The sequence below is a fragment of the Vombatus ursinus genome, unplaced genomic scaffold (assembly GCF_900497805.2).
Source record: "Vombatus ursinus unplaced genomic scaffold, bare-nosed wombat genome assembly UNPS02005286.1, whole genome shotgun sequence".
NCBI lineage: Eukaryota > Metazoa > Chordata > Mammalia > Diprotodontia > Vombatidae > Vombatus > Vombatus ursinus.
The window spans coordinates 11,701,865-11,773,953 of NW_020945064.1; the positions used below are offsets into that span (position 1 = coordinate 11,701,865).

The 72,089-nt window shown below is 40.8% G+C and overlaps 2 protein-coding genes across 3 annotated transcripts; one reads left to right on the plus strand and one right to left on the minus strand.

The window, feature by feature from the left end:
- Nucleotides 1-22,749: 22,749 nt before the first annotated feature.
- On the minus strand, nucleotides 22,750-31,024 carry LOC114030853. 2 transcript variants are annotated; one of them, XM_027845759.1, is made up of 5 exons: nucleotides 30,941-31,024; nucleotides 29,196-29,269; nucleotides 26,450-26,614; nucleotides 24,212-24,343; nucleotides 22,750-23,018 (listed from the first exon to the last, which is right to left on the minus strand). In XM_027845759.1, the coding sequence occupies exons 2-5, from the start codon at nucleotides 29,266-29,268 to the stop codon at nucleotides 22,882-22,884; spliced, it is 507 nt and encodes a 168-aa protein (XP_027701560.1). In that variant the 5' UTR covers nucleotide 29,269; nucleotides 30,941-31,024; the 3' UTR covers nucleotides 22,750-22,881. The 2 variants fall into 2 exon arrangements, with proteins under 2 accessions (XP_027701560.1, XP_027701555.1); XM_027845754.1 differs by having other exon boundaries at nucleotides 26,450-26,617.
- A 420-nt stretch (nucleotides 31,025-31,444) lies between these two features.
- Nucleotides 31,445-50,514, plus strand: EMC8 (ER membrane protein complex subunit 8). Its single transcript, XM_027845844.1, has 5 exons — nucleotides 31,445-31,690; nucleotides 42,149-42,225; nucleotides 44,459-44,528; nucleotides 45,212-45,306; nucleotides 46,475-50,514. The coding sequence occupies exons 1-5, from the start codon at nucleotides 31,460-31,462 to the stop codon at nucleotides 46,632-46,634; spliced, it is 633 nt and encodes a 210-aa protein (XP_027701645.1). The 5' UTR covers nucleotides 31,445-31,459; the 3' UTR covers nucleotides 46,635-50,514.
- The last annotated feature ends 21,575 nt before the right edge of the window (nucleotides 50,515-72,089 follow it).

Below are 72,089 nucleotides of genomic sequence, written 5' to 3' on the forward strand. Positions count from 1 at the left end.
AAGCACTTAGAAGTGTCTGGCACACAATAGGTGCTATATAAATGCTTGTTTCCTTCCTTTGTGAAATGAGCAAAGGAAGAAATAGACAAGCAAAAAACAAAAAGTTATGTATAGGTCAAGTTTTTGTACATTGAAACCGATTTTAAAAGGAATTTTAGGAATGGCCAAAAAGGGAATTTGTTTTGTTTATCTATGCATATTTGTTACATTTTTTTCTTTTGGGGGGGTGATAGGGCAGGAGGCAGAGAAAATCAGTACTTGCAAAAAATAAATAAATAAATAAATAAATAAATTAAATTTTTATTTTAAAAAAGGAGTGTGAAAAAAGTTTTTTTTTGTAAAGGGCGCCAGGCAGCATGCTCTAATGAAAAGAAGAGTTAACAAGATTCAAAGAGACTGGGGTTTTAGTCCTAGCTCTGCCTATAGTTTGTTGTTTGACCTTGGGAAAGTCACTTATCCTCTCTGAGCCTCAGTTTCCTCATCTGTACAATGGAGGAGTTGGGCTAGATGACTCCCAGAGTCTTTCTAATGATCTATAGATTTCTAGGGTTTTAAATATTTTAAATCGCCTCCATTTCCAAGTACATCTCCCCCCATGCTCTACCCAGTAAGCCTTCCCTTTTGATAGAGTAAAAAAGAAAGAAAAAAAAAGCAGCTCAACAAAACTAACCGACAATGAGCTAAGTCTGACAGTATATTCAGTATTCTATACCCATTGTCCCCCACCTTGGAGGAAGAGGAAGAGGAAGATGGGAAGAAGCAGAAGAAGCAGAATAAAGAGCAAAATAAGAAGGAGGAGGAAAAGAAGAAGAAAAATGACAATAGCAACAATGATGACATTTTCTCAACCCTTCTCTGTGCCGATCTTTGTCATTATAATTACACAGCATTCAATTTCATTTTTTGTTCTTTCCATTTCCACTGTCACAGTCAATGTGAATACTGCTTTCTTAGTTCTGTTTACTTAACTCCATCCGTTCATGTAAGTCCTCCTGTGCTTCTCTGAATTCTTGCTACAGACACAGCTTAAGAAGTAATACGAGGTAATGGAAAGAACATTACGGAATATTAATCAGGGGACCTGAGCCAGTCCTGCTTGGAGACCTCTAAATTGTATGACCTCAGGCAGATCATTTTATCTCTCTGGGTTCAGATTCACCTATAAAATGAAGGAAATACATTTTCACTATCTACTCCAGACTTATTTTGAGGAAACAATGTTATAAACAGAGGTAAAGGTGTGCCAGAGTAACTGCCTTGAAAGAACCAATTATTATATTTTCTGTTGACACATTTACATCTCAAAAATTGGCAACAAGTACAAATCAGGACTTGGTTTATTGTTTTATTGATTCTCTAGACTTATGAAAGTGCTAATAATGCAGATTAAAAATACAAGTTTGCGTACATATATTCTCCCACCCAAAGACTGTGCCTGGTTGTTAAAAATTTACTAGCATACCCTTGTATTGTTCTATAAACATTGCTTGAGCTTAGTGGGAATTCAGTAGAAAATTCAAGGAATAAAGTCATCACCAGACTGGAGGCCTGGTGATGATGATGATGATGAAAATAATAACAACAATAATAACTGACATAACCCTTTAAGTTTGCGAAGTGCATTGCATCCAATGTTAGGTATTATTGAAGCTAGTTTTCTACATATCAAATTAACTTCAAGTGCAGCCCACCTCATAAGAAGTAGCACATATAAAGAATTCAGAGAAAAATGGGAAGATTTGTATGAAATGATGCAAAATGAAGAAAGCAGAACCAAAAAACCAATATACGCAGTGAGTACGATATAAACTTAACATTGTGAGACAATAGACCTAGCCAATTATGACAGTCCCATTTGAAATTAAAGAAAAGACAGGGAACAGAAGATCCAGAAGCAATGTGCTGAAAAGAGATACTGACATCTCATCTTTAGGGCTCTAGATCAGTAATAGGAATCGTCTCCCCCTGAAACAAGACTCCAGACCAAAGGAGGGAGGTGGCGGGGAGGTGGGCGGCAGTTTTGGCAAACTTCCTAGAATGGAGCAGGTGTCTGGGGCCAAGGAGGTAGAGACCATCCCCCCTCACCTTCTGAATAAGACTCCAAGGTGGAAGAAAGAGCTTGTCAGCGTAAGGGCTTAATAATAACAAGAAAATAAATGAGAAAATGCCCCTAGTCTATTCATTAGAATAACAGAATCATAGTATCAAAGTTAAAAGGCAACTCAGAAGGTATCTAATCTAAGCCACCTAAATGGCACATAGTAGGCACTTAATTAATACTTGGGCAGCTACGTAGTGCTGTGGATAGAGCATCAGTCTTGGAATCAGGTAAACTCATCTTCCTGAGTTCAAATCCAGCTTTGCACACTTACTAGCTGTGTGACTTTGGGTAAGTCACTTAGTTTGCCTCAGTTTCTTCATATATAAAAGGAGCTGGAGAAGGAAATGGCAAACCACTCCAGTATCTCTGCCAAGAAAACCCTAAAATGGGATTACGAAGAGTCAGACATGACTGAAACAACTGAACAACAATAAATACTGACTTGACCAATGAGAAGACATGGATAGATTGCTAACTGCACTAGTTGAATTAAGTACCCAGTTACAAGATCATGAATCCTTTGAAGTATCCAACTGCTTGCTCACATACATGCAGCATGTTTTATCAACTAGACTATAAGATCCTGAAGAGCAGAGGCCATACATAATCATATCTCCTCAGCTCGGCACATAGTGGTTGATGAAGAAGTATTTGTTGACTAAACATTAGAACCACAGAGGCTGCGTGACTACCCTCTCATGTCCTGGAGAACATGGAAAGTTTAGATACTGAGAGGACTGAAACACCCTGGCTTACTGGAAAGAGCTCGGTGTGGGGGAGATACTGATGGTCTCAGTTTTCTTTCTCCTGAGTAGCCTTGGTCTGGAAAAGCAGTAAAGGGACCAGTGCCCAAAATTAAGCACTTTCTCCTGAAAGGCAGGGATCTGGTGCCTTTCTTCATACATGGATGGAAGCCTAATTTGCTGCTTTTCCAGAATTCAGTTATCTTGTTCTAAGTTCCAGAGCTGTCTGAATAATAATAGCTAGCATTTATAAAGTACTTTACAAACATTATCTCACTTAATACTCACAACAGCCCTGGGAGGTAGGTATTATTATCATCCTCCTCATTTTACACATGAGTAAACTGAGGCACAAAGAGGCTAAGTTATTTATCTGAGCTCAGTTTCTCACAACTAATAACGGTTTGGATGGATTTAAATGCAGATCTTCCTAACTCCAGGTCCATTGCTCTATCAACTGTGATTCCTTGCTGTCTGAGTAAGAAGGGAAAGATCAGGCAAAGAATGATTCCCCAAAGAGACTTTATCTTCTCCTACCTCCCTGGTGTTGGCTTGGGAGGGTTGGTGGGGGAAAGCACCACGGCCTCATGGTAAGAGCGTGGAGCAGCTTGGTGGCTAGTTAGAGTGCTAGGCCTGGAGCCAGGATGATTCATCTTCCCGAGTTCAAATATGACCTCAGATACTAGCTGTGTGACCCTGGGCAAGTCACTTCACCCTGTTTTCCTCAGTTTCCTCATCTGTCAAATGAGCTGGAGAAGGAAATGGCAAACCACTCCAGTATTTTTGCCAAGAAAATCCCAAGTGGGGTCATGAAGAGTCAAAAACAACTGGAAAAAAATGACTGAAAAAGAGCACTAAGTATAAAGTCAGGAGACCTGGGTTCAAGTCCCTACTCTGCCACTAATTCTATGATCTTAGGGGAGGTATTTCCCCTCTTAGCCAGTTTTAACTTCTCTGTGCCTCAGTTTCCTCTTCTATAAAATAGAGTCAATAATACCTTCAGTACTTCCCTTATAACAATTTACAAGAGTTACTGGGAGGGGCAGCTAGGTGGCGCAGTGGATAGAGCACCGGCCCCGAAGTCAGGAGGACCTGAGTTCAAATATGGCCTCAGACACACAATACTTACTAGCTGTGTGACCCTGGACAAGTCACTTAACCCCATTGCCTAACCAAAAAGCAAAAACAAAACAAATCAAAAGAGTTACTGGGAGAACTAAATAAATTAATGCATGCACTTTGTAATCTTAAAAGAGCTGCATTTCAGCTACTATCATCACCCCTTATATTTGTGTACAACTTTCACTTTCCAGTTTACTAACCATTTCCTCTTATCTCATTTAATCTGGACAATGAGGCTATGAGAGAGGCAGGGCAACGGTCATGATCCTATCATTGCAGTTTACAGATGAGACACTTACCCAAGGTCATCCAGGCAGTGAAAGGTTCTTTTTGAGAAATTGTGATAAATAATGCATGAAGTCCCTCCCAGTTCTGACTCAGCTCCTGTCCAGGCTTCCTTCACATTTAAGCTAAAATTCCTCCTTCTACAGGAAGCTTCTCCCAATTCTCCTTCACCCTAGTGCTGATTACCTCCAATTTATCTAATTGATATCTTGTTTGCACATTATTGTTTACATATTGTCTCCCCATTAGCCTGAAATTCCTGGAGACCCAAGACTGGCTTGAGCCTTTCTTTGTATCTTCAGTGCTTTGCATAGTAGGTCATCAATAAATGTTTGTTGGCTGCCTGGCTTCAGTCTTCGAATGTATCTGAAAACAATTTATAAATAATTAGGTGATCATTTCTATTATTATTCCAAGGGAACATAGTGTAACAGCAATTCACAACAATGGTCCAAGGAGTTTGCACAAAAAACTCTTTGACAAAGCCTTAAGCGGTAAGTAATTTTAAAGAATAGCATGAATTTTCTGAATGATGAAATCCCTCTGAAGTGAGTTCACATTTGCAGAGGGGATAAAGCTTTATCTCCCTTAGAGCTTATGCATGACCTTGCTCTGGAGACATTCTGAAAAGGAGAAGAAAGGGAATGGAGCTGGTTCTGCCTTTACTGATCTACTTCTTCTTCAATATCTTAGATGAAGGTGATGACAGAGTCCCTTGCTAAGACTTCTCTACCTTGGGGCAGCTAGGTGGTGCAGTGGATAGAGCACCGGCCCTGAAGTCAGGAGGACCTGAGTTCAAATCCGGCCTCAGACCAAACACCTGACACGTACTAGCTGTGTGACCTTGAGCAAGTCGCTTAACCCCAACTGCCTCACTAAAAAAAAAAAAAAAAAAAAAAAAAATTTCTCTACCTGGAGTTTCTGATGAGGATACTCCTAAGACATCTGAACATGGCCTGAGGCTTTGCTGCCATCTAGTGGCCTGATGAAATATGACATGCCAGCTCTTTGCAATTCAAGCCTGTGACCTATTTTCTCCGGCTCGCCTTTCACTAGGCAAAGGTGCTGATCGAATGTTAGCCAGCTCCTTGGGTTCATGCTGAATATTATCCAATTGTTGAATATGAACTACAAAAAAAAAGAAAAGAAAAGAAAATCCTCTCTCCTTCAGGTACAAAACCTTTAAATTAAGTCATACAACTCAGTTCTAGCCCTAATTCTAGTCCATTCCCTTCACCGGTCCTTGGTTTCTTCTCCTATAAACTGATGCAGTTGAACTAGATGATCTCTAAACCCCCTTCCATGGGACAGCGAGGGGGCTCAGTGGATAGAGGACTGTGCCAAAAGTTAGGAAGACCTGAGTTCAAATCTGGCCTCAGACACTTGCTAGTTGTATGACCAATGCGAAAATCACTTAACCCCAATTGCCAAAAAGAAAAAAGATCAGTTTCAGCCTTAAGAAATTAGCAATTTGGGGGCAGCCAGAGCACTGGAGCACCTGAGTTCAAATCTGACCTCAGACACATAACACTTACTAGCTGTGTGACCCTAGGCAAGTCACTTAACCCCATTGCCTAGCCAAAAAATAAAATAAAATTTTTTTTAAAAAGTAATTACCGATTTGGGGGAGTAGGAGGAAGGGAAGGTGAAGAAGAGAGGCAGGGGAAAGAGCTTTCCTGGCTGATAGCTCAGAGGGTAATCCTGAAGTCTTCTTAGAGTCTCAACGCTTCTGACTCTGATGCTTTATCCACTACAACAAGCTGCCTCTAGAAGGTTTTAAATATGAATCACCTACAATTTTTGAAAATTCACTAAACTGTGGATACCCTTTCATGGAAGGTCATGGAAGGAAAAAGAGCATTTAATAAGCATCCACTAGGTGCCAGACATTGTGCTAAATGCATTACAAATATTATCTCCTTTGATCCTCACAAAAACCCTGGGAGATAGATGTTATTATTATCCCTATTTTACAGATGAGGAAACTGAGGCAAACAGAGGTTAAGTGACTTGCCCAGAATTACAGAGCTGGTAAATGAGGTCAAATTGGAGATCAGGTCTTCCTGAATCCAGTCCCAGCACTCTGACCACTGCCCCCACATAGCTACCATAAATGTGGGGTGCACAGATCCCATGAGACAAAGCAATCCCTATCCAGGACCATAGGTAGAGAGCTGGATGGAATCTTTGTCAACTAAGATGCTGTGTGTGAAAGCATTGCAGATAATCTAGTTCTGAGTGCCCTCTAGTGGCATTCAAAATGAGTGCTGTAAAACTTGAGGATTATCCTCAATCTGCTAGGAAGGCTCTTTCTTCTGCCTCTTCTCTCCTCCCCACTTGCTAATTTCTCAAGTCTGAAACTGTAATCTTAAAGATTGGAATTGTTGCACTTGAAAATAAAAATGCAATAAGAAGGAAATCTAGAAAAGTGTATTTGATTCCCCCAGTCTTTGTCATGTCAGTACATAGAATGTTAAATCAGAAAAGAACTTTATTTTCCTTATCTATATAGTAAGATTCCTCCCATTCTCTCTGTGGAGTATGTCCAAATGCTATCCTGGTTCCCAGCAACCACATACAAGCTTGAAGGCCCTACTGTAGGTTGTGATAATGGGAAATCCCCTGATTGGCTGCTGATCTGAAACTCAATGGATACACAAAATGAATGACCTGTCTGCCCTTCCACTTCTGTCTTCTTTTCTATCTTCTAAGCATAAGGACTATTCTGACCTGCATTCAAAGAGTCTGGTAGGGTAAAGCAGAGAACTTTATCTTCTCCCTCGCTCCATGTGGCCATGAACACGTCCTGCCTAAGTAAACCTACACTCAGAATAGGGTCACCTCTATTTTCTGTTGGGATTTCCTTGAGAAGGTAACTTTGTGGGTTTGGAAAGGTCTGGAAGTCTGCAGTTGCAGCACCAGCAGCAGCATCCCCACCAGCTGGCATTAGCAGTGACATTCACCCAGGCATCATTGACTGACAGCCTGAGAAGCGTTGGAGAAGATAACCACCAAAAAAAAAGGACTGATCTGGTTTGTCTGCTTAACTGGCAGGTTTGCGCCAGTGGAGTATTCAGGGAGATTTGGAAAAGGCTTATTTGTAGCCTTGCAAACTGATTTATGCCCCAACAAAGCTTAAATATTCCCCTCCCAGCTGATTATACTAATAGTTATAAGTCGTTACTGAATTCCATTCTAATCATTCTGCTGCTATATGCTGTGATTCTTTTTATGGTTATCATTACTTTCTTTGCAGTAATAAATGACCAATTGATATTGAACCTTGAACAAATACTCTTTAATCATTCTCCCTTTGGGGAAAGTTCTAGACTTGAGCCAAAAAGTAAGCTTGTCTCCGGGATGTTTTTGGTGAGGTTTTAATGTGCCAATGAACGTGAGAAAGGGGAGCCAGAACCTGCTAATTAATGGTAGACCCTCCTAACAATGAATCTGGTCTAGGACAATATGACTGGGTCTAAAAATGGGACTAGTGAAGTACTCCTGACTCTATGGGTTCCTCTAAGCTAGAGTTAAAAAAATGAAAGAGTTAGTCTAGAGGGACTCTGAAGGCAAGAGAGGGGAAGTGATTTACCCAAGGTCATACAGGTTGCCTAGAGTCAGGACAGCTGCCCCCCTCCCTGTGTGTTGTTAGCCCTTCCTCTCCCACCAGACTCCCTAGACATTACTTTATGTTTCTTAGCATATATATTGTATTACTAACCCTAAATTTATATATTATCTCCTTTTCCCCTCCTTTCACTATCTGTCTCTCCAATATAAAATCCTTGAGATTAAGGGCTGTTTTCATTTGTGTTTTTCTGTCCCCAGGACCTAGCATAGTGCCTGGGACATAACAGATACATTATAAAATGAGATGGTTTTTTTAAAGTTTTGGACTTAGAGTCAGAAAGTCTTGGATTCAAATTCTATTTCTGACACTTATTAATTGTGTGACCCAAAGCAAGTCATTTAACTGCTCCGAGTCTTAATTTCCTCATCTGTAAAACGAAGAGACTGGAGTACATGGCCCCTAAGGTCCTTTCTACCTCTAAATCTATGATTTCCTAATTAGAATGTAATTCATCATTGTTTAGACATTTCCATTGGTCAAATGCATTCTAGGTTCATCTTGATTCTTATATTTGCAATTCAAAGTTTCTACTCAGTTGTGGTTTTTTTTAATCTAGAATGCTTAAAAGTATTCCAATTTGTTAAATATCCATTTTTCCCTCTGTAGAATTATATTCAGTTTTCTATGGGGTGTTATTCTGGTTCTGTGCCTTTATCTTTTGCCTTTTTGAATACCATAAGATTTTCTCTATATTAGTGACTTCAAGGTTTTGTTCTAACTTAAACAATATTTTTTTTTCCCCTTTGACCTAGAAGTTCTGGATTTCATCTATGACATTCCTGGAAATTTTTATTTTTTTCTTTTGATTGGTATATTCTTTCTGTTTTCACTTTGCCCTCTGGTTCTAATAGATCCAGATATTTTATTTATTATTTCTAGAAATGTGGTATCCATATTTTTGTTTGTTCATGATTTTCAGGGAGTCTTATGATTATTAAACTATCTCTCTTTTACCTGTTTTCCAAACAGTTATTTTGATGGTCAGCATCTTACATTTTCTTCTATTATTATTAAAACCATAACTAGCATTTATACTGGACTTTGAAGTTTACAAAGCACTTTATAATATTTTGATGACTATAATTTAATTTGTTTCATTTGCAATCCTGTAATATTTTATTTTACACATTTAAAAACATTATTCTGAGAAAGGGTACAGAGACTTCACCAGACTTCCAAAGAAGTCCATGACACAAAAAAGGTTAGGCACCCCTGGTCTGGATCAAAACTTTACATCATACATCACAATAAGCTCCACATAGAGATACGACCTAGATAAAAAAGGTCACATCATAAATTAGAGGACCTGGGAAGGAGGCATCTTTTGCCCATGTGGACAGGGGAAAACGTATTAACCAAACAAAGGATAGAGAGGATCACAGGACATAAAATGGACAGTGTTTATTACAGAAAGTGAAAAGAAGTGGCATAAGCAAAATTGAAAAGGAAACAGTTGGGGGGGGATCTTTGCAAGTTTCTTTGATAAAGGTTTGATATAGAACTGATATAAATAAGTAAGACCCGGGCAGCTAGGTGGCGCAGTGGATAGAGCACTGGCCCTGAAGTCAGGAGGACCTGAGTTCAAATTCGGCCTCAGACACATAATACGTACTAGCTGTGTGACCCTGCACAAGTCACTTAACCCCAATTGCCTGAAAAAAAAATAATAAGTAAGACCAAGAGTCATTCCTCAATAGATAAATGGTCAAAGGATTTGAACAGGCAGTTTTCAAAAGAAGAAAGGCAAACTGTCAACAACCATATGAAAAAATACTCCAAATCACTAATAATAAAAGAAATGTAAATTAAATATCTCTAAGGTTCCACTTCACACCCAGATTAGCAAAGATGACAAAAAGAGGAAAATTATCATTGTTGAAGGGGATATAAGAGGTCAGGTGGAGTTGTGAATTGATACAGCAATTCTGAAAGCGACTTGAAGCTATACCTATTAAGTCACCAAACAATGCACACCTTTAATCCAATCAATACTAAATCTATACCCCAATGAGATAAAAGAGTTTGGAAAAGACCTAGCTGTATAAAAATACTGACTGCATTGCCTCTCATCATAACCAAGAACCGGAAACTATAGAGGTGCCCATCAGTTGAGAAAATGGTTGAACAAACTATGGTACATAAATAACTTACACATTTTAAAGAAAAATGACTTTGAAAGATTTAAGAATGCTAATCAATGCAATGAGCTGCCATATTTCTAAAGCAGTGGTGTCAGACTCAAATAGAAATGGTGGCCACTAATCTGTACATAAGGATCCCTACAGGCTTCATATTTTCTTAGCTTTCTTACCTTTAAAATATAGTATTATCTTCTATTATATTATTATTTACTTTGTTAAATATTTCCCAATTTAAAATTTCCCAGTTTTAATATGGTTCTGCCATTTAGGGGTATTAGGGTCACATGCAGCCTACAGGCTATGTTTGACACCTCTGCTCCAGAAGAACTACGATGAAGAATGCTTATCACCTCTTGACAGAAAAGTGATGGACTATAGGTGTAAAATAAGGCATACATTTTCAGATTTAGCCAACTTATGAATTTGTGTTGCAGGTAGGTGGTATGGTAGATGGAGTGCTGTGCCTGAAATCAGGAAGACTCATCTTCCTGAGTTCAAACCTGGCGTCAGACACTTACTAGCTATTCGACCCTGGTCAAGTCACTTAACCCTGTTTGCCTCAGTTTCCTCATCTGTAAAATGAGCTGAAAAAGGAAATGGCAAACCACTCCAGTATCTTTGCCAAGAAAACCCCAAATGGGGTCACAATGGGTCCTTCGTAAAAGCTAATCTGACTGTTAAGTGATAAAGTGGAACTGGGGTGCGGGGGACCCCCTAAAATTGAGAAAGCACAATCAGTGGAGGCTTGAGTCAATGGCAGATACTACACGTCCCCTGACCCTCTTAAGGGTAGCAGAGAGCCCTGGGAAGGGTGTGAAAGGTAACACATCTGGCCTTCAGGGAGGGTGGGTGAGAAGGTAGTCCCTATATACTCAACATACAGAAGATCTGTGCATGAATTAGATGAGGTTGAAGGTTAGCAAAAGATTCCCATCCATCTTGGGAGTCAGATTGTGACATTTAAAAAGTTTGCATGACATAATTTCTGGATAATTACTCATTTTATTAATAATGGTAGCACTTAAATAAATGAGGTCAGTGGTACTCTTGAATGCCAAAGACCCTCATGGTGGGATAGGCTCCTGGCTTATATGCCCTTGAAAAAGTGGGTGGTCCAGAGAGTGGCAATCAATTCTGATTGGTTAACAATTGAGAAAATGAATATTACAATGAGAAGTGGGCACCCTCCAATGAGGGGCTGAGAGAGTGACATGTCACCCCTGGACTATCTCTACACTCAGAACCCCGCCCCCCCCAGCTTTGGGCAATCTAATCAAAGAATTTATCCCCACCAAATCTGAGTAGAAGCAATGGGCTTCCCCACCTTAGATTAAATTCCCTCTAAAATTGGGTGGGATCTGACCAAGACTGAGGAGAGTTAATTCAATCTCATTATCAGTATGACCAACATTGAGGAGACTTAATTCAATCTCATTATCAGTAATGAGACTGATTCAAGAAACTGAACTTTGAAATGAGGACTAGAGAAAAAAGGGGGAACTCTAGATATCCCTAAATCATTGCTTATTAATAATCATTTCTCTCAGATGCCTCATATCCCTATATCCCCTTTTGAGAATCTTCACATCCTTTTAAAGATATACAGGATCATAGAGCCAAAAGCAACCTGAAAGCTCACTTAGTCTAGCCCCCTCATTTTACAGATGGAGAAATAGGCCCAGTTGGGAGATTGTGATTTGCCCAAGGTCACAAGGCTGTTAAGTAGCAGGGCCAGGCTTTCAACTAAAGTCCTCTTTCTATTACACTTGCCTCATCTTAACTAAGGTCCTTCTTTGCCAAAATGAGTTTGTACTTGCATATTGACTCACCACACTAACATGTCCCAAAGAACAATGGACTTCCTTAAAAGGAATAAATTAGAACATTAGACCCTCCTTTGAGGAAAAAAGAGCCCAAAGATGGGCTTTTTACAAGGTCCCTCAAGCAGTAGGTGAAAGATCCTGGGTATGAACTGCTCAGCTCCTTACCACTATACCACCCTATCCTATGAGAATGCCTGACAGCCCATTACACCTCACTGTTCTGGCTATGGAACATCCTCTGGGAAATTCCAAGCTCACTGGAGAAACATCATCAACCCAACAGCTCAGTGGCACTACTGACATCTCTTAGGTTTCTAGCCAACTGATATAACATCTCTGAAACCAGGTTGGTTTTAGAATCATGCCACTTTATATATATGATCTTCCCCAAACAGAAACTGATTGTTTTCTAAAAAGTAAACTAAACAAATTCGAGAATGAAACCAATAACCTATCAAGGTCATACATAAATCATTGATTTGGATAGGTTATCTAGTCCAAACCTCTTATTTTATGGAGGAGAAACTGAGGCCCACAATACTAAAGTGACGTAGTCCAGGTCAGAGAAGAAAAGTTATGCAAATGTTGAGGTTTAGGGGTTTAGGGGTGCTGGAACCCCAAAATCACAACACACAGGTCCTGACCAAAAGAATTCGACCCAAGCCTTCTTTCAGTCAAAGACAAGGTTTATTAGAACATCCTCCACATTGGGCAGACTCTTAAGGAGTCTGAACATTAATAATCTATTGGCTAGATTATAAGAATCTAAGCACCTTAATGGAGACAGGATGGACCTTATAACCTTACATACAGAAAAACTGGGAGGGATCTAGGAGTGGCCAAGCAGTCTGAGGGGACTGTGAGGCAATAGACCTGGGACCTGGACCAAGAGAGGATGGAGCCTTGATAGGATTAAGGGTGGGAAGTGACCACAGGGAGGTAAGGCAGTGGAAGGCTAGGCTAGGTTAAAGGTAACCCGAGAATTGGGCACAATGAAAGGCCAGTTGATGGGATTATAGCCTCAGGGGACCGCCAGAGATTTGGCTATGTGGGAAAGTCCAGGGTTTTTCCTTTTTGGGGTCTAGATCTCATCCTCATCACAAGGACTGGAAACCTGGTAATACGGCTCTAAATCAAGCATTCTTTCCTCAGTAGCACTCTGGTGAGTTAGGAAAGGGAGGGGGAAAGCAGGGTTGTACCTGGACAAGCTCTCTCCAGAGCTCAGATCCCCTGAAAGCTGGATGAAGGGAACAAGATTCCCAGAAGACAAGCAGATGGCATAGTAGATAGAGCACTGGACTTGGAGTCAGAAATTATTGCAGACCACGGCATTCCAATACTGTCTACGGGTTTTCTTGGCAAAGATAATGGGGTGGTTTGCCATTTCCTTCTCCAGTGGATTGAGGTAAACAGAAGTGAAGCAACTTGCCCAGGGTTACATAGATAGTGAGTGTCTGAGGCCCTATTGAAACTCTGGTCTCCCTGACTCTAGGCCCAGCACTCTATCCACTGAGCCATCTAACTACCCCTGGAGTCAGAAAGACCTGAGTTCAAATCTTGCCTCAGACATTTACTAACTTGGGCAAGTCAATTAACCTCTCTCAGCTTCAGGTTCCTGAGCTACAAATGAGTGGTGGGATTCAATGGCCTTTAAGGTTCCTTTATGTAGAGATTTGGAAGTCTCCTAAGCAGCCATCTATGCCAATCCATAACTGTAAAGGCCCTGCTCCACTGTAACTTAGCTGACAAATGGGCATCTAGCCTCTACCCCACTGAGAAGGAACCCACTCCCCCCCAAAGGAAGGCCCAGTCCACTTTGGAATAGCACTCATTGTTAGGAAGTTTTTTAAGTCAAACCTAAATGTGACTTCTGCCCCCTCGACCTGATTTTACCCTCTAAAGCATTTTTTTTTAAACCCCGTAAGAAGTGGTTCCTATTTGGTGATTTATGAACCCTTTGCAAGTTTGTGACAATAATCCAAAAGATTTGCACTAAAAATTCTTCATTGGCACCTTAAGTAGTAAATAATTACTCAATGATGTTACAAACATATTTTTCCTTCCATGACCATAAGCATATGTGTATGTATTGTGGGTTGGTTTTTGCAGGGATCTGAAGCTGTCATGAACACGCACATAATGATTTTGGTGTTCTTGCCGTGATAACATCAAATTCTGCATGTAACTAAACACAACACGTTCTTGGAGTTTCTCAATCTGTCATCAAATTGTTTCCATACTCTCACAATGGGTCTACATTCAAGCACAAACCAGTTCCCAATAGATGGTCACACACACATACATAACTTCATTTGAATTCTGTTCTGTTGTTCAGTTGTTTTCAACAATGTCTCGCTCTTTGTTGGGGTTTTCTTGGCATAATTACTAGAGTGGTTTGCCATTTCCTTCTCCCGCTCATTTTACAGATAAGGAAACTGAGGCAAACAGGGTAAAGTAACTTGCCCAGGGTCACATAGCTGGTAAGTGTCTGAGGCCAAACTCAGGAAGACGCATCTTCTATTCCCCCCATCTACTATGCCACCTAGCTGCCCTATAGGAGGGAGTTAGAGAAATTATAGAAGGAATTTAGGAGAAAAGGGGAAGAGTAATAGCAATAAAAAAAAAAGCATCAATGGAACATTTTTGAAAAAATACACAGGAGAGCAGAAGGAAGTTCAGAAGGGGATCAATAGGGTAGTTAAAATCACCAATGGAATTCTGTACATAATTTTATATTTTTCTTTGTTTAAATTTCACTTCCTCCTCCTGGACACAAAGGGGGGTGAGGTCTAGAGGTCCCCAAGTTCAGCTGATACCAAGCCAGATTCCCCTTTCTCCTAGGGCCATGAGGCCCCCATACAGAGCTCAGGCTAAGTGAAACTGCCTATCCACTCCCTGCCAATGCCCCCTTCCTCTTTTCCTTTCCTTCCCCACTTTAGCTGGGAGGAACCCAGAATCCCCTCTCTATTCAGACCCTTAGACCCAATGCCACCTTCCTAATGATGCTGGACTGCTTCTGTGGGGCAGATAACCCAATATATCCTAAGAAGTCTGAGGCCTTGCCATGTGCCTTGTAGCTGCACTCTCCTATACATGTCTTTTCAAATAAGGATGTGCACTCCTTGAGAGCAGAAACTATGTTCTATTTGTATCCATACCACTTAATAAATACTTTACCATTCATTCATAAGGAAATCCTAATGCCAGTGGTTTGCTAAGTCCATAAATTGTTATTCACTGCACCCTTCCTAATGTACATACCCTCCCTCACCTTCCCCTTTTAGAAATCCTTAGTTTTCTCAAAAATTCAGCTCAAATGTAAGACCTTTCCTTAATTTCCTTAATTTCATCCAGCTACCTGCCAAAAAAAAAAATCATGTTGTATTTCTTCTGTATATGCTTATATCCATACACGTCATCTCCTAAGAGGTGCAGTGGATAAGAGGGGTAGGCCTGGAGTATAGAAGATGTGAGTCCAAATTTAGCCTGAGACACTTACTTGCTGTGTGATCCTGGGCAAGTCATTCAATCTCTGTCTGCCTCGGTTTCCTCAATTATAAAATGGAGGCAATAGCACCTACTTTTCAGGGTCATTTTGAAGCTCAAAAGAAGAGAATATGTGTAAAATGCTGAGCACATTCGTGCTCATAGTACATAGTAGGTGCTTAATAATTGCTTATTTCCTTCCCCTTCCCTTATCCCTCAATACATCTCCATAACCCTAGGAACTAGCAAAATACCTGGCACGTGGTAAAAACTTAACGCACGGCTGGATCCCACCTTTACAAAATGCATAGGTCATGCACAAGGACAGAACCTTTTCCCTTTTTGCCTCAATTATTCGGAGTCTAGTACTTGTGTCTTTCAATAATAGTTATTCAACAAATGTTGGTTTAAGTAGACCTAGAATTTGAATCCAGACCCTCCTACTCCAGATCCCCTACCCTTTCTTTAAACCAAACTGCTTCAATAATAAGATTTGGAGTCAGGAGAGCTGAGATCAAGTCAAGATAATTGACTCTACCACTTATTTTAGCCACATGACTTTGGCCAAGTCACTCTCTGTGCCTCAGTGTTTTCATGTGTAAACTTAGAGGACTGAACCAAACCATCTCTAAGGTCCCTTCTAGTGCTAAGGGTCTCTGATTCCATACCTACCACTAGACCTCTCAATTCAATCAGAAGCTTCAATTCTCTCATTAAATATGCAGATCACTGACCATACCCTCAGAGTCTTGTCATAAGGCTCAAAACAAAGTCAAGCTCTTGCCAAACTATAAAGCATCATATAAAGGTCTTCTTTTCCTCAATTTCTCTCCTGGCAGCAAATACAAATTTTCATCAGTGGACACAAGAGAACATCTCATCTTCCATACGTGGCACAGAAATTTAACGAATGTCTTTAAATGATAAATGTTCAGCACACTGTATTTTAAAGAGTAGCTACTAGAATATTAATGCCTGCCCTCTACATATCTCAGCAACCCAGCACCCTTGATTACCTGGAATGGAGCCAGGATTCAGGAAACAGAAAGAGAAGCCATCTATTCGATAGCTCAAAGTCCATGTACTTTACTTCCTCTTCACATCCTAATTTACCAAAAATTCAATCAAGGTGAGTCATCTGGTTTCTTGGGCCAACGAAAATTAGGAGTAAATCAGAATGGGCTGCTATAAGCAAGCATAATACAAATACCCTAAAAACACAGGGAATTGACGGCTGACAGTGAGGCATGTGCTATAAAAAACTATAAAAAAGGCAAGAATTAAAAAAAAAAATTGGGAGCAGCCAATGTAGGAACAAATAGCTTTACACACCTCAACAGGCCCTCGGGGCATCACTGTATTCTAATAGCACAGTCCAATAAGTTAATTTTCATAATAAGATACTACATTACCACAGCGCAATTTAGTAAGTTAATTTTCATAATAAGAACCTCAAGTCATTAGGTTAATTTAAAAGCACTAAATAGAACCTAAAGATAGGGAAGAATAGAATAGATTTTAGAAACCTTTCCATTCAAAAGGACTAAAATAAAATTAAAAGTTAGTACTCAAAAAACCATAAAGTTTAGAATTGAAAATGACTTTAAAGATGATCTAATTCAACTCCTTCTTTATACAGACAAGGAAACTGAGGTCTAGAGAAGTAACAGATACCTAGCATCACCATAAGTAGCAGAGCTGAGATTCAAAACCAGGTCTTCAAATTCCAAATCCAGGAAGTCTGGGACTCACTAATACTGTCCTAGATTCAGAAGGAAATTCAGTTATCAAGAGTTACAAAGAGATCATTTAAAAATACATCTTAAAGGGGCAGCTAGGTGACACAGTGGATAGAGCACCGGCCCTGCAGTCAGGTGGACCTGAGTTCAAATGCGGCCTCAGATCTAACACTTGACACTTACTAGCTGTGTGACCCTGGGCAAGTCACTTAACCCCATTGCCTAAACAAAAACAAAAACAAAAAATACATCTTAAAGACTAAAATTTCCATTAAGTAATCTGTAATGCAAACCAGGAAGTTTTATAACAGATCACTACATCAGCACCAGATACAGTAGTACCCTCCCCAAGCATAATGACTCAGTTTAAAAGTCAACATCAAGTCTGGTTATTGCCACAAGCAAAAATCCACAGCAATAAAGGATTTAAGAGTAACAGCCAGGGCAGTTAGGTGGTGCAGTGGATAGAGCACCAGCACCGGCCCCGACATCAGGAGGACCTGAGTTCAAATGTGGCCTCAGATCTAACACTTGACACTTACTAGCTGCGTGACCCTGGGCAAGTCACTTAACCCCAATTGCCTAAAAAAAAAAAAAAGAATAACAGTCATTTCGAGTGGACAAATGGCCCCCCAGTTACAAAGGACTGGTAACACTTGTACAGGTTTCTCTTTTGTAGCCAGGCTTTCTCCAGATACACACACACACACACAGACACACACACACACACACACACACACACACACACACACCAACAGGTATTTGTGTTAGTTAGAATATGGTAGTTTTCCCAAACAGTGGGGACCACCTGATCCCTGCTCATGCATCCAGGGAGAGCTCAATGCATCAGTCTCACTTGTTGACCATTTTCAAGCCTACCACCTGCATAAATCCAGTCACTTTTATTAGTGAAAATAAAGTTCAAAACAAAGTCAACTGAACAAGACTAATGCAGACTAAGACAGCAAAGCAGGAATGTGCAAATGAGGCCAAATGTGAGGTGAGGCAGTGGCATCTCACATTCAATCTGCCCAGGGCAATGGCAGCAAATGGCACCAATGTCAGTCACCATGGGCTCAAGACAAAAGAATTGTGTCACTGTGTTGCTTGTTGCATTTGAATATAGCATGTAAACTCAAAGTTAAACAATCTGTGTGTGGAAATTAAAAGTTACTGTTAATTAAAAGTTAGCTATTAGAATTCTGGAGGTCATTCATTTTGGTCAAGTACAATATGCTGATTTTCAAGATATTCAAAATTGAAATAAGAAGCTATCATTTGAAATTTACAACAATGTAACATAAATTTATCTTAAATTTATTGCCTAACAATAGCCTGAATGTTTAATATTACCTAGTGATAGTTATGGGGCAGTTAGGTGAAACAGCGGATAGAGTGAGGAGACTGGAGTCGGGAATAACTGAGTCCAAATCTGGACCTAAAAACTTAACTAGCTAGCTGTGTGACCCTGGGCAAATGACTTAACTGTTTGCCTCAGTTTCCTCATCTGTAAAATGACCTGGAAAAGAAAATTGTCAAACTACTCCAGTATCTTTGCCAAATGGGGTCATAAAGAGTTAGATATGTCTGAAACAATTGAACAACAACAAAGTATAGTTATAATCATTTGAAAGTTTCAACAAATGTCTCAAATATTTTATTTTCTCTACTAATTCATGAGGACTTAAGTGTTCCTTCACAATAAATATTTTATTGGTCTGAATTAAGTCTACTGCTGCAGCTAAAACTAGTATAAGCAAAGGCAATAGACAGTATAATTAGCATAAACATAAAATTTAAAAGTCCAGTCAAAAAAAATCCCCTATACTATTGGGATTCACAGGTATTGTTAATGGAGAAAGACCACCGTTCACTTTATATAAATGCTTTAGCTGCAATGCATGAAATCTGATAAACTGAAATATCTTGAAAGTCAACAAGCAAACTACATTGCCAAAAGGATTTTTCCAGAACTAGATGCTTTTAAGTAAAAATAAACTTTTTCAAAAACCCTGTGACTTCAAAAAGGATCATTTGCATCATATAAGGTTACTGACAGAATTTGCTAAGTTTGATAGAAGCTCTGGCATAACACACAGCTATTGATGACGCAAACAATGCTTGGCAAATCATGTGCAAAGTAGTGATACTGTGGGGCAGCTAGGTGGCTCAGTGCATACAGCACCGGCCCTGAAGTCAGGAGGACCCGAGTTCAAATCCGACCTCAGACCAAACACTTGACACTAGCTACGTGACCCAGGGCAAGTCACTTAACCCCAACTGACTGAAAAAAAAAAAAAAAAGTGATACTGTGGAAATGAAACCTTTGCAAATCAACCAAGAAACTGAAACCTTCCTAGTTTGCTCTGCAAATGGATGCAGAAATATAAAAGTGATCATTTGATTACAGATGCTGAAAAGTGATATTAGGGAAGATTTGTCCCTCTGCAGGCCTATTTCTAATACCACATCAAATCTTTCATGTAGGTGTTTTGTTTTAACGAAAATTCTGTAATGCGTGAGAATTCAGTCAGACTTCATACTATCCAATCCAGGTCAGGGCCTAACCAGGGTCTGAATGCTAATTTTAAAAGGTGGCCTGTTTGTCACTATTCTCACTGAGCCCAAGTTTCTACAAGAAAACATCTAAAATGGTTAAGTAGTTAAGGTAATTCAAGGGATGTCCCCCTCTTTTGGGTCTCAAATCTATGAAACCAAGGTCACATTCATATACCTCATCAGGATGCTACCTACACGTACACATTAAACATCTCACTTTCATTTGAAAGCTTGTCCATAGCTGGAATTGACTTGAGTAAATGAGCTTGCATCTGCATTCTTCACTGTTTATTTCTTAATTTCCTCCTCCCAATCCAAGCCTCTGTCTCATCCCAGGGGTAACTATTGTTTTCATGGTATTAATCACAGAAATGAAATTGGGTCAGAAGAGACCTCAGAGGTCAGAGTGCAACCCCTTCATTTTATGGATGAGAAAATGGAAGGCCAGAGAAGTGATGTGATTGACCTCAAATCCAGGGCTCTCCCTACTGCACCACACAGCCTCTTCACTACAGCATCAACTTTCTCAAAGAGTCCAGGTACACTGTAAAAGTACAGGAAGATGTTGAGGAGGAAAAAGGGGCCCTCTCTGCGGTTCTGACACATTACTTGTTCCACAATCACATCTATCAAAAAATACAAGTGGAGACAGTGTTTCAACTTGGTGCATGTCGAGCAATGCTATTATTACATCATAAAATTTAACACACATTTCTTCTTAAACAAGTGTATTACGTAACTGAAGTTCAGCTTCTTACACAATTCTTTCCATATTGAAATGTCTGTTGGTGACTGTTAAGTTCACAATAAAAAAAAACTTATTTTAAAAAGAAACAATCAACTTTATTTATCTTGAAAGTTCACTAAAAGCAAACTACTGCAAAATTGTGAGAGGTTAGAACATAGGTCTCTTTCATATCATGGCAAAATATGCTGCCTTTCTGACAGCAAAGTACTTCAAAGAATAAGCTGAAAAAAGAAATTGCCAAATTTTTTAGTAATAATAAAGATGAAAAATTCATTTTGTAACAATTTTCTACTGAAATTTGCTTCTTTAGGGGAGCTTTTTAAGAGAGCAAGCTGCTTAAATTCATACTCTTGATCCAGAAAGGTGACATTTCATAAGTTAAAGCTTTGGATGATAAATTTACACAGTAATATTTGTATGTTTCTCAATTAACTGCCCTGCAAACATCAAGTTTGGAGACTATTGCATTAAAAGGGGAGAATTGAATTAACAATTTTCTCTCCACTTCATGGTCATGATCCCACCTCAAATAGCAACAAACTAACCAAAACTCTCAAAAAACCCTTTGCCCCAATGCAACCAAGATTAGAAGGAAAGTAGAAAATTGGGAATTTTTACAACCAGTCTCTCTGATAAGGGCCTCATTTCTAAAATATAAAGAGAATTAAGTCACATTTATAATACAAGTCATTCCCCAATTGATAAATGGTCAAAAGATATGAACAAGCAGTTCTCAGATGAAATTAAAGCCATCTATAGTCATATGAAAAAATGCTCTAAATCACTATTGATTAGAGAAATGCAAATTAAAACAACTCTGAGGTACCACATCTATCAGATTGGCCAATATGACAAAACAGGAAAATGATAAATGTTGGAGATGTGGAAAAATTATAAAACTTAATAAATTGTTGGAGTCGCAAAATGATCCAACCATTTTGGAGTGCAATTTAGAACTATGCCCAAAGGGTTATAAAATGTGCATACTCTTTGACCCAGCAATAGCACTTCTAGGGCTGTGTCCCAAAGAGATCATACAAATGGGAAAAGGACCCACATGTACAAAAACATTTATAGCAGTTCTTTTCGTGGTGGCAAAGAATTGGAAATTGAGGGGATGCCCATCAACTGGGGAATGGCTGAACAAGTTGTGGTAAATGAATGTAAAGGAATACTATTGTGCTATAAGAAATGATGAACAGGCAGACTTCAGAAAAACCTGGAAAGACTTGTATGGTCTGATGCTGTGAAATGAGCAGAACCAGGAGAATGTTGTACACAGTAAAAGCCACGTTCTGCAATGACTAATACTGATAGACTTAACCCTTCTCAGCAATACAAGGATCCAAGACATCTCCAAAGGCCTCATGATGGAAAATGCTATCCACATCCAAATAAAGAACTATGGACTTTGAATGCAGACTGAAGAATACTGTTTTTTTTCTTCTACTGTTGTACTTTGTTTCCTCTTTGTGGTGGTTCCTCTATTGGTTCTAATTCTTCCTTACAACATGACTAATGTGAAAATGTTTAATAGGAATGTATATGTATAGCCTATATCAGATTGTACACCATCTTGGGGAAGGAGGTATGGAGGGAGGGGGAGAAAAATTTAAAACTCAAAAGCTTATGGAAGTGGTTGTTGATAAATCAAAATAAATTAATTTTTAAAAAACCCTTTGCCAATTATTTAAATAATAAGAACTTACTGTTGAGGTAAGATGATGAGAGTTCAATTAGGTAGGGCTGTTACCTACTATTCAATATTGACTTCCCTTATTCATTCAAGTCTTACACACAAAAGGCTGGGGAAAAGGAGAATTTGTCTTCGGTTGCCATAATCGAACTGCAAGGAGTACATTCAGAGATCCAGTGAAGTTAGCCTGATGCATCAAACTAGGCCTCAAACTAGGCCTCAAACATAATTCCAGATTTGACCCTGCCATTATGACCTAAGGCACTTAAGCCACTTGCCCTTTTTTGGGCCTTTTTCCTCATTTATTTTTGCAGTTAGACTAGATGACTTCAAAGAACCTTTCTAGCTCTGACAGTTTATGTTCTATCACTTTGAATGCATTACTTTCTGCAAAAAAAAATTAGATATCTTCTAATAAATTGGACATGCATACAAAATGAAATTATTTTTGAGGTTTTGGTTCCAGATTAAAACATTTCATTTAAAAAAAAAAAAAAACAGAAAGTCTATTGTTAAAAATACTTCAAATTAACATTTAATTATATAAACATTTACTATTTATTTAGCTTAGCAAGCTTCAAAGTTTTTGCATTTGATTTTTCTATTCACTAAAGATACATACACAGTGTTTAAATGGACAGAGTATCAGCTATTTTCAAATGATCACACCACATCTTCAAGTAAGTCAGTTGTTTATTTTCATGGTTAATGTTTCTCACAGAACGTTCCAGTAAATATGCTGAGGGTTGCACATACATGAAGGAACAATAGGCTCAAATAAACAGGAGGCATGATCCCCGATTTCTTCTATTTCTTCCACTCTTTCTTGTCATAGTCCCACTTAGCAGAGAACCCCTGGATGGGACCAACTTTCATGTCCAGCATCCTCTGGGTCTGCATGGCCACCCACTCTTCAGAAAAGGTGTGCGGGAGAGGACCATAAACTGTAAATTAAAGAGAATTTTCAACAGAAAAGACTGACTTCACTTTTCCATTCTGACAAAAGAAACATGGTTTGAGAAAGAAATCTTTTGATAATGAATTTAAATTACTATTCCCACAGGGCAATACGCAGCCAGTACTCAGAGTATCCTGTCACTTAAGTGGCATTTCACTCATCCATACTGGCTTTGCCCACTAAAGACAAGGACAGATAGGTTGGGTTTATTTTTACTTTTGATTCTCATTTCCACAAAAACTTTGCAATGAGAGAGCTGTAGAGTTGAAAAAAAAAAAATTAAAGAGCATCGATCTCTCAACAGGCTCAAAGGAGTGATACCATAATGTAGATGAAAAGTAAATCACATATAACTATTAGGAACTGTATCGGACTTGTATTAACTCAAGCCCAGCCACGAAAGAGCAAAGTTAGCACTGGCAGTAACACATACAGCCCACTCAGCATAGTCCACAGAGAAAGGAATTTGTCAGGAGGGTTCCAATATGGTCCAAAAAGAGGGTCACACTCTTTAGGGAACACAGCATTTGACTTGACAGAACACCTTTCTAGAGGACGCTGAGAATTTACACAAAGCACTGTGCAAATACTTAAAGTACTTTATAAATGTCACCTAGATTTCAGGAGGACTTATCCCATCCTGGGCAAAAGGATCATTTACAACCTCAGATTCCCTATCAACAACGTAACTTCTTCAGCAAGAAGCAGCAACAGCAGCAGCACCAGCACGGCATAATGGAAAAAACAGTCAATTTGAATTCAGGAAACCAAAATTCAAGCCCCAGCTCTGCCACTCACTATAAAGCTCAGATTCCTCCTCCGTAAGATGGATATTATGATACCTGGTCTAACTACCATGAGAGGCTGTGAAGAAAAAAGTGTGATAAAGTATATGCAAGTGCTTTATATAACTGCAAAGTGCCACGTACATGGAAGCTATTAGATTTTCCTGCAGTTAAGAATTGGTTTCCATCTCTAAGAGTATTCCAGGGCCTTGGTGTCAAACTTGAGGGAGGACCCCTCTGGCCACGTACTGACTTAGAAAACCACAAACTAACATCACCGGTGTCGTATGTCTGTTTTTTAAAACATCTCCTAATTACATTTTAGGCAGCAAATGTGACACCTCTACTCTACACCAACGATGCCCAGAACAAAGCTTCTCCTCTCCTTACTCACCATAGCGCTTCTCCCAGATGATAATTAAACCGCTAAAGCCAATGAAGAACATTGCAGCCCCAACAACAGTCTTCCATTCATTTGAGGACTGGTTCATTTTAGCAAAGGTCTCATTGAATTTGATATGATACACTAAAGAGAAAGAAAAGTATTTTTTTAAAGACTCTAGGACTCTATTAAAAAACAAATGGATTTATTTTTAAATTATAGAAGTAGGCCCAGAATCAAATAAGAGAGCAGGCTGCACTATATTTTGGCAATAGTGAACCACATCCAATGCCTCAAGCCCTGCTCTGCCACCAAAGTGCATCTTTTTAACACACCAAATTCCTCCAGGTCCTGCATGATACCTGTGCATCCTGGACACCATAGTTGATGACAAATCACAACTGCCTGTACAGCCCACGAGTCCACCCATGTTCTTTGGCCACATGTTGTTCCCAACGTGCTTACTTATTCTCAATGTCCCCCCCTGTGAACAGCAGGGCCAGAGTCAGAATACACAGTCGTGGCAGCTGAATCCCAGCTGGGGGACACAAAGCACTCTTCTAAACACATGACACACATGAAGATCTGTGTTTGAGTTCCACCTCCAATATTTATCTGTTTCATGACCCAAGGCTCAGTTTCTTCATCTGTCAAATGGCTATATTACTTATATAACTGATCTCACAAAGTTTTTGAAGCTAGCACTCTATCTACTAAAGCACTATCAAAAGGGGGCTGCTACAATCATTCTCCACCAAGTCCAACTTCAATACTGCTTTCTGGCAGAGAAGTGAATCAGGGTTTTCAAAGGTTTTGCCAACAGAGAATAAACTGTCATAGCTCATCTCAAGCTGAGGACTAGCTCAGCTTAAGACAGACATCAACAGGCTGCCTACAGAGTGAATTTTTCAGCAATAAGAACTCAAAAAGACCTTCTACATTTCTTAGAAGGGTTTTGATATGCTTTATGAAGGGTATACTCTCACCAATGAAAAAAATGGATCCTCAAAGTCTAATATTTGCAAAATTTTGCTTGTATAACGAGAATAGGTGACCAATTCTAAGTCTATAAAATTAGTAAGGGGGGGAAGAAAAAGGGGGGGTTGGAAGACAGCCCCTCCTTCTGGGAAAAAAAAATGGTAGAACACATCAAACTAGCAGCTACAGCTAAAATGATTTATACTTCCTTAAAATACTTAAACTGAAAAAGTGTGCCCTCCAGTATAGAAAAGGTGAAAGGGCAGCAAATTTCCACATTAAGAAATTATGGAGGGAGCAGTACTTAAAGCTAATCCATCCAGGCTACAAGGCTTTAAGAACTTGAAAAAGCATTAAATCATCTCAACTATTTCTCCCTCATCCCTTTATAATCAATCTTCAATTATCGATATTGAGGAGAATGGTGATATATTTTGGAGGTCTCTGAAATGCACTTCTGCATTACCACATTTCTCACACTGTGCTTATCTAAAATACAAAGAACTGATCCATACCTAGTAGGAACTAGACATTATCTAAATTCCCAGAATAGTGGGAGGAGTGGAATAAGGATAGGGATGATGAGGGATCATCAGTATCTCTTCCTAGGCATTGCACAGAGCTTCTTTCTCTATAAACCTGTCGCCTATCCTACCTTTCCTAGGGCAGATGATATGTTACTTTGGTTTATAAGGTCATTCACGAACCAGGAAGCTCCTTCTATTCTGGTGACGTGCCAGAAATGGCACTATGAAGACCACAAAGCAGTTAAGAGACAAGAGGCGTTAATGTAAAACAATAAAAGTAACAATGGCCCATATGAGTTGACCATAGAGCTCATGTTACACCCCACCCCCACCCCAGTCTTCTTATGCCCCACAGAACTCTATGATCCAAGGACACTGGCCAGCCTCCTGGCTGGTGCTCAAACAAGATGCTCCATTTCATGACTCAGAGCATTTTCTCTGGCTGTCCCCCACACCTGTTCTCTCTGCTCATCTCTACCTTCTGGCTTCCTTCAAGTCACAGCTTAAATCCCTGACTAACTTTCTACAGGAAGCTTTTCCCTATCCCTCTTAATTCTAGTGCCTTCCCTCTGCTGACTACTTCCTATTTACCATCTACACAGCTTGTTTGAACACATTTGTTTGCTCACTGTCTCCCCCATTAGATTATGAACTCCCTGAGGACAGGGACTGCATCCCCAGTGCTTACAGTGTCTGGCACAGAAAAGGGGCTTAATAAATGTTTATTGACTGATTAAATACCCACACTGGACTTTCTCTTCAGAAGACAATTTACTCCATGGCTGCTTTTCCTTCTCTTTTAAGGCCTTCTGGCTGGAAGAAAGGGTCCTGACATGAGCCACATCCGGGAGGGGGTAATCACGACGATCAACATAACTTGGAAGACTATAATCTTCAGTCTTCACAACACCTGCTTATTAATAGAGGCAGGAGAAAGGGAAAAAAATAAGTAAAGGAAATCTAACTAGAAAACTCCACACATTTTAGAATAAAACTAATACTGATAAAGAGAAAAGAAGATATTTCAGTCACTGGATATGTTTCCATTCAATCTTTCCCACATTCCTTTGGCTATTTTGAGACTCCTTAATTTAGAAGAGGATTGTGTTCAAAATGTACATTTACAAGTTAGTTGTGTGAATTCATTATATATTACACATATTTGCTGCTCAGTCATTTCTGTCACGTCTGACTCTTTGTGATCCCATTTGGGGTTTTCTTGGCAAAGATACTGGAGTGGCTTGCCATTTCCTTCTCCAGCTTATTTTACAGATGAGGAAACTAAGGCAAAAAGCGTGAAGTGACTTGCCCAGGGTCACACAGCTATTAAGTGTCTGAGGCCAGATTTGAACTCAGGTCTTCTGGCCTCCAGGCCCAGCACTGTATCCACTGCCCAAGTAGCTGCCCGACTTCTTACATAAACTGCAGCTAAGTTTTCAGGCTAACTCACTAAAGCCTATCTGACTCACAATGGAGTTGGATTATAATGCTATGTCCTATAACCAGGGGTTCATGAGGGAGACAGGTAGTAGAAATAATATCAAATTTGGCATCAGTTGTTGTTTGTTCTTCTTTCTGGAAGAGATCCAATAACATCAGGAGGGTGACGTCTTGACTTGTAAGTGAACTGGATTTAAGTGAGGCAGAGCTGTGCAAAGTCATCAGCCCCACTCTCTCCTCCAGAGTCATCAGAGTCCAGTGGCAAGACATAGGTCAGGACAACTGAAGATGGCCCCTGATGCAGTGGGAAACCTTGGCTTTTTTAAGCTAAGTCAGTTTGTCTGAGGTAAGCCCATTCAGTGATCAAAGACTAGGTAAGAAGTAAGGCAAAAGATAGCCTAGTTTGCCTTCTCAAAAAAATCAATCTGGGAGGGGAAGACCCTCAGGGTTTCTGGCCAGAACTGAAACAACTGCTATTTACACTCACAGTCACCAAAACCCAAACAATGACCAAGTGAGGCTTGGGCTGAGACCTGTTATTGGTCAATTAGTGAAAGCCAGAGTAATTTGGGTTTAAAGAGTTTGGACCCTAAATGACAGCCAGAGGCTCTCTAGCAAACTTTCTTTACATTTGTAAATAACATTTTGCAGTATTTAAAAACATTAAAACCATTCTTAGCTCAAGTAGTTGGCAGACACCAGAACTAGATGGCTCCCAGGGTCACTTTTCCAGCTTTAAGTCCTATGATCCTCTATTTTAGTAGAAGCCTCCTATTTAAGCTCCACTATGGGCGTTTATGGCGTTAAAGGCTTTACTGGTGGGATAGGCTAGGTCTACCCCATCCAACAAAGTGCTGCATGTTCCCTACCTGCTTCTTTCACTCCCCTGTTAAACAAACTTCACTGGTTCTCAATTACTTCTAGGGTCAAATACAAACTCCTATTTGGCATTTAAAATCTCTCATATAAAGGGGATAGTTTCAGAAGAACCTGGGAACACCTGTATGAACTGAACCAGGAGAACAGTCTACACAGTAACAACACTATTGTAAAGATATTCAACTTTGAAAGACTTAGTAACTTTGATCAATCCAATGACCCAACACAATTCCAAAGAACTCATGATGAAACATGCTATCCACCTCCAAACAGAGAATTGATGGACAATGAATACAGATTAAAACATACTTTTCTTTCTTTCTTTCTTTTTGGGGATGGGGTACAGTGGAGAGGGAGAACATAATTAATGGAGAAATGCAATTAGCATGACTATACATATTTGTAATAGTTTTTGCTTTTCTTGCCTTCTCATTGGTGGGGAAGGGGAGAGGGAGGGGAGAGAACTTAGAACTGTAAAAAAAAAAGAAAAAAATTTTTAAAAATAAAAAAAAAAATCAAGTCTCCCTGACATAATAAAATTAAAAATAAAACTTAAAAACAGCCTTTATAAGGCGGGTCAAACATACGTTTTCAATTGTTGTATTTGACACTACTTTCCTTCCTTCACTCTTCAATCCAGCAAAACTGGCCTCCTTTCTGTTGCTCACAGATAACGATGTTATCTCCTGTCACATACCTCAAATGAACTTGCTCCTTTCCTCCAGCTCAAAATCCCTTGTTTCCTAGTCAATTCAGCTCAAGTGCCGCCCCTTACTTGAATCCTTTTTCTTGAGTCCTTCCACTATTAGTGCCTCCTCTCCAAATTACTTTGCATTTGTTTTATAACAACTAATAAGTGTACACGTAGTCTTCCCCAATAGCAACCTTTTGGAGAGCAGGCACATTTAAGTTTTGGTAACCCTAACACCTACTAACAATCTGAATAAAAGCTTCCTCATTGATTTCAGAGCAATCTGAGGCTTCCCAAAAAAAGGCTTTCTGTGGAGGCCCATCGGATTTAAGATGCACAGGACTTGAAGAGAGGCTGAAGGGCAGGGAACTGGGAGAGCAAGAGAGTAGATGCTGAATTCACATTCAGAACCAATGGTTACCTCACAACATTTTCCTGAAATTTATGCAAAGAGTTCAAAAAGAAAGATAAATGAACATACCATGTGATCGAACACATGCAGAGGTGGAAAGAGCCCGTCTGCCAACAAGGCCAAACACCCTGGTAGCCAACATTCTGTTAAAAAAAAAAAAAGAATGCAAAATTTCTGTTCCAAAGAAGTTGAAACCATTTGTTTATTAGTAACAATACTACTCTTTTTCCTCACATATTTTGGGAGAGTTGATGCCATTTCCTTATGTTCACTTTCATCAATAATGCTAGATCAAGTTGATATCCAAGGAGTACGGAAATAAATATTTTGGGAGATTAGATCTCTAAGTGTAAGGAGGCATAAAAAGGCTATGGTAGTCACATTCTTAATTGAGAAAGTGTCAAAACAAATTCAAACAGTTGAAATGTATTTCCTATGAGACTACCTGCTACAGTAGAAGATCTGAATTTGGAGTCAAGATACCTAGCGAGGTTTGGACCTCACCTTTACTCCTAAATACTTAATGACCTTGGGCAAGTCATTTTACTCTGGCTGGGCAGAAGTTTCCACATCTGTAAAATGAGGGGTCGGGCTAGATGATCTCTATGGTCCCCTTGAAGCTATAAATCCTATTATCTCTAAATTATTAAATAAAGAAAAAACGATCCACTAGTTAAAGCAGGCTAAAAGTCTAGGATCATAAAATTTAATTAAAAAAAAAATCCTTGAATCGGTCTAGTAAGACTTCCTCATTTTACAGACCAGCAAACTGAAGCCCAGATGTGAAGTTATTTGCCCAAGGTCATAAATCCAACGGCCTAATCAGGATTTGACGCAGCCCTTTCAATTTACTAGACAACTGTCGGCACCCCATCCTCCCTTTCTGACAGGCTGTAGCCTCAGTACTAAGATCACACCTGGAAGAGTCTCCTATTTAGATGAAGTAACAGGGTTCTGAGGTCTGGGTTCCTTTCTTCTCCCCTCCCCCCATCTCCCTTAACCCTCTATCTAGGACCAAGCAGCCTAACAGGTTGGGTGGGGGGGAGATGGGGGACTGCCTCAGATTGGGGAGAGAAAGAAGGAAGATGAAGAAATAACAGGCCTAGGGCAGTTGAGAGGCTGCAAACAGCTTTTCCTGGGGGTAAAGAGGTAAAGTGTCTCCCCAAAAACAAATGAGAAGAGAGATAAGTAGTGACTTGCCCATGGGCACATAGGAGTGACATAAAGTCTGAACCTGGCACACAGAATTACAGTGAGATTATCAGCAGTAGCCTTCTATCAGCCAAGGGAGGAAACCAAGACCCAAAGAGGATCAATCACTTGCCCAAGGTCACTCACTGCTACATCGAGCAGGGCAATGGCGGAACTCGAACCTGGACCCTGGGTTCCTCCGCTACAAATTCAATGTCATTCTGCTTTGGGTCCCAAGGCCCCTCCCGCCCCTCTCCCCGTGTGGGAGGCGAAAAGAACAAAGTCAATTCCGACCGCTGCGGCGCCTCCCCCTCCCCACCCCCCGCCCAAGGTCACTCGGATGACCAGCGGCGGGCGGCCACCCGCGCCCCCGGCCTCGGCCCCTTCGGCGGGCCTCGGCTTCGCTCCGAACCCAGACCCCGGCCTCAAGGTTATCTCCGGGGCCAGGCCGCGCCGCCTCCCCGGGGCCTGGTCCCCGCAGGCTCGCCGGTGCTCAATGTCACCCTTGGCCAGGAAGGGTCTGGGGCGTCCCGCCCCCCAGGGCTGGCCGAGCCCCGCGCCCGGACGCGGCGGAGAGCCCCGAAGAGCGGCGGGGCCCGCCCGAGCCGCCGCCGCAGCCTCACCTTCCCCTGCCGCCGAAGCCGCCGCCGCCTCTCACTGCCGCCCTCCACACTGCGGCAGCCCGACACCGGAAGAGGGAGGCCGGGACGCCGCGCGGGCTCTAGGGATACTGGAGGACCCGAGCGCGCGAGGCCCCGCCCACCGCCCCACCTGACGGCCTGGAGGCCGGAGCGGGCGCTCGCCGTCGTGAAGAGCCGCCGCGGGGCAGCTTTACGACAGGCGCCGTTTTGCGGCAGGCCCCCTGAGAGAAGCGAGGCAGCTGTTCGGCCTCCGGGGCGGGCTGCGGGCGCCGGGAGCTTCTGGATACCCAGACGGCGGCCGACGGCCCGCGGTCCGGCGGAGCCCGGCACACAAGAGGGGGCGGCGGGGCGCCTCGGGGGCCGGGCCGGGCCGCGGAACCCGTCCGTCTATGCTGAGGGGCCGCGGGGCCGGAGCCGAGCGACGCCGTGGGGGCCGAGCCGCGCCGGGCCTGGGAGGCTGCCCGGCCGCCGTCGTCGCGGGCCTCGGGCCCGGGCCTCACCATGCCCGGCGTGAAGCTGACCACCCAGGCCTACTGCAAGATGGTGCTGCACGGGGCCAAGTACCCCCACTGCGCCGTCAACGGGCTCTTGGTGGCCGAGAAGCAGAAGCCCCGCAAGGAGCAGCCGTCGCACGGCGGCGCGAACCCGCACCAGACCCTCTTCGTGGACTGCATCCCCCTCTTCCACGGCACCCTGGCGCTGGCCCCCATGCTGGAGGTGGCCCTCACCTTGGTAAGCCGCGGCGGGGGGCCGGGGGGGGCCACCCCGGGCTCGCGGCGGCTGCTCCCCGCAGTGGGAGCCGGAGGAGCGGAGAGCCTCCTGTAACGAGCCTTTAATAGTGGCTTTAATGGTGCTTTTAAAAGAAAACTCATTACGCTCTCCACATAACGGCGGATTGGGGCTGGAGCTGAGCTCGCTTCGGTGAGGAGCCTCGCTCTGCCAGAGCCCCAGCATTTACTAATAACGCTGCAGTTAGCGTGTTACAATGATTAACAATGGTTTGAGGCTTACTGCGTGCCAAAGGTCGGCGCCTGCTGGCCAGTAAGGTAGGGTCTTAGCACCAAGGAGCTGAGTAACGAGGCCAGAGGGCGGCGGATCCAGGACTCGAACCCAGCTGGCTCTTCCCCTCCGGCCACCTCATATGGTAACAAAAACGAGAAACGACTAGGGCAAAGAGAAGCACGGGAGAAGCCAGAAAGTCGTTGGAACTAACTGTTCGCCTAGTTCAAGCTCAGGAAGGCAGAGCAGGCTTTCCAGGTGAAATGACTTGCTTAGGGTACTATGCCTAGTAAGTGATAGAGCCCTCCTGACTCTCGGTGGAGTGTGGTCTTTCTAACATTCCGCCCTACGCTCTAAGATCCAACACGTTTTGAAAATGAGAACTGTTCAGAATAGGAGGTTGTGAGCTCCACCTCAGTTAGTAAGGCTGAATGACCATTCATTCTGGATGTTGCATATGGCAATCAGTGCCAAAACGGAGAGGTTGATGATCAGTGGGTCTTGGAGCTGTCGCACGTAATGCACACCAGGCATTACCATTTTGATCCCAATTGAACGCCACTAGCATTTAGAGTATTTAGTGTATTCTACAATTTTTTTTGGTGTTAAAAATAATCGTGCTTTGAAAAAGTTAGTATTCCCTAAAGTCTCTGAGATCCCTTCCAACTCTGGCATTCTTTGAAATCAAATGGAGATGGAGAAGTTGGAACTGCTTAAAGAATAAATAGAATTTACTATGAACATATTACCTGGTGGGAATTACACTAAAGTTCACTGCTTTTCCCATACTATTATAAAAACTAGAATTTCTTTTTCGGGGGGATGGCAAGGATGGTAATTCTTTTAAAAATAAGATTTGTTAGGAAGCAGGTAGGAAAACCAAATTAATTAGGTAAACTATTGTGTAGGGAGATTGTGGTTTATGTTTTTTGATAATTAGAGCCACTCTTTAGTGGATTTGGTAACTTATTAATCTGAGGGTGCCTTCCTGATTTCAAATGGTATAAATTCATAATCAAAGATGGCTAAAAACAATTTCTTACAATTATGGCATAGAGAAGGAATATTGGTTTCCTACCTTTTCATTGGAACAGACTACACTTGTTCATTGGAAAATCTACATATGACTGTAAATCATCCCAGGAGTTGGGTTATGCTTTAAATATTTCATTGTGTTATTAATTATCAGTGACTTAAAAGTCCATTTTAATAATTATCAAAACTATCGTGTTGCCAAGAGGCTTATTTTTTATAGCTCTCCAAAATCCATCATAGATCTTAAGATTTATTATGTAGTATTAGTGTGAGAGGAGTAATTCTGATCAGGGCTGGATTTGAAGTCTGACCTAAGGCCAAGCTCTATGTCCCTTACCAGCTCTAGGACTTTGTACAAATTGTCCCTTCTCTCATCCTCCGTTATGTTATTTATTAGGTTCATTCTAGTATGTATTGGTTGGAATAGAACTCTTTCAGCTCTTAACTCTGTGGTGTGATTTTCATATTTGCAATATTTAGGAAAAGGTCATGGATACAAATAAGTTAGTAATTTTTGAGAGGCAGGGTGGCTTAGTGTATACAGAGCCGGCCTCTAAACCTGGAAGACCTATTTACTTTGCTTCATTGTGTACATAATGTCACCGAAGTAATATTTGGTAACAATATAACAAAAGCTCTGTTGAGTTTCTGAAGTTTCATTTGTTTAATGTTAAAGCTGGAAACTTGTCACAAGTTACCTCCCTTTTTGCTTATACCCCTCCAAAGAAAATCAGTGTATTTCTTGTAGCCCAATTATGTATCATATCAGAAGAATCCTTTGTGAATCTAGTTAAGAAAAGCTTTGGGACCAAGAACAAACTGGTCTTAATGAAGGTGACTTCATATTTTTGAACAGCTGTTGAAGCAAAGTTAAGACATCAATGCTTTTCTCTTTGAGTGTGTTCTCTAGTATTAAAGAATTACTAATTCTTGAGAATTGGGAATCGTAAGATTTCTGAGTGTAGTCTTGGGCTATCTGCAATAATGGCTAAATCGATGGACTTGAAATTAGAAAGACCTGGATTGAAATCCCACTTTTACTGGCTCTGTGGCCTTGGGCAAGTCACTGAACCTCTCAGGGCCCCAGTCTCCTCATCTGTAAAATGAGAAGGCTGGACTAGTGACCTCTGAGATGCCTTCCAGCTCCGGGTCTATGATCCTACTGCCCTATTTTTCTCCACAAAAAAACGCTAAGAGTAAATCATGTTCATAAAATATTTTTAGACATCTTAAATATTTTACTGAAGTATAGAGATAATACTTTTTTTGGTTGTCTTCATTACCATTTTGAAGAAAGCAAATCAACTTGCCCATAATAGTAGTAGCTGACCTTTCTATGTCATACCTCAAGGTTTGCAAAATGCTGTATACACACACACAGTAACCCTGTGAAATAGGTAATCTGGATGTGCTTATCCTTGTTTTCCAGGTGAGAAAATTGAAGCTGAGAACAGTTAAATTACTTGTCTTTCATCACATGGCTGGTACATACATGAAGTAGGACTAATTCAGGCCCTTCTGACTCCCAAGGCCCTCATTCCAGTTATTATGTTTCTAGGTCATTTACAGACATATAAAGCAAGGTGTACGAGATTTTTAGTGTCCCCGAATGATTTTTTCTGTATTTTATCATCTACTTTCACTTAGCTACAATAGCATTAACCAGAATATATACTATGAAAGTTGTAAGAGCAATTTCTCAAACGTGTGCACACACTGTTTCTACTGTATATATGTGGGTGTTCCCACTTTAGTGTTTAAGTTAAGAATAAAAATAACTTTTTAAGTAAAGCACTTTACTAAGAAGGAAACATTTTGAATTTTAGCTTAAATGCTGAAATTTTAACTTGAAGACAATGAAAAACACAATAGACTAAAACCCTGGAAGTTTATAATTGGACAACAATTTGGCTTTAAACTATAATGCAACAGTGGGAGATATAATTTTAATGAGACATCTAAATCCATGATAACCTGTACAAATGAAGGATTATTCTCATGGCTTCTATTTATAGAGTTTAATATTGTAATTATTTTGCTAAATGGAAGAGATTGATTTAATATTTAGCTAACCAGAGGTCATTATTTGAGACTTATTTTTATAAAGCATTTCATTATATTTTTCTAATGCCTTGCATTTTATGTGCTTTTTACTTTTCAAAGTGCTTTCACATCTGTGATCTCTGTGAGATAGGTAGAGCAGGTATTATACCCCAGTGACAGAAACCCATATAATACTTGCAGACAATTTTCTAAGTATGCAAGCCCATGCCACTAAATCTGTCTGCTTCTGCCATTATAATCTGTTCAAATGCCTCTTGGCCTGATTTCAGTGTAGTCCTTAACCTTCTTTCAATCTGCTCTCAGATTTGGCCCCTTAGTCATCTTCCACCCCCTCTGCCCCTTGCTTCAACCTCTTGCTCCTTTCCTGACTTCATTCACCTCCAGTGTGCCCTGCTGATAAGGTCTACCTGCCTTGAGCCCAACATTTCCTATCGTCTTCCCTTTTCTCCATTTCATTTACTTCAGTGGCCCTTCCTTTCATTCACTTGCAGTATCCCCCACCTGATGGGGACTACTTGCTTTGAGTACTCCATCCATTTCCCCTTCCCCCTTTTCATTTACCTCAGTGGCCTTTTACCACAACCCATGTCACCTGAGGCAAGGCCCTTACGTAGTTTCTCTGGGCTTCATTTTGTTCATCTGTAGAATGAGGGGATTGGAGAGATGGCTGGTGAAGTTCAGCTACCAGTTCCAAAATCTATGACCCTGTAATGGTGCATGTCAAATCAGGTATTGTAGTATAAACCAGTAAGGTGCTATCAAAAGGTAAATAGACATTTAATTGACGGGAAGGGAGGATGTTATTTTGCCAAGTGATAGGGCAGTGGTTTGTCTCTTAATTGTATGCAGAAAGGCAATACCTTTAAAAATATTCTTATGCTTCTCTGGTAACAGGCAGAAGGCTTGAACTGAACATGAGCCAGTGTCCACAGTAAAATAGAAGAGCAATATTTCCTCCTCCTAAAATTGAAAGCTAATTTAAGGAAAACCAAAATTTTAGAAGGTACCTGTTTTCAGGCTTATGAAGTCAATCTAAAATTTCTCATAACTTCCTATTTGCTTTTCTTTTTTGGTAATCTTTCTTTGATCTCTTTTGCTTATGTATGACATCGATGCTGCTCGACTCTCCCTTACAATTTTGCAATAATGTTCAGAAATTTGGCAAAACCCTGCTACAAGTTCATTCCATCATTGCCCAAGGCCAGTTCAGACTAGCCTTCTGCTCCAGGCAGCTCTGCCTCCTCTCTTCACCTCAGGCTGACATTTCACTCCCTGTTATTGTCTTTCTTCAATCTCTGTAAAAGCTCCTGTAGCCCACATCTTAGTCACTTAAGAAAATGTCTCCCATTTATAACTTTGTTCCAGTGGAACTAACTGCCCTTGTAACATTGTTTCACTTAATGTCCTGTTTTCATGGAACAAGTGAACAATGTTAGGCAGGTTGTGTCTGTATTAGCATTGTGTTCACTGGGTAAGAAGGAGTTATAGCAACCAGGTAAATAATGTGGCTCACCCCCCTTGGGTAGGTGCCTTGAGAGAGTGAACACTAAGCAATTCAGGGATCACACAACTTCTCCATTCTTTTGTCTTGTAATGCAACTGGTTGGCCTTACTCTTAAGGGAGTAGAAGAGCTATTCTGGCTGTGCTCCCACCGCTCCTCATTCCCTTGTGACTTTTCAGAATTATGCAATGCATAAGTGCACATCTGCTATATACTAGCTTTTATTCTTTGTCCCCAGCTAATCGTATCTACTTACCATTCCTATACAAAATGCAAGTACTTTACCTTCTTCAAAACTGACTTCAGGGGCAGCTCGGTGGCGCAGTGGATAGAGCACTGGCCCTGAAGTCAGGAGGACCTGAGTTCAAATCCAGCCTCAGACCAAACACTTGACACTAGCTGTGTGACCCTGAGCAAGTCACTTAACCCTAATTCCCTTAAAAAAAAAAAACTGACTTCGCCAAAAAGCTTTTCCAGGGTAATTCCATGCCCCTCTAATCACGGTTGTAACCTGCTCTTACCTTCCAGTCCTATCTTCCATACTTTCCCCTAGCTAACATAATCTGTACAACTGGTTGATTGTATGTATATTTATGCTGCTGTGAGTTTATAGTCAGTTGATTATTCATATGTATGTAAATTACAACAGATTTTTATACTCATATGGGATTTCCCCAACCAGCATTTTTTGACTGCCTTTTCCTACGATCAACTGTCATGTGTTTAGCAAATAGAAACTCATTTTGATGTAAAGATCAAACCCTTATATAACAGAGGGATTTCCAAGCAATGGTCCATAAGTTGGAGCAGTGGTGAATAGAATGAAATTCTCTTGTAGTAGGATCTAATGGAACGCTTAGAGTTTGTGGTAGTAGATTTTGAACTTAAGCAAAGTTCATAAGTACCATTACAAAGAAATATCCTGAAAACAGTTTCTATGTCCTGATATATGGACTGTGTTCGTGGTCTTTTATTGTATAGAATTATTTTTGTTGCAAATTCAACAAATACTTTGTTGAATACATAGCCATGTAATAGACGTTCTATAAGTTGAATGTATTAAGCTAATACTTCAAGAATCAGGGTTTCTTCAGTAGTTCCTACCTCTGCTAACATCAATCTTAACCCATCTATACCTTAATAAGTAGTTTTAAGAGAGTTGCTATGGGGAAAAAAATTTTTTTGTTATCATCCTGTGGCCAATCTAATGAACCTCTCTAGGCTCAGCTAGGCTGGTTCTTTGGGGCCAGACAATAATAGCTGTGCCTAGGTCTATAGTCATATTCTTTCCAACTTGATAGGACCTTTCAGAATCTGCATTCTGCTGTTGTAGCTTTTGTTATCCCACTTCTATGCTACCATGAAGCATCAAACTAGAACTTTGGGACAGGTAAGGCATTTGGGAAAAATTAATATGAAATATTTGTCTACTGATTAATCAGTAAACATTTATTTAATTGCTCAGTATGTGCCAAACACTGTGATAAGTGTTAGAGATACAAAGAAAGGCAAAAATAGTCTCAGCCCTCAGGCATACATTCGAATGGGGAAGACTCTGTGAGTGTGTGTGTCTGTGTCTGTCTGTGTCTGTGTCTGTGTGTGTATCTGTATGTATCTGTGTGTGTGTGTCTGTGTTTATCAAGCAATCGATCAACAAATATTTATTATTCTCCTGCTGTGAGCCCAGTCACTGGGGATATAAGTACAGAGAATAAAGCAATCCCTACTTGAATTGAGCTTATCTTATAAAGAAGACAGCAAGTTCATATAAAAAATTTATATAGCCAAAAAGGGGTTTCTGTCATACATTTAAAAAGTACAGCATAAATATAAATACATTTAACAAATACACATATCTCACAAAGTAGTTAAATGCAGTGTGTTTTGAGAGGGAGGATGATAGTATCTCTTATGATTTAAAACTGAGATAAGGAATATATCTTCTCAGACTGAGCTCTGAACACCAATCAGAAAGAATATTGGAAGAAAAACAAAATATTATCTTATATAATAACCTTTCCAAACTTGGAATACTATTCAAAGTTTTGGTTTCTGAATCTCAAAAATTGAGAGGAAAACAGCTAATATAAGAGAGATGGAGAAGATAGGTAAACAATTTTTAAATAACCCTTTAATTTTAGATTAGTAAAATTGTAGCCAAAATGTCCATTATCATGAATGAAATAAACATGAGAAATAAGGTAGACCAAATCTCCTTATATTCAGTTCGACAACTATGTCACCAACTATGTATGGAACATTTTGCTGGGCATTGGAAATACAAAAACAAAAATAAAACAATCCTTGCCATCTTAAAATTTATATTCAGCTAGAGTTGTCCAACATGTATACACATAAGTAAATACAAGGTAGTTTGAATATGTAGAGAGCGTTAACAACTGGGGGGAAAGAAAAGGCCTCACAGAGAAAATGGCGCCTGAGCTGAGCCTTTAAGGAAGATAAAAAATTCCGAGAAGTGGTTTTAAGAAGAGGGTACATTTGGGGCATGAGAGGCAGAATGCACAACTGCATAGAGGAGGAAGATGAAATGTCAACTTGAGGGACCAGCTAGCAGGCAGTTTGACTGGAACATAGAAGCCACTGAAGGATCTTAGCCAAAAAAAAAAAATGCTTCAAGATTACTTTAGGAGCTATTGTGTTTGTCTTTCTTTGTATCCCCAGAGTTTAGCACAGTTCTTTGAATGTAGTAAGTGCTTAATAAAGATTTGTTGATTAAGTGAATGGATATGAAAGAGCTAGAAATTCCCGTAGGGCTATTATAATAGTTCCAGGTGAAAGACAGTAAAGGGATGGGAGAGAGGAGGAAGGAAGGAGAGAAGTTGGAGTTCAAAAAATTTTAGATGAATGTTAAATTGTTTTAATGTAATTGGGAAATATTTAATGAAATAAAATTTAAATGTATTTGAAAAAATGTTAAATAAAAATTTTAAAAAGAAAGACAATAAGGACCTCAATTAGTGTGGTGGCTGTATGAGTAGAGAGAAGGGAATGGTCACAAAATAGGTTGTGGAGATAAATTTGACAAGATTTAGCAACCAGTTGGTTGGGAGGAGTAAAGGAGCAGGAAGAATCAGGGATGGCCCCATGGCTAGCAACCTCAGTAACTACAAGGAGAATGGTTCCCTAAACAGAAATAGGGAAGTTTGGGAAGAGAGGGGAGGGGGTTCATAGAATCACTGATTTAGAGCTAATGGGGATCTTAGAGGTCACCTCGTTCAACTCCCACGCTTTACAGGTGAGGAAACTGAGGTCTGTAGAGGCTAAGTGAGTTTTGCAAGGTCACATGGAGAGTAACTGAGCTTAGGTTTGACTCTAAATGACCAATTCTAGGTGTGATTATTGAGGCTGGGAAGATACACACTTAGGAAAAGTAGAAGGAAGTACTATATTATGGTGGGTAGTAAGCATGTGTCCACAGAGAGTTGAAACAAATCAGTAGAGTAGAGCAAAACCACCTAAGCATGCAGTTAGTGGAACTTTGTTCCATTTCATTCTTTTCCAGGGTCTTGCCTGGTCCATTGCCTCCCCATGATGTGGAGATGACCCTGACTCATCAAAGACGTTGTACAAGCTGTAGCAAGGCCTACTAAACTAGAAAAGTTTCAGGTACAGACCCGTGATAGGCCCTACAGGTCAGATCCAAAGATCCATCCTAGCCAACTTCAGAGCCTCTTTACAAACACAATCAAGTGATGTTTTTTGTGTAATTGTTATTTATTTATTGAAACCATCTATTAAAGTATGGAGGGGTTGTGATCTGTATTGGAAAGAATAGGTCAGTGAAGATCAGTGAAAGATCATTGAAATCACAGATATTTTGAAGTAAGAAATTATTTTTATGGAGTTCATTAGACTGAGAAATGGTATATAATAAAAAGAGATAGCTTTGGAAATTACTTCAAGGAGCTATAATTTTATGAGAATATGGACTACCTCCAAAGCATATTATAGCCACTGTGAATGTTAAACTTTGCTAGATGCTGTGGCCAAAAACAAAACAAAAAGGTTCATCTACTTTTCACCATTTTGAGCCTCTCTGAACTTGGGCAGTCTAATGGTTAGACAACAGACTTACATATTTGAAGCCTTTCCAACTTGGCAGGATGGATTTGTTAGAGCTGATGTTCTGCTGGCATGGTCTTCAATAAGCCAGTTGCCACAAAAAGATGTTGAAGTAAAATTTAGTGGAGTAACTTTAGAAATGGTCCAAATAAATTATTAATTAATACAAATTCATCTAAACTTACTAATGTGAAAAATATAATGAGTATCAAGGAAAACTAGAGTCATTATGTCCTTAAATCCTCATGTCAAGAAGAATGACTCTGGTTTTAACCCAGTATGGCCATTCTTATACTCATGAGGCTGTGCAGCTTTGGTTTTCTTCCTTGTGTGAGGTAGTTAATTTTGTTCTGAGGTCATAAACGAATTATATTGTATTGCATGCAATAAAGGAAACTGTTGAGAGACTTGTGCAAATCCATCACCGTTCACTGAAAAACAGCTCAAAAGACATGTCTTACTAAATGGGAGCTTTAGTCCCATTTTATAGATGAGGCATTTCTTCATATATGAATAATAGCAATATTAACAAAGTCCTGAACTGAGTGCTATCAAAGTGGGGGGAGGGGGGGTTTGAGGAAAAACTCCTGAGATGAGCTGTAGCTGAGCTTCTTAGAGAATTCTGCAGTCAAACAGCAATACTCTTCCACTTCCATCTTCCCTCTCCATTTCAACCATTCTAATTAAGCCCCTCTAGGGTGGTTCTAGTGATGGAACCCAAATCAAGATTCAGGAATCTGAAGGAACTGGGTAAAGGTGATGTTTAAATAACAAAGGCAAAGGTATCCGTTCTGTCTCATCTATAACTCTTGCAGATTCAGAATTTGATTTCTAGCACTATATTAATTAAAATTCTACTACAGCAATATAATTTTGATGTCTACTGTGGAATATGTTGTAATGGAATTATACCAATCAAAACTAAATCTACTTTGGTGAGAGAAAATAATTATGTATTACATTACAACTCCAAATATAAATTAATTTCTTTATCATGGATTCTGCTGTTCTTTTCTGTTAGAGCAGACAAAATAGGATTGGCTTTATGAGTCTATATGGCTATTCCCACCTTACCACATTCCTAAATGTCCTCTTAACTTCTTTAGCGTCAGGACTTTGTCTCTTATTTCCTTTCTACCTCCCCATAACTGTACTACACAGAAGTTCAATAAACTTTGATATGGCACCTAATGCTGGATGAGGTTTTAATTCATTCTGTTCTCTAGCCCTACCTCTTTTGTCTATCAGGAGGTCCTCTGCTGGGGGAGAGATGAAGCACTATTATACTCTACCCTTGACCACCCACATAGTGGAAAGCAAGCTAAGTCCTTTCTGGTGGACGGAAATTAATTCTACCTTTATTTACTTCTGTTGAACAGAACAACAAGACTTAAGCCAAGGCTGGGAAGAGAGGGAGTAGCCAAAGATTATTTGTGATTTTGAGGTATGTTTCCAGAAAAATCATTGATATTTTTCTGATTTTTTTTCTTTCTTGTTCCTCTTTCAGATTGATTCATGGTGCAAAGATAATAGCTATGTGATTGCTGGTTATTATCAAGCTAATGAACGTGTAAAGGATGCCAGGTATGTCCATGCAAAATCTCTGTTGCCCACTTTGTAATCTGCCAGAACACATCATTAAACATATCATCTCTGGCAGAAGGACTCGTTCTTGATAATTTTTTTTTTTTTTGGTAGTACTAGGATGTGGAATCTGTGTATCAAAGATTTCTCCTTTAATCTAACCATTTTTCCAAGACTAATACAATTGAATTCTCAGTTATTTACTTTAATGTTGGTCACATGGACAATTCAAAAAGAAATTCTAAAATAATTTATGTTTGACTTTGGAATCCGTATTTGTGTCAGATTTTAGCATGAGCATACCTCATGATTAGGAAATTCATGTCAGTGAACATACTACCTCAAACTTGTCCTGGAGGCGCAGGAAATCTCTCCTACTTCACTTCTTCTCTATTTCCTATTCCAAGCAAGGTACACGTTGGGTTTGAACCCTGTTGGAAATTTGTGGATTTTTTTATCTTGCTGCTTTCTTTGTAAGGTCAACTCCTAGTTATTTTCTCTTAGCTTGGCATGAAAGGCAAAGTCAAGAACTTTACCCTACACTGTTGCTAATGAAGTTTGACCATCTGACAATATGGATAAAGTTACCTCTCAGGCTCTCAGATTGAATAGAACTGACTTTCTTCTAAACTAATATGTGCTTAATTCACATTTTCCCTGGGAAGATAAGAGATAATGACATGCTGTGGTTTCAAAGGTCTAGAATTGAAACACCCTACACAAGTGATTAAGATGGGCTTATTAATTAGCTTTTTTGTGATTAGATCCCACCAACAATTTGTCCATGAGCTTTTTCATTTATAAAAAACCAACTGACCATATGGAAAAGCACTTAAAATTTTATATATTTTTATTCTAAATGGTTTCCTTGAAATAGGTGATGTAAGGAGGCAAAATAATCCAAGAAATTATATTTTAAGACATTTTTCTCCTATTAAAAAGCATTTGTTACTCTCGACCATCCCAACCACTTAAAAACTGTTTAACTACTTTGTTTCCACGGAAACCATGTCTGGGCTTTCAGCTGATATCTGTGACTGTTTCTTCACAGACTTCTTAGACACTTATTCTTTCTCATTTCTAGTCAAAAGTCTTTTACCCACTTTTTTTAACCCACTCTCAACCTTTATTCTCTTCTATATAGTTCATCCCATTCACTATTTAATAACTACTACTAATATTAATAATAATAATAATAATCACTAGTATTCATATAGCACTTTAAGATTTGCAAAGCACTTTACAAATATTAACTCATTTTACTCTCAAAATAACCCTAGGAGGTAGGGACCTTTAGTCCCATTTTATAGATGAGGAAACTGAGACAGATAGATGTTAAGTGATTTGCCCAAGGTCACCCAGCTCATGAGTAACTCAGGCTGAATTTGAAACTAGGTCGTCTTGAGTTTGGAGGCAGCTAGGTGGCTCGGTGGATAGAGGATTGGGCCTAGAGTCAGGAAAGACCTAAGATCAAATTCAGCCTCAAACACCTAGTAGGCTTTGTGACCCTGGACAAGTCACTTTACTTCTGTTTGCCTTACTCCACTGGAGAAGGAAATGGCAAGCCACTCCAGTATCCTTGCCAAGAAAACCCCTCGGACAGTACTGGCGTGCTGTGGTGCACGGGGTCACAAAGAGTCAGGCATGACTGAACAACAACAATTTTCTGAATTTAGCTCGAGGACTCTATCTGCTGCCCCAGTGAGCTGCTTTGATGACTTTAAAATATATGTCAAATGTGATCTCTCGCCCTTCCAGGTCCATAGGTCCATTTCTCTAGGAGTGCACTACACTATAAAGTGCTTAGTAGATGTTTGTTGAATGAATGAGCTTACATATTATCACCCCAGGGAGGTGTCTCAGCAGCATCTAAAATCTAACATGAAAATTGGAGACACACCATTTTTTAAAAAATTCCTTTCACACTTCCCTACAGTTTGAATTCCCTCAACCTTGAAACCTTGGAATTGTTTGAGACTGCTGTCTGCCCGTTTCTTTCCTTGGTCCTGCTGGCTCTACTTTAGCATTGTCTCTCAAGTTCGACTTTTCCTTTCCATTTCCATGCATGCAGTCAACACTAAGTTTCCATTTCCAAAAAATGGCAGAAGGTGAATACAATATTTACAATTTGGCCCGGGTCAAAAACATTTTGCTCTATGGTTTTATTGGCATATGTCACTTCTTAACAGCCATAACACAAATTAACTAGAAATGCTTTGTTTTTCTTCTACAGTCCGAACCAGGTTGCTGAGAAGGTGGCTTCCAGAATTGCAGAGGGCTTCAATGACACTGCACTCATCATGGTATCATACATGTTACTGTCTTTCTTCCACCAGACTTATGGAGTTCATATTAAACGGTGCCTTTGGCTAACATCTTGCACTGTCATATGACACAAGGTCCCATTTATACTGAAGGCAGTTTGAATCTTTTTTTTTTTCTTTCACTTATACCTCTGATTCTTTGGCTGTACCTCTACTCCGCCCTTTAAGTTGTATTACCAAAAGAAACATAAGATATATGTAGACAGAAAAATCTTTGAAATGAGAGCAGGCAGTACAGTGTGTTGTCCAGGAGAAGTGAGAGAAGGAATGCCTTGGAGAACCTGGAGGCAAAGCTAGATTCCATCAAGAGCCCTGTTCTGCAGTTCTGATTCCGAAGGAGAATTGTTGGTTTATTTGACAGTTGCGTAGAATAATTGTAACGAAAGACCTCCTGTGAAAAAATGTCTTCTCTTACGTAAATATTCTCTGTGTAATATGCTGTTTATCTTGGGAAAGATTACATTGTGTGCCCATGAATCAGATACTCAGCATCAGCACCTTTTAGGGGGAACATTTTTGCCTTTGGACCTTGTTTATTCTGCTGCCATAAGAGTTAATAAGCGATACCAGAAGTCTTAATGAATGGTGACAGCTGCTTTTTAGAATTACACAGTTTGTTTTGAATGTGTGCTCACACTAGTGTTTTTGTTCTTGTGCCTTAGGTAGACAACACGAAGTTTACAATGGAGTGCATAGAACCTACGGTTCATGTGTATGAGCATCATGAAAACAAATGGCGGTGCAGAGGTCCCCACTAGTGAGTTCTTCGTGTTACCTCATTAATGAATTATTTTTAAACTGTTCACTATGATTCAGGATGTTTGCCACTCAGCCCATAGAAGTTTCAAGGTGTCCTAATTCCCAGAACAATAAAAATGTCAACTCAGGGCGTAACTCTCTTAGGATATTTTATTTAATATCCTCTTTTGCCAAAATAAAAAATAAAAAAAAGCGTAGTGGAAAGAGCCGAAGGTAGCGTCCACAGACCTAAGGTCGAGTCCCAGTTATGACACTGACACAGACCAGCCGCATGACTTGGGCACTCGCTTCATGTCTCAAATCCTCCCAGTCTGTAAAATGCAGGTGATCATCACGCTACCTGCCTCCCAGAGTCGTTTCCTAGAAAGCGCTTTGTAAATCTGGAAGCATTATATAAACGTGAGTAGTTATTACTACACGGGTGTGTCTTCAATACTCCCATACCCCCAAACTTACCCCAAAGATCCCTTCCCCGCATCATCATCCTGTTTCCATTTATAGTCTTCTAACATGAATCATACAAAAATAGTGTTTATATCTTTAACCTTCTCATTTCAACACTTCTGATTGGTCCATTTTGCTCACTACCATCAATTGGATTTTTTCTGTCTTGTATTTTGTTGAGCAGTTTCTTTTTCAGTGATCATCTAAATTAGAGGTATCAAATATGCAGCCCAGAACTCTCCCAAGTGTAGCCCAAATCAGATTAAAATGTAATTGGGAAATATGTAACAAAATAAAATACAGTAAAACACAGCTAATGTTAATATGTGTTTTTCTAAGTCACTTTGCAACCTCAGGGCTGCCTCTATATCATCTAGTGGCCCCTGTTTCTATTAGACTTTGACACCACCATTCTTAAATCAACATTTTCAGGTTCTGACTTAAAATTTGTTAGCTCATTCTTCGGATCCTATGTGTACTATCTCAGTTCCCTGTTCTTTAGCTTTTCAGAGCAAGGATTTAACTTTCTGCAGCCATGTTACTATGAAACATCTTCACATATGTGCATTTGACCTTTAGGTTCTCCATATTAGTCATTGCCATCTGCTTTTCATATCGTTTTGCTTGTGGCTGTTTTTCTCCATCTCCTTTAATTGAAAGACGCAATGAAGTTTATTTTCATTTTGAAAAGCCTATTAATTCCGAATTGTTTGACGTTGTAGTGATTATTGTGAAGACTGGCCAGAAGCCCAGAGGATCTCAGCATCTCTCTTGGACAGCAGGTCCTATGAAACCCTTGTGGATTTTGATAACCACCTGGACGACATCCGAAATGATTGGACAAATCCAGAGATCAATAAAGCTGTTCTACACCTATGTTAGGGAGGGATTCCACTGACTGATTTATGGGCATTTCCACTACACTGAAGAGGAAAAAAGAAATATTTTTAAATGTAAATAGAATAATATCTCATACCTTGTGTGGAGAGGCAACAGTTTTAAGAAATGGCATGTGGCTCAAACGAGGCAGTGTCTATGTGGCCATCTTTTTAAAGCAAAGATCTCTAGAGGAGACGCAAGCTATGGAGTCTAGCTGTCCCTGTGGATTCTTTCCCAGTTGTCTGTTGCTCTGACCTTCAAAATCAAAACTATTTCTGCTTGTCCAAGATTGTTCCTATTAAACGATTTTAACTAACCTTTTATAATCTTGAGAGAATACTTTTTAAGACTTATGAACTATCTTTCCGAAAACAACAAATCTTTATCCTTTAATGAGTGTTTGGGGAGTTTTATTTCTGAGTCCATGCTGTAAATACAGTCTTAGGACCAGGTCTAAAAATCTACAGCAAACACCTTGGTACCAAACCAACTACCCCAGACAACTACTTGTGCAAATAGGCATCTCTGTTAGAGCAGCTGAATTCGTTTGGGGTTATTAGACTGTACTACTTAAAGCAATATTGTGCTCAAAAAGCCAAAGTGGGAAGAAAACTGCTGCTGTCTCAGCAGTATTTATGGTTGAGGGCAGAACCAAGCGCTCTGTCGCAAGAGCTCTTCTTAGAGCCCACACAGCATCGTAGTCGTGACCAACCAGAAGGCTCTAAAACCCAGAAATAGAGGGAGGGGAGACAGGATTGCGCTAGGATTCGATGCAGATGCAGTCTCTGCTTTTTGGAAAACAGGAATCATTCCTAGTTCTTGACTCACTTGCATGATCATCCAAATAGTTCTAAAAGATATCTTCAAAATAATTGCCATTGCTTTTGTATTTAGAGCAAAAACTCTTTCGTTCATAAAGCTGAACAAGAGAATGAATGTATCTTTTTTATCAGTACATTTGGTGGTTTCTAACAAAATCTTAACAAAAGGGATGGGAAACTTTATAGCACCATTGCGTTTGTTGTTCCTTTTTCTATTAATTATTTTGTACAGTGTTCAGTGTACTGTACCTTTCCTGCTGTCTCTTTCCTCTTGCTACATTGAGAAAACTTGTAACAATTGGCTGAACCTAGCAGTCTTGAAAAGGGTTCACTTTCTAGCATTCGGTATTTTACTCTAACCAGTAAAAGTCATTTATTTGGACCATCATATTCAAGAAGTATGCTTTAGTCCTTGACCTCATGGGCTTATAGATTTAGACTGAGAGAGAACCTTAGGAATTTGCTAGTGTGTAGCCTCATTTTTGCAAATGAGGAAACTGAGGCCTAGGAAGGTTAACCTACTTGCCAAAGGTCACATGGGTAGTAAGTGGCAAACCCAGCTCCTTGGAGCCCATATCCAATGGTCTTTCTGTGCACCATGCTTTTGCAGACGATAATTCCCCCTTTCTGTTCCCTTTCCTCAGCTTTCTTCTCACAGCTTTTTCATTCCACAAATATTGTCTTTCTATACAGTGCATTGTGGTTACAAAGCCCTCTGCATGCATTATCTTCTTTGAGACTCACAACCACCTGTGAGGTCGGCTGAGCAGTTGGCATGACCCTCAGTTTGTAAATGAAGAAACAGGCTCTCAAAGAGGTTGAGTGATTTATTTACCCAAGCTCACACAGTTATTAAGTATAGCAGTGTTGGGACTCAAACCTGATCTCTTGACTCCTTGTCCAGTGTTCTTTCCATTACACCATGCTACCTCTCTAAAGCCATGAAATAAACACATTTCATGTGGGGAACAAATATAAAATGTCTGGACACAAAGGAAAGATATCAGCGAACTTAATCTTTGTGCTCCCATGCACTCGGATGCCAAGAATACCACAAGTGGGAAATATTAGATGACTCTGTTCCTAGTAGAATTGTTTTTTTTTCAAAAAGAAAAGAAAAATCACCATGTAAAATTTGTTTTCTGGGGGACTAGAATAGCAGTGTGTGCTACAGGTCAAGGCTAAAACGAATTGACAGACCTGTCTGTTTTGACCATTTTTGTTTTTACATGAGATTTGCTTTGAAGGCATGTACATAAAAGCTAATGTGATAAATATTATAATCTTTTTTTTTTCCATGAGGGTCGATATGTTAAAAGATAAATAGAAAAGAGATAAATTACAACTACACAAAAAAGCAAAAACAATAAAAGGTTTGACTTTTATGTTTATGATTGCCCTACAAAGTCAAAAAAATTAAACACTAAAGAGTTGGAAAGTTTATAGTAATACCACTACTGCTCCTGAATGGTATGGGAAAAAGAGAGACAATTTTCTTGGAACATGAAAAATTGCCTTGTAGCAATTAGGAGTGTCCAAGAATGCATTAACCATCTGCAAGGTAGTATCACCATAGGTGTTCAATCAGAGAGCAATTGATGATGTTAAAGATAGTGTAGAGAGGAACCTGGAAGGGAGGAATGGCAGTAGTTGAGATAGGTGTGGTCTAAGGGAAAGAGCTCCAGGTTGGGACTCCAAAGCCCCAGGACTGCTCTTAACTAACCTTGTGATCCAGGGCAAGACTCTTCTGATGTCCTGGCCTTGGTTTTGCACATCTGTCATGGCAAGTCTTGGACTAGATGGCATGAGGTCTCTTCCATCTCTACCACTCAGATTTTGTGAGGCCTCTGAGAATCCCTTCCAACCCCGATCCTGTGATTTTCCTAAAAAATAATATTAGTTCTATTCAGAATAGAGCTGTACACATCTACAGTTGGGAAATCTGCTGGTTTTATTCTCTGCAAAATTATTTCTACTTATTCTGTCTGTCTTTAAGCCTGCCTCAGCTTTTTCCTTTTGCATAATTAACTTTGATTTGACTTACAGCTTACTTTTCAAATAGATTAATAGTATTGTGAAAAACTGTCTCCAAATGCAATTTCTGAATTTATTACCTAGGCTTTTTTGCATTGCTCTTTAAAAAGCAACTTAATTGGCTTTTGAAAATAACAATCCCTCTTATTTGGGCTCCTGAAGTCATAATCTCCTATGGCATCAGAACTGTTACTATGGTGGCTCTTTGTGACATGGGGTAAAGAAAATGAGAAAAATGGCAAGATCACGTGGATTCATGGGTGGATAAACAGATCCTCAGATGTTATTCATGATTATAGGAAAGGGAGTTGACTTTAAAACTAGATTTCCAGTTTACTAATAGACATTTCTTGAGGCTCTCTATTAGATCTTACTCCCTTTTAAGCACTGCAAAACATTTCAGTAAAAACAAAACTGGCAGAAAATGCTGCATGTGTTATTCTTGCCAAATCCTCAGTGTGTGTATATGTTTGTGATTTGTTACCTTAACCTAACCTCATTTCCGTACCCTTTCAGAAGCCAAAGGATGCCTTTTTTAATCCTCAAGATTTTGACTTGTTCCTCCTTCAAACCTTGATTATTACTTTGAAGTATATGTGAAATGTAATCAAACATTATTTCTTGGAAATAGAGGTTGAGTGTTATGAGATTGTTCTTCTGTAGAACTATGGTAAAAAGAAAATTCCGGGAGGGGTGCCTTTTCATTACTCACACAGTGAAATCCTGCTCTAGGTAACATCAGACTTACCAGTGAAATGAAATGTGGAACTGCCAAGTCACATTGCCATATGCTTGTCGGCATTTGGCATTGTCTTTAGCTACATTCCTTCGGAAGTCAAAGGGAACTGTTCTAAGCTGAGCCATGAATGGTCATTGGGAAATGCTTGCAGTGCTTTGCAAGAAACCTTGGACTTGGACTTTTGTTAACATCTTGTAAAGCAAAAATGTGCTCCTCTGTACAGTAAAGTACACTACTATTTAACAACACGACACTGTGTAACAATAAATAACTTTGTTCCCTTGATGAATCTGAATGTAATTACATTTTTAAAGCATTAGCTCCATAGGGGAGGTGCTGTGGGGGAAGCCAAGATGTAGTGCCTGCTCTCAAGAATCTTACAATTAACTTGGGGAGCTAGTAGGGGAAACTGGATTTAAAATCAAAGGACCAAGATTCAAATCTCAGCTCTGCTGTTTATTGCCTGTGTGACCTTGGGCAGCTCACTTCCCTTTTCTGTGCCTCATTTGGACCATTCACCTCCAAGGTCCCTTCTGATTCTAAATTTATGATTTCATCCCTGAGATGTGGAGAAGGTGGGTCCTAGGCTGGCCTTAAGAGATAGCTGGAGAGACGGAAGGGAACTGTGGGAAGCCAGAACATGGGGGCAGAAGTAGGCACTGTGTGTTTAGGAGTTAGTGAGTAGACAGACCTACCCAACTGAATCAAGAGCCTCGGTAGAGAGGAACAGAAGAAAAGGTTGCAGGGGTCATTTGGGTCCTGATCAAATCCTTTGTCCTTGCTCCAGTTTCATTCACCTTTCCCCCTCATTACCTGGTCTCCCTAGCCATTACTGACCAACTTGACCACCTTCACCTTTGTAGGAGCTGTGATCTGCTGGTTACCACTGGCACCTTAGCCATGGGGTCAGCTGTGACTGGTTGGGGGTGGAGTGAAGTCTGCAGCAGCAGCTCTCATTTATACAGGTTGTTAGGATCAGATGAGAGCATATTTGTAAAGCACTTAGCTCAGTGCCTGTTGCTAGAGCGACACTCTAAATTTACAGATGAGGAAACTGACGCCCTGTGAGAGGAAGTGATTTGCCCAAGGGGACAGTACAAAAACCAAGCGAGACTAGGGGTAAGATGGAGGTCCCTCCTCAATCCAGTCGTGTCCTGGAGCTTGTGCACTGTGTGTGTGCAGTTTGGGTTGGGTCACAGGCTTTTTGTCCTCTGAATATAAAATGCGAGTGAAAGTTCTGGCCCAACTCGGGGACAAGGTAGAGAAAGAAACATTCAAGGACATTTTCAGGTGTGTTGTTACAACATTTTATTTGTGTTGAACTCTTTGTGACCCCAGTTGAGGTTCTCTTGGCAAAGATACTGGAGTGGTTTGCTATTTCCTTCTCCAGCTCATTTGACAGATGAGGAAACTGAGGCAAACAGGTGAAGTGACTTGCCCAGGGTCACACAGCTGGTAAGTGTCTGACACTAGATTTGAACTGCCCAGCACTCTATCCATAGCACCACCTAGCTGCCCCATATTTTCAAGTATGTGACATTAAATGAGGTAAACTAGCCAGAATGTGAACTGAGGACCTCTGGCTAGATCCAGAGTTCTTTCCACTGTGCCACAAACAAAATTAAGACCTGCACATTTTCAATCCCTAAATCCCTGTCACCAAATCTTACGCTAGTAAAAATGCTGAAGGGTGAAATAAGTGGAGCTAAATCGAACTTGTATGGATCAGCTTCCAAGACCTAGCACTGACTGTCTGTGTGACCTCAGACCAAGTCAGTCAGTCAAAAAATATTTATTAAACACCATGTGCCTGCCATTCGCTGTGCTAAGCACTGGGCATGCAAAGAAAAGCAAAAATACTCTGCCTGCATTCAAGGGGTTCACATTCTAATAGGACTACACAAGTGAAAACTGGTCACATGAGATATATATACACTGCAAATGAAGGTAGTCTCTGAGGGGGTTTCATGGTGAAGGGAGAGCATTCCAAGCATGGGAGAGAGCCAGTGAAAAGAAACAGAGCCTTGAGTTGTCATGTCATGTTGGAAGAACAGCAAGGACGCTAATTGGTATCACTGGGTTAGAGAGTGCTTGGAGAGGAGTGAAGTGTAAGAAGACGGGAAAATAGGAAGGGACCAGGTCCTAACGGCTTTGAGTGACAAAGGATTTTGTTATAGTTGTCCTCTAAGTAACAAGGTGCCATAGATTAATGAGTTGGGGGGGGGGGGTGGCAACACAGACCTGCACTTTAAGAAAATCCCTTGTCAAGGGAATGGTGAACCAGAGTGAGGAGAGATGAGACAGACCCCGACCAGCAGGTTATTGCAGTAGTCCAGATAGGTGATGAGGGCTGGGTGAGTGCACAGATGGGAACACCCATGAGAGATGTTGTGAAGGTAGCAACAATAAGATTTGGCAACAGCTTGAATAGGTGGAGTGCAGGCCAGGAATCAAAGATGGCACCAAGGTTGTGAATCTGTGTGAATGAGAAGACAGCAGTAGTGCCCTCTACATTAATGAGGAAAGTTGGGAAGAGAGGAGGGTTTGGAGGGACAGATGATGAGTTCTGGTTTTGGACATGTAGAAAGGAGTTCAAAAGGTACTTGGTGATGCAAGACTAAAGGTTAGGGCTGGATAAACAAATACAGATCATCAGTTTAGGGATGAGAATCGAATCCCAGGGAGCTGATGAGATCGCCAAGGAGATGACGAAGTAGGAGATTCAAAGGCCCAGGACCGAAGCCAAGGCGACACCTACAGTTAATGGGTGTGACCTGACTGAAGAACCTGCAAAGGAGACTGAAAAGGATGACTCCGACAGGTAGGAGGAGAACCTGGAAAGGGCTGAGTCACAGAAATCTAGAGAGGAGAAGGTTATCACCAATGTCAGAAGCTCACTGGGAGCTCAAGAAACAGGCAACTTCCATTGAACGTTGAGGTCAGAAGAAGACTGCAGAGAGTTTCAAAGAGAGTGAGAGGAGAGAAGTAGGGATACTGAACATAAATGGCTTTCTCAAGGAGTTTAGCTGGGAAGGAAGGAAGGAAGGAAGGAAGGAAGGGAGAGAGTAAAATAGCAAGGAAGGGAAGGAAGGAAGGAAGGAGGGAGAAAGAAAAAAAGAGGAAAAAGGGAGGGAGGAAGGAGGAAGAAAGGAAGGAAAGTGTATTAAGCACTTACTATGTGCTAAGCACTTTACAACTATTATCTCATCTGATCCTTAAAACCCTGGGAAGTAGGTGCTATTATTATCCCCATTTTTCAATTGAGGAAACTAAGGCAGATAAGATGACGGTAATGGAGATGGTGGGATCAAATGAGAGTTTTTAAGATGAGGGAGACATGGGCATGTTTGCAGGTAGCCGGGAAAGAACATAGAGAAATTCAAGATGAAAGGGTAGGATGAAGTGGATCCAATGTGCATGGGGGGGAGGGTGTTCCTTGACAAAAATGGTCGCCTCTTTATGTGAGACACAGTAAAGGGGGGTGTCTGATGGGAGATGAAAAGAGGAGAAGAGGAACCTCTCTGCAAATGGCCTCTTTTTTTTTCTGAGTGTGAGGCAAAGTCTTTACCCCTTTTTTGCCTCAGTTTTTTTTTTTTACCAGTAAAATGAGAGGAAGGAGAAAAGGAACAAGAATCTATTAAGCACCTACTATGTACCTTGCCCTGTACTAAGTGCTTTACAAGTGTTATTCCAATAATACTTGAGATAAATTTAGCCAATCCAATAGAAGATTGGTATTTTCCAATTCTAAAATTCCATGATTCTAACAATCACTTATTTAGCAATCTAAGGCAGATACAAAGATAAATCAAATATGGTTCCTACCTCCTTGAATCAGCCAATTCAATCGATAATAGCTTCGACAATAATAACGTGTTTACACTGCTCTGTCAAGTTTACCAAGTTTACTTTGTTCACAAAAGTAAATTGTGGTAGACAATGAGCAAATTAGCCCCCTTTTACAGCTGAGGTAGCTGAGAAAAGTTAAGTGAGTTTTTCCAGGGGAAACACAAGTAATGAATGTAGACCCAGGATTCACACGCAATACTTCTGACTCTAAACCTCTCACATGGTACTTGACAATTTAAAGAAGTTTGATTTACTTACAGACCAGACTACTCTATCCTAGTGGCTTTCCCCTACCTGATTCAAGCTACCAGTCCAAAAACCAAGAGAAACTGGATGTTAGAGGTCCCCAATCAATTCAAGCTATATCCTGGAGCTCACAAACTGTGTGATTTTGGACAGATCTTTGGACAGATCATTTGATCCTTCTGCCCTTCTGTTTCTTTGGCTACAAAATGGGGATAAAAGTATTGACTCAACTCAGGAATATTGTGGAGAAAGGAAATGAGTCTACAACATTTTTAAGTATAAGCTATTAAATAATGTAAAATCCCCAGGTGGTGGGGCAGTAGGCCAAGAAGGTACCTAATTGAGTAGGAGCAGTTCTTGCCAAGTACAATGGTTGCCACGGGCAACAAGGGGATTTCAGTTCAAGCCTACCCCTTCCCACAGGGTGATGTTATATTGAGTGGCCCATTTCAAGAGCTTAACTGAGTATTTTATTGCATACCTCTACATTTGTTTGCAAGTTGTCTCTTCCATCAGAATGTCAGCTCCTTGAGGTCAAGGACTATCTTTTGCCTCTTTTTGCATGCCCATCGATATCCTCATTTTATAGCCAAAGACAGAAGGGCAGAAAAACCAAACGATCTGAGCAAAATCACAGTTTGTGAGCTCCAGGATATAGCTTGAATTGATCAGGGACCTCTGACATCCAGTCTCGCTTGATTTTTGGACTGGTAGCTTGAATCAGGTAGGGGAAAGTCACTCGAATAGAGAAATCTGGTCTGGTTAACTTGCTAAGTTTATGTGGTAGTAGTATATAAATAAGAATAGCATGTAAGAAATCTACAAACACAATCTCTGCAAAATTATTAAACAGGGTTTGACTTAGCCATCCTACCTAGTCTGGCATTAATCTAAGTCAAAAGATTCAAGAATACTTGTAATGACCAGAGTGGCTATTAGTAATAACCATTATCAAGTTCCAGAGAAAAAGAGCTTTCTCAGTTACCCAGTCAATATAAGTGTAGTGTTGATTTAATCACAACAATGATAATAGAATTATAAAATGACAGACTCAGGCTTAAAAAGGACCCCGAGAGGCGATGGAGTTCAACCCCCTCATTTTATAGATAAGGATACATTAAGTCAATGTTCAAGCTGGAAGGGGCATTAAAACATGGAAACTCAAAGCTAGAAAAGACATTAGAGAATTAAATATTATTGGAAATATGTTTTGCATGACTTCACATGTATGATGGGTATCATATTGCTTGTTTTCTCCATGGTTTGGGGAGGGACTGGAGGGAGAGAGAGAATTTGGAACTCAAAAAAAATGTTAATGAATGATAAAAAATTTTTGAATTAATAAAAAGAAGAAAATTAGATATTAGCCCTGAAGCAGACCTTCAAAGACACAATCAGAGGGTCTCAGAGTTGGAAGTGACCTTAGAAGTCATCAAAGTTCAGCATATATATGAATAGGAAGCCCCTATATGATATCTCCAGCTTTTCCCTGAAGTTATTCAGTGATAGAGAGCTCATTACTACCAGAGGTGCTCCATTCCATTTTTTAACAGCCCTAATTGTTAGAAAGTTTTTCATTCCCTGGAGCAAACTTCCTTCCATTGCTCCTGGTTGAGTCTCTTGGGTCCAAGTCAAATAAGCATAATCTCTCTTCCATGTGATAACCCTTCAAGTATTTAAAACCAGCTATCGTGTCATCCCTAAATCTTCCCTTCTACAGGTTGAAATTCCCTAGTCCCTTCAAGTGATCTTCTCATAGTATGATTTCAGGTCTTCTCATCAGCTTGCCCTTGGGGCAGCTAGATGGCACCATAGTGCATAAAGCGCCTGGCCTGGAGTCAGGAAGATTCTTCCTGAATTCAAATCTGGTCTCAAACTTACTAGATGTGTGACTCTGGGCAAGTCACTTCACCCTGTTTGCCTCAGTTCCTCATCTGTCAAATGAGCTGGAGAAGGAAATGGCAACTAGTCCAGTATCTGTGCCAAGAAAAATCCAAATGGGGCCATGAAGAATTGGAAACTAATGAACAACACCCTCCCTTTGTATACACTCTAGCTAGTCAATGTTCTTCTTAAAATATGACACCCAGAATTTAATACAATACTCCAAATGTGTTCTGATTAGGGCAGAGTGGCATGCCAACATCTCCCTCCTCAACTATGATTTCTGAGGTTTTTGTTGTTGTTTTGTAAGCTAAGTACTGCAAGTACATCTTTAGTTAATACAGTTGAAGATCGTTTTCCCCAAGGATGGCCATCATGATCTCAGAAAAAGGAAGCGGCAAAAAGAGAATTCAAGAGATCATTGGGAAACCACATTCTGCTGAAAGGTACCAGACAACGAACTAAGGTCAAAACTAAATATACGTGGACTCATTGGCATAGCACCTAAATATTTAAATGAAAAGTTAAGTGAGTTACAGGGAGAAATGGACAGTAAAACTATGATAGTAGGAGACCTCAAAGTATCCATTTCATACATTGACAAATCTAACCAAAAAATAAAATAAGAGAAAAGTTAAGGACCTGAATAGAATTTTGGAAAAGTTAGATATGATAGACCTCTGGCAAATATTAGGTGATAATATAAAGTTATGTGTGTACTACACTATACTATGTGTGTTTCTAATATATATGTATATATATAATATGCATATATACACATACATGCATATTTATGAATGTAAATATATACTATACATAGTATAAATTATATACATATTTCTCAGCTTATAGGGAACCTTTATAAAAATTAACTATGAATTTTGCCATGAAAACCCCAAACGGGGTCTGAAGAGTTGGACAGGACTGAAAAACAATAACATATCAAATAGTGATGGTGAAAAAGGACATCTTTTCTTTGCTTAGCATTATGATTTGCCATTTCCTTCTCCAGCTCATTTTACAGAGGAGGAAACTGAGGCAAACAGGGTTAAGTGACTTGCCCAAAGTCACACAGCTAATAAGTATCTGAGGCCAGACTTGAACTCAGGAAGATGAGTTTGTGGCCAGGCATTCTATCCACTGCGCCACCAGCTATTTGATAAAGGGTTCAGAATTCTGGCTATAGCAATAAGACAAGAAAAGAAAATGAGGGAATAAGCACAAGCAAAAAGGAAACAAAATTATCATTTTGATGCAGATGATGTGGTTTACTTAGAAAACCCTAGAGAGGCAACTAAAAATTAATTGAAACAATTAATAACTTCAGTGAAGTTTCAGAATATAGAATAGATCCACACAAATTATCAGCATTTATGTGTATTACCAACAAAACTCAGCCAGGAGAGATGGAAAAAGAAATTGCATTTTAAATAACTATAGAAAATATAAGATACATGGGGTCTACCTGCCATGACACACACACCAGAACTATCTGAATACAAAGCACTTCTTCTACAAATAAAGACATGTAAGTAATTTAAGAGCTATTAATTGTTCATGAGTAGTTCAAGACTACGATAAGATTGTATTAGCTCTTTAAGTTGCCACATCATACCATTTATTCATATAATAAATAATAATATAATACAATAAACATTTATTAAGCATCTAGTGTGTGCAGAGTACATGCCTACTGACTCATTAGGCTTGAAGTGAATCCCCAAGGTATTTTCCACACAAGCTATCATCTGATTATGTCTTTCTCATCAATCAATCAACAAGCATTTACAAAGTCCTTTCTGTGTGCCAGGCTTGTGCTAAATATACAGGACACAATGACAGAGGCAAAACTGTCAGTCCCTTCCCTCAAAGAGCTTACATTCTAATGGAAAAGACAAGTATACATATATATGTACATACATACATGCAATGTATACATATAAAGGTATGTACAAGTCATATACAAAGCCAACACAACATAACTTCAGACGGAAAGCCCCATCCCCAACCTATGGTTTCTTTTTTTTTAGCCCTAATACACGTATCTCTCTTATACTATTAAACCTTTCAACTAAGATTCTATTAAGATTTCCTCTTATTAGTGTCAGCCTATCATTGCAGCATGTCAGGGTCTTTTGGGATTCTTTTGTCATCCCCCTTCTCAGCTTCATGTCCTCTTCAAATATGATGAGCTTGCCATCCACATCTCTGTCCCAGTTAATGATAAAAATCTTGGCAGTCCACTAAGGACCTTCTTCCAGGTTTTTATAAATCCACTAATCTTTGCTCTTTGGATTCAGTCATTCCCTCAGTGAAGCAACATGGCCCCCAGAAGGGAAGGCAGGAGACAAGTCAAACCACCACCACCAGGTCCCTGACCACGGTCTCCCCTCGGACCCTGATGGAGACAACCCAGGACCCTGAACCCAAGAGCCTTGGAAATAGTAGTACCCTTCAAATCACCAGCCCTGCTTCTAGCCCAGCCCCTACAGCTATCAATTAAGGGAGAAATTGTTGTGGAGAAAAGACCAACCTTCCTCATCACCACCAGTATCAACTGCATGCTAAATGTCACCAGCAAGATAAAAGATAAGAGTCATGCAGTGGCAGAACCCCACACCCACCCCAGCCACCAGTTTTGCTTTTAGCCCAGTTCCTTACAGTTATCGTCAAGAGAGACGAGTCCTGTAGAGAAGGGGCCAGCCCTTCCCACCACTTGCCAACCACAGGGCAGGCAAGCCAATCTAGCTGAAGCAAGATACCCTGAAGGAGACAGGAGACAAGTTGTGCCAAGTAAGTCAAAACACCCCCACCACCTTGACTCTGAATCTCTGATGGAGACAGCCCAGGACTCGGAAGCCAAGGGCCTTGGGAAGAGTAGGGCTTCCAGCCCAGAGCCCTCAGCCTTCATCCTGGGAAGCCACCCCTGGGGAGATAGCGCCTGGCAGCTGCTCCTGCAGGAGCTACAGCCATAGCTACTGAAGACCCAGAAAGGAAGGTTCTTGCCACCAAGTCCTGGGCACTGTCAAGTGGTTCAAAATCAGAAACTGATAAGATTTTATTAGTGGAAACTACATTGAAGGAGAGGCATTAACATCTGCTTTGCAGCTGCACTCCAAAGACCAGGGGACCTTTCCATCTGGCCTGCAGCTGAAACCTTCCATGCATGCTGTCATCCCCTTCAGAACGTGAGCTCCTTGAGAGCAGAGAATGTCTAACTCTCTTTGTATCTCCAGCATTTAACACAGTGCTTTGCATATAGCAAGCATTTAGTAAATGCTTCATTCATTCATTTATTCATATACACCTCACCTACCACCTACCCTATAATTTTCTATCCTTTCCACAAGGCTATTGTGAAAGACCTTATCAGATCTCTTGCTGTTTCACAAAGATACTTTCTATGACATTCCCTTGATCTACCAGGACGTAATAACTATTGAAAAAGGCAATTAGCTAAATGGGGCATAACCAAAACTGGCTCTTAGGGGTGTCTGCTTCCCTTTCTGGTCAGAGGTACTTGCAAATGCTGAAGACCCATGATGAAACCCATTCCATGCTTAAATGCCCTCAGAAGAGTAGGTGTTCTTGAGGGTGGCCATCAACTCTGGTTGGCTAACAATTAATGAGAAGAATGAAGGTTATAATGAGAGATAGGCTAATGAGGGGCTGGGAGACTTGTCTCGGATCACTCAATCTTATTATTACTTATTTATTCTATCATTTTTTAAAAACTAGGACAATTAACTCTTCTGTCCCATGTAGTTTCATTTGTGATTTCTTGAAACAGAGCTCTGAAAAACCAGGCTTTGAAAAGGCCCATTGGGATTCAAATGGAGCTACTTGACTATTCCTTTAAACCCAAATCACTCTGGCTCTCACTGATCACCAATAATAGGTTCCATCCCAAGCCTCACTTGGTCATTGTTTGGGTTTTGGTGGCTGTGAGCGAGTGTAAATAGCAGTTGTTACTGTTCTGGTCATAGACCCTGAGGGTCTTCCCCTCTCAGATGGATCTTTTTTTTTTTTGAGTAGCCAAACTAGACCATCATTTGCCTCATTTCTTACCTATCGTTAAATCACTGAATGGATGTTGCGTCAGACAAACTGAGACCCGGGAAAAACCTTAGCTTAAAATGGCCAACATCTCCCACTCTGTCTGGGGCCATCCTCAGTCATCTTGACCTATGTCTTGCCTCTGGACTCAGATGGCCCTGGAGGAGAGAGTGAGGCTGGTGACTCTGCACAGCCCTTCCTCACTTAAATCCAATTCAATTACAAGTCAAGATATCCACCCTCCTGATGTCACTGGTCCTCTTCTAGAACAAAGGACAAACAATTCCCTTTCTAATTGTTCACAACTTTTCTTTTAATAAGAAATTCTAGAATTTTTCCAGGAATTAAATTCAAGCTGATCAGTCCAAAGTTTGAAGAACCTACTTACGTCTATTTCTTTTTAAATGGGACATTTTCCTGGCTACAGTCCTATAACCTCTCTTACATAAGATCACAAGCTGTGGTTCAGCTTTCACATACACAGATTATTTTTATACTTTGGAGTGTTGTTCGTCAGAGCCTGGCAACATGAATTAGCAGAGGATAACTAGGTGTTCTCTTGCCATCTCTTAAATCATCTTAGGTTTTGATTCCCAGTCATTCATTTTTGTTCTATACTTTCCAGTCTGAAGATTTTTTCCTTTGTGGAAAAAAAAGATGCATTCTGCCTTCCCTCTGTGGTTTTTTATCATCATATCATTCACCCTAAGTGTAGTTGTCCTATCCCTTCTTTGATCTTCTTCTGCTCCCCAAAGCAGATTTTAAAAGCTTTCCTCCCCACCTTCCCCACTGGGAATAGCAGCGCCCTTGGGAATTTTTTCCCTAAACTTTGGGTTTGTTTTCTTGTCCTCCACATTTTTCACCAGGACCGTCTTGTTTTAAGGTTTAACAGTGCTCACACTATTCTTATGAGTCCATGGCACTCTTTCGTGTTTCTCCTCAGGTGATTGTAATTGTTTGCATTTTTCGGTACTTAACTTTTAAAAATACATATACAGGAAATGAAAACAATAATTAAGAACTATTTTGCCCAATTGTATGCCAATAAATTTGACAATCTTAGTGAAATGGATGAATATTTACAAAAATATAAATTGCCCAGATTAACAGAAAAGGAAGTAAAATGCTTAAATAACCCCATCTCAGAAAAAGAAATGGTACAAGCCATTGATGAACTCCCTAGGAAAAAATCTCCAGGGCCAGATGGATTTACAGTGAATTCTATCAAACATTTGAAGAACAAGTAATTCCAGTACTATGTAGACTATTTGGGAAAATAGGTGAAGGAGTCTTACCAAATTCTTTTTATGACACAAATATGGTGCTGATACCTAACCCGGGAAGAGTAAAAAATACATATACACACAGAGAGACTCTATAGTTTTGTTTGTTTATTTTTCTGCTAGATCGCTATACCAGGGATGAATTTAAGGAAAAAGACAAGCAAGAAAATAATGAGATCCACAAGCTTACTCTGGCTCTCCCACTGTTAACAGTCATTCTTTATAGTAAAAGTGCTGTATTTGTGTTTTTTCTATTATAGGGAAGGATGAATTACATGTTCTTCAAAGCCCAACTCAAATGGCACCTCTTCCAGGAATCCCTTCCCTAATCCCCATGGCAGTGACAACATCCCCTTCTTCAAGCTCAAAAAGCACCTTGTTCTGTTTGTATGCATCATCCTAATACATTTGTCCCAAGGTGTATATTATTGTTAAGGATGGTTTTTCTTTTTTGTTCTGCTAGACTAAACATCTATTAAGTGCTTACTCAAGTCAGAACACTGGAGTGGGCAACCTAAAAGACATAGAGGATAGGTATGATACAGGTCCTGCCCTTAGGGTGCTTACAGTTGAATTGGGGGATAAAACACCAACACAGATAACTTTAATACCCAGCATTGCATAATAAGTACATTGGAACGGTGAAGTTCTAGTAAGACATGAGAGAAAAATTATTTCTGACATGGAGAGGAGACACATCAGGGAGTACTTCCTGGAGGAGGTGGCATTTGCTCTGGGGTCTGACCTGAAATCTGTCTGGCCATAGGAAAGTCCATGTCAGATTAATGGAAATAGATGTCCTCATCAAAGAAAATAAAGGGGTGAGATAGCATGAGAGGCTGAATTACATAAACTTGTTTGCTTGTGTTTATAAATAAAGTTGAAACTTCCTTTCTTTCCAGCTAAGGTCATGAATGATATTTCTTGGGGTGGAGTACAATCCTGGCCATACACAATCAAATTCAGACATCTTGACTCCAGGGTGAGAGCTTACTGATTTAGAGCCTTCGAGGTTATCTAAGCCAACCCTCTCATTTTACAAAGGAGGAAACTGAGTTCCAACAAGAAATGGGTTCCCCAAGGTCACCCTGGCAGGAAGTAAAGTGGGAAACTGACAACCAGCCATTCCAGGCCTTCTATTTTGTCTGCCTCAAATGACAAAATTCAAGTTGCAAAATCTGCCCTTGCTCATTTTACTAATAGGAATACTACAGGTTCCCCCAGGGACCTGAGGTTTTGTTTTCATTTTAATTGCAACAGGCCACAAAGGTAAATTGCAGGCTGAGAACCATGCTCAAATCAATGAAGGCAAGAAATTTGGCTTGGCCTGCATTTGTGATCATCCTCTTCCAATGAGTCCCTTACAATGGCTCCTAAAGATGGTCCTGGTATGCTAAAGAAGTATACTGTGGAATAGTCAAGTCAAATCAACAGACATTTATTTAGAAGACACTATGAAGCAGGCCCTGTGCCAAGCTTCTGGGATACAAAGAAAGGAAAAAAAAAAAAAAAAAGGAAGTGGAGAAGGAAGGAGGGATAGAATTTGGAACTCAAAACTTAAAAAAAAAGTTAAAAACTGTTTTACATATGATTGGGAAAAATAAAATATGATTTTTTAAAGTTCTCAAGAAATTTGCTGTCTAACAGGGAAATGACATACAAACAATTTTGTACAAACAAGATATATACAGAATAAATTGAGAGTAATCTCAGAGGGGATGCACTCGCATTAAGCAGGCTCAAGGATTTCTTCTGGGAGGCAAAGGAGGGAGGGAGAGTATTCCCAGTCTGTGAAAATGTCTGAAGTCAAGAGAAGGAGGTTTTGTTGAAGAAACAGCAAAGAGATCAGTGTCACCAGATCTCAGAGTAAGGCGTAAGAAAACTGGAAAGAGAAGAAGAACAAAGTTGTAAAGGGTTTTATTATTATTTATTTTATTATATATTAAATCATATTTTATATTTGATCCTGGAAATAATAGGGAGCTGGAGATACAAAGACAGACAACCTCTGTGCTGGGCATACCTCACAAATTGCAAAGGGGCTGGACAGAGCTATGGGTCATGGAATTCTTTCCAGTCCTGGAACCATCTTGTCCCAGCCCACAAGAGCGTTTACACCTCAGAAATTAACAAAAGCTATAAATGAGAGTTTGATTTATTGTTTGATTGACTTCTAGACTTAAGAAAGTGATGGATAAAATGATGCAGATTAAACTTTAAAGTGCATCATGAGTTCTTTTTTTTTTTTTTTTCAGAAAGCCAAGTGTTAAACATTTACCATCACTACCCTGCTCCAGTCTCTATGTTCTTGCAAATCATCTTGGAAGTAAGACTGAGCTGGACTGGGTGAAGCTGGTAAAGATTTCTGTCCTACTTCCCTTCAACAGTCAATCACTATACTCCCATCACTTAGTAGATGATCTTCAAGAGATGGTAAGTCCAAAAATTTAATTATTTTGTTGCCAATCTGGTGATAAGCCTCTCCAAACTTAGCCAGGTGGGGCCTTTGACCAGAGACATGCACTCCATCCCTAGCTCGTTAGGACCTGCCGGCCTTGGCTCTCCTGGGAGAGCTTTCTCCAACAACTTAAGGTTACCTCCATGCCTTAGTGAGACATGGGAGGAAAACTTTAGTGAAAGAAGGAAATGACTGGGAATCAATACTCATAGAAAGATAGCAGCATCCAGAGAGAGGCCAACGAAAGCAAATGCGGTTGCCAGAGGAGAGCAAGTCCATAAGATGAGGGAAACGGAAAATTAGGAGAAAGTGCCGAAGATAAAAGTCAGCAAAATTCTAAGAGCATAAGAAAACACAAGAGCAGGATGGAGCTGCCCTTAGGGGGAATCAAGTGGCCAAAGAAGATGGGAAATATTCAGCAAGGGGAGAGAACACTTACATAAAGACCTTGCAGAGAGAAAACAGGAAAGGAAGAAGTGTGTGAGCATTCCTCATTGGAGCCCCTGAGGAGGATCCAAAAATCACGAATAGAAATGGAAAAGGCTTAAAGGAAAGAACTCCAGAAAAAAATCAAGAGAGAAGGGATAAGGAAGACCATACGGAGAATTCCCCAAAGGCCAGAAAAGGACATTGATGAGAATAAGAAAGTCCGAGGAGAGACTGGAAACTTAGACATGAAAGAGAGGGACACTGGTGACCCCAAAGATTCCCTGAAGGAGAGAGCTGAAAAGGAAAACCAACATAGGAAAGAAAGCCAAAGGAAGCCAGCAAAAGGGAGATGCAGATAGAATGGGACATGGTGGTCTTAACAGAATGGGAGGAGGCCATGAGAAAGGACTTGGGGAGGGGGGCGGGGCAGGAGGAGAGAAGATGACAAAACCAGCACACAGTAGCCATTCAGTAAATGCTTGTTGAATTAAATATAACTTTCTTATTGCATCCTCACATGGTGCTTATACCATACATCTTAACTACTAAGCAGGAAGCTTCCTGAAAAGAGAGCATGGATGCTATTATTCTTTGTACTATATTTGTAGCAACTCAACAGAACCATGTGGTAACAACCCTCCACCTGACACTGGCCTCACTATGGGCTGGCCACTAGGGATAACATTCGTGACTTTGGCCCTGGGTTAACTCATTGCAAAGGGGAGAATTCCATAAAATCATGTCCTTCATAAGAACTGGAAGGGAACTTCAGAGATTATTGCCTACAACCCTCTTGCTTTACAGAAGAGGACCCTAGAGCCCAGAAACTTAAAGAAACTTGCCCCAGGCTCTACAGTGTTAGTGGAAGAGCTGTGAAAAAAGCTCAGTTTTCTGACTCCCAGGATTGCACAATAATACAGAAAGAACTGCTCTTTGCAAGTGTTAAGTGTATTTTTTCTAATTCTGTTGCTCAGAGACTCTCCAGGTTATTCTCAAGACTTCTTGCCTCCTCTCCCAGGGAATCCTTGTCTCCCTCCTCCCCTTCTTTTCAGCTTCTTTTCATGTACTGTCCTCCCCCACTAAAATGTAAGCTTCTTGAGGGCAGGAACTGTCTTTCTTTCTCTTAGTATTTGTATTTCCAATGCTTAGCACAGTGCTTGGCACATAGTAAACAGTTAATAAATGCTAGTTGACTGATTGACTGACACTGTGCTATCAGTCTGAAATCTTGAAAGATGATTAATAATTTGATTCAGTTTAGTATGGAATCCAAGCTAAATTAGATCCTCAGTTCACAGAAGGAACTTTTAATCAGAGCCATGACTAGAAGTGTTTGCACCTGAGAAAAGTCAGGAAAGGCACTTTCAGTTTCTGGGTTAGGGAGACAGAGACCCTGGGACATTGGTGTGGGATGAGGGAAGGGAGGGTTTTACCCCAGGAAATCATATGAGAGCTTGCAGTATAATTCAGCATGCATTCAATAGGCACCTGATGCAGGGAATACAAATCCAAAATGGAAAACAGTCCTTGCTCTCTAAGTTGTTATTGCTGTCAGTTGTTTTCAGTTGTGTCTGACTCTTCATGACCCCATTTGTGGTTTTCTTGGTAAAGATACTAGAGTGGTTTGCCATTTCCTTCTCCATTTTACAGATGAGGAAACTGAGGGAAACAGGGTTAAGTGACTTGTCCAGGGTCACACAGCTATTAAGTGCCTGAGGTCAGATTTGAGCTCAGGTATTCCTGACTCCAGACCCCAGCAGTATATTCACTGCACCTAGCCCCTCTCTAAGAACTTACATTTTATCAAGAGGGTACAAAATGTAAACAAATAAGCCTGTCAAGAATAATTTGAAGTGGAAGAAAGTATTAATGATGACGGAGATTGGAAAAGGCTTCTTTCCGTGGGAGCTGGCACATGAACTGAGCCTTGGAGGCATTGGGGGATCTTGAGAAGCCGTGATGAGGAAGGAGCACATTCCAGGCTCAGAGAGCAACTCATCCAGAGAAACAGAGGCTGGAGGCAAAGTGCTGGATTTGGCCAGAACATAAAGCATGTGGAAGGACAGAACGTGAAGTCCTGGAAAAGTAAATGAGTGCCAACTCATAGTCAGAGTCCAATGCCAAGCAGCAGGGTTCATGTTTCAACCTGTGGACGATGGGGAGCCATGGAAGGTCCTGGGCATGGATGTCGCATGACCCGACTTGTGCTTACAGAAGATTCTCGAGGCAGCTGGGGAAGTTGCTCTGGGAAGGGGACGATGGGAAACCAAGAGTCCAGGCTGATGAGGGTCTGAACAAGGGTCGTAGCCCTAGGAGTGGAGCTGATGGGAGCAATGGGAAACGTTGTGGTGGTAGAATCAACAGCACTTTGCAGGGGGTTACATGTGGGTGGTGAGGAAAAGGGAAGAAGGAAGGATGATAATGCTGAAGTTGTGAACCTGGATGACAAGAAGTTTGCTGATACCCTCAAAAGAAGTAGAGAAGTTTAGAGGAGAGGAGAGTTGGGGGGAAGGAAATAAGCTTCATTTTGGACATGGTAAGTTTGAGGTGCCTATAGACAGATGCCCATGGACAGATGCCTATGAACAGCCACTTAGAAGTGTCCAGCAGGCAGAAGGTGGTGTTGTCTCTGCCCCTTTGCACTGGCTGTCCCCCATGCTCCAAATGCTCTCCCTCTTCCAGTCCACCTCTTAGAGTACCTGACTTTCTCCAAACTCAGCCGTATTCTGCAAGCCTTTTCTGGTTCCCTCAGCTCTTCAAAAGTTGTCTTGGGCCTGCTTTGTATGTGTCGTGTGTGTGTAATACTTCTTCTATGTATATGTTGTCTGTCCCCTATGGAATGTAAGCTCCTTGAGGGAAGGGACTATTTCACCTCTGTCATGAGCTATTAGTAAATGCTTGCTGATAAAGTGCCCGAGATCCCACAGGTCTGAGGCCTCAGAAGGGAGACCCAGGTCCTCTGACCCCACAGCAAGTCTTCATTCCACTTGTCCGTGCTATGCTGACACCTCAGCCCTCTCGGTCCCTCTGCAGCACTGAGCGCTGTTGACCCCCGCATCCTCTCAATATTCTCTCCTCCATCAGCTTTCATGACACAGCTCTGTCCTGTTTCTTCCAACTATCTTACCACTCCTCAGGCTCCTTTGCTGGACCATCAGACTATAAGCACATGGCAACCTCTCCCTCCAGGGTTAATGCCGGACCTCCCCACACCTTGGCCATCTTGAAGGGCCTCAGGGTCCCGGTACATGGCCCATTAGGAAGCCTGCCGGTATCCGAGTTTTTCAAGCTTCAGCTCCCTTGGCGTTGTCTTTGGAAGCCCAGGATTATCTCCATGCTGAGTCACGTGTCCTCTCTGAGCTCCAGTTTCCTCAACTGCAGAATGGAGGTGGTCGTACTTAAACTTTTGTGAGGATCCAGGGAGAGAATGTCCCGAGAATGTTATATAAGCTCAGCGAGACCTTTGCTTCATTCAAGGTTTAACTTGTGGGCCACCTCCAACAAGAAACTTCTGATTCTCTTAGTCTTCATCACTCTCTCCCTCCTCAGATCATCACATTTAGACGCATCTGTCCTACATGTGGTACCCCAACTTAGGTAGAATGGAAAGGCCTGGAGGGTGGCAACAGTGTGGTGCCTTTGGTCCTGAGGGCCTGCCCATCATGGGGCTTTCCACATGGCTTGATAAAGGTTTGTGGGATTGGATTGGATTGGAGTCAGCAGTGATGGTGATGGATTTTGAAAAGAGCACTGGATTTGCAGCCAGAAGATAGTGGTTTAAGTCCTAACTCCATCAGGAGTTATGTGACTTAGGGCATCACAATCAGTTCCTGACTTCTAATTCAGTATTACACATTTCCCTTTCCTGAACTTCAGTATCCTAATTATCACTAGTTTCCTCTCTCTCTCTCTCTCTCTCTCTCTCTCTCTCTCTCTCTCTCTCTCTCTCTCTCCCCCCCTCACTCTTTCTCTCTGACTCTGTCTCTGTTTCTGTCTCTTTCCATCTCTGTATCTGTCTCTCTCTCTCCCTCTCTTTCTCTGTCTCTATCTTTCTGTCTCTTTCTATCCCTCTCTCTACCCTCCTCTCTCTGTCTCTGTCTCTCACATACAATCACACACACACACACACACACACACACACACACACACCTCCCCTCCCCTCCCCAACACACATGCACACAGGCATATATGCTCTCTAAATCCTGTGATCCTTTCAGCTCAATTTTTCTATGAATCTCTGGTTTTAGTGCCATCCCTAACACTGGCAAAAAAAATTTAAAAAACGATAATTCAGTTCAATAAACATTTACTATGGTATCTGAGAGCCATGGGGGTGAATGCACATAGCAATAATAACTATTCCCTAGCAATAATAATGAAAACTGGCTAACACGTTCCTCTGAAGGGTTTGCAGCATGGTCACTGAGAACAGTGGGACACTTGACTGCCCATTGGTTCATTCAGTGATTTCCAGTTGTTGGAGATCCTTGAAGCTGGATCACAGATCAGATCCTTGTGAATTTCCTTCTGATCTGGCTTTTTGCACTAGGAGTAGTGATCATCATACCCACAGTCTCTGGTGCTTTAGAGTTACACAGCACTTTACATAAAGCATGTCCCATGATCTTTGAAGCTGTCCTGTAGGATACACAGGGGTTATGTGTAAAGAAGGAGTGAAGATCAGGACCCCTGGGTCAAGTCCTGCCTCTTACACTAACTCACTACTTGACCTGGGGCACATAACTTCAGCTTTTTCAACCTTGCTTTTCCCTTGTGTAAAATAAGGGACCAGAATATTTCTAAGGGTTCTTCCAACTCTTGACAACAAAGACAATTGTTCAGTCATATCTGACTCTTCATGACCCCATTTGGGGTTTTCTTGGCAGTGACACTGGAGTGGTTTGCCATTTCCTTCTCCAGCTCATTTTGCAGATGAAGAAACTGAGGCAAACAGGGTCAAGTGACTTGCCCAAGGTCACACAGCTAGGACGTGTCTGAGGCTAGATTGAAATTCAGGAAGATGAGTTTTCCTGATTCCAGGGCTGGCACTCTATCTACTGAGCTACCAAGCTACCCAACAACAACAACAACATCAATAGTAATTTGTATATCACTTTAAGGCTAGAAAGAGCTTCACATGTACCATTTCATTTGATTCTCACAGCTCTGTGAGGTGGGTGCTATTATTTTCCTCATTTTACAGCAGAGGAAACTGGAACAAAGAGATTCAGTGATTTTCCCAAGGTCACACACCTAATGAGTGATGAGACCAAGACTTGAACCCAGGTCCTTTGATTCTATGGCCAGAGCTCTTTTTACTACCTCCTAACAGGTAATTGGGAAGGTGATCCCTTCTCTGTGAACTTCCCACTCCTTTCCTTTTCCTACGCCACTGAAGGGACAATTCACCCCAAAGTAACCAGGCCAGATTGCCCAGAATGGTTGGAGAGGTTGGGGGAAAAAGGATGGGCGTCCCCTTGCCCATTCTCCTTCCTTCACCAAATCCTTGCTGACTCCTAATTCATTCAGCACTGCTCACCTACAGCTTCAGATGTGCCCAAAAGTCCAAGAAGAGCTCAGCTCTCCAGTGAAAAGTTAGTAACTGGGAGGGAGAATGCCCCACCCAGCGGAGAGTCTTCCTAAGTGATAGAGTTCACAGGATTAAGACCTTAAAGGACATTAGAGATCACTTAGGGCAAGTATTTCATTTTAGAGATGGGGAAACTGAGGCCCACAAAGAGGAAGGGATTTGCCAAGGAATCACAGGATTATTTAATCATTCAACAAACATTGATTGAGCGCCCACTATGTGTAGACTCCTAGGCAAGATGCTAAGAGAGCTACAAAGTTTATATGACAAGATCTCTTCAATCTGGGAGCTTACAGAATAGTCCAGGGGTGAGGAACCTGTGGGCCTCAAGGTCACATGTGGCCTTCTAGGTCCTTGGGTGCAGCCTTTTGAATGAGTCCAAGTTTTTACAGAACAAATCCTTTTATTAAGGAGATTTGTTCTGTGAAGTTTGGATTTAGTTAAAGGGCCAAACTTGATGACCGAGGAGTCATTTGACCCCTGCCTAGGGAGAAGACAGAAACAGAGAAAACCATAATACAGAAAATTGGCCCCAAAATGCATCAGAGAAGATCAGAGTGCTATGTGAGCTCCAGCAAGGAAGGCGATTTCCAACTGGGGCATCAAAGACGTCATTAATCATAGCTATTATTTAAAAGGGGAAGGAACTTTAGAGATTATCTACTCCAGTGGTCTCCAAGCTGTGGGCCAAGGACTAGTGGGGGGGGGGGAGTGCTGAGAAATTGCAGGGGGTTTCTGAAGTCATATACACACCAAACTGTGAGGGACTGTCTGATGTTGGCAGCTGCCAGTCGGGTACTGTGGCATGGGTAAGGTAAGATCTGGGTATTTTGGAAGTCGAGGCAGGGACTGTGGTAGGCAGAGTCGTGTGTACTGGGATGGGCTGGATTCGGAGAAGCCATGAGGCAATTGGGCAGTGCTCTGTGACATAAGCTGGGTGCAAGGAAGTAGCCGAGCCTGAACTCCTGAGGCAAGGGGCGGTGCCACGTGGGAGTGGGATGGCAGAGGACTGAGTTCCCTCTGCTTAGTCCCCTCCCTATATGCAACGTCATCCCCAGATGCCTCTTGTGACCTTCCTGACCTTGTGCAGCACTGACCCAGTCCCCTCCTGAGTCTGACTTCCTAGGTCACGTACTCTTGTCTATGCACTAATCCCAGATGCCTCCTTCCTGTATCCAATCCTGGCCTCCTACGTCACTCCTTCCCCCTTGGTGTGCTAAACTCAGACAGCCCCTTCCGGTATCTGACCCTACAATCATTGGCTAGTAGCGGGCTGGGGAGGAGGGGCTAAGTAGGTACTTAGGAACAAGCGTGGTCAGAACACACGTGCGCTCTCCCCTGGCTCCTGCTCTGTTGCTCTGGCCTTGCTGCTTGGGCTTGCTATGATGGTTTGCTGTGTTGGCCTCTGAATAAAACTCTGGTGTTGGTGCCTTCCCATGGCTTGTCTCTGTGTGGTGATCCGGCTGAGGACCGAAGACCCGGGAATGGGTAAGACTCTGGCAGTGCACTTCTTTTAAGGGAAGTGGGTACTGGCGCACGACTGGCAGAGGGTCGGCGTGCGGCCCGTATACCAAACATTGTGATTTTCAATCTTTATTTGACTTATTTACTTTCTAAAGAGTGAAGAGTATGCTTCCAAAATATACATTTTGGTATTTTCCAAATGCACCTAGGGGATCTTGTGATCTATGAAGAGGCAGCATGGCACAGAGAGAGAATGCTGGGTTTGGATTCAGGAAGACCCGAGTTCAGTTTTCATATTTGACACTAGCCTTGTGACCATGAGCTTAGCTACTAAGTCATTAATGGATTACAGGTTCCCCCTCCACCAGACAAAATCGCAGATCTTTGCTATGTTCTCATTTGGTCAATAAAATAGAAATTCATTTGAATTCAATGTAGCTTTTCAGTATTACTTCTTTTTTTCAACGAACGAACACTAAAAGGATAACTAGTATCATGGAAAGAGTCCGTTAAATTGTGCGACATGAAAAAGCAACCTACACACTTGAAGAAATTTAGAACTCCTGACTGAGTCTTCCCCTCACTGCCCACCCTGTCCAACAGAT

What these genes read in the sequence shown, in the direction of transcription:
- EMC8 (XM_027845844.1), top strand. Translation starts at nt 31,460, where the DNA reads ATGCCCGGCGTGAAGCTGACCACCCAGGCCTACTGCAAGATGGTGCTG. An exon ending in TGGAGGTGGCCCTCACCTTG is followed by an intron (nt 31,691 to 42,148) that starts GTAAGCCGCGGC and finishes TTCCTCTTTCAG; the next exon opens with ATTGATTCATGGTGCAAAGA. An exon ending in ATGACACTGCACTCATCATG is followed by an intron (nt 44,529 to 45,211) that starts GTATCATACATG and finishes CTTGTGCCTTAG; the next exon opens with GTAGACAACACGAAGTTTAC.
- LOC114030853 (XM_027845754.1), bottom strand. Translation starts at nt 29,268, where the DNA reads ATGTTGGCTACCAGGGTGTTTGGCCTTGTTGGCAGACGGGCTCTTTCC. An exon ending in TGCATGTGTTCGATCACATG is followed by an intron (nt 26,618 to 29,195) that starts GTATGTTCATTT and finishes TCTATTAATAAG; the next exon opens with CAGGTGTTGTGAAGACTGAA. An exon ending in CATCTGGGAGAAGCGCTATG is followed by an intron (nt 23,019 to 24,211) that starts GTGAGTAAGGAG and finishes TTTAATTTACAG; the next exon opens with TTTATGGTCCTCTCCCGCAC.